The sequence below is a fragment of the Chroicocephalus ridibundus genome, chromosome 2 (assembly GCF_963924245.1).
Source record: "Chroicocephalus ridibundus chromosome 2, bChrRid1.1, whole genome shotgun sequence".
NCBI lineage: Eukaryota > Metazoa > Chordata > Aves > Charadriiformes > Laridae > Chroicocephalus > Chroicocephalus ridibundus.
The window spans coordinates 85897937-85970025 of record NC_086285.1 but is presented as its reverse complement, the minus strand read 5'-3'; the positions used below and the strand labels follow the sequence as shown (position 1 = coordinate 85970025).

The 72089-nt window shown below is 36.8% G+C and overlaps 1 long non-coding RNA gene across 1 annotated transcript; it reads left to right on the top strand.

Moving 5' to 3' along the window:
- The first annotated feature begins 21147 nt into the window (after positions 1-21147).
- LOC134510719 (uncharacterized) lies at positions 21148-52767 on the top strand. The gene is made up of 3 exons (XR_010069697.1): positions 21148-21378; positions 21496-21574; positions 52693-52767. It is a non-coding gene; the product is annotated as an uncharacterized LOC134510719 (long non-coding RNA).
- Positions 52768-72089: the final 19322 nt, after the last annotated feature.

Below are 72089 nucleotides of genomic sequence, written 5' to 3'. Positions count from 1 at the left end.
AACATATCTGAGGCCACATATCACAAGGACATCAGCCAGCTCTCTCAGCACTAGTGGTTGCATCCCATTAGGTCCCATGGCCCTGTGTGTGTTTGTCTAAATGTACCCTACCCAGATACTGTTTCCCTAAGGGTAAATCTTCTGTGCTAAAGGCCTTCCTAAAGGCCGATCTTAGTGGTACAGGCTGAGGAGAAGAAGGCATTGAGTACCTCAGCTTCTTCCATGTCCTTTGTCACCTGTCCTGGTTTGAGGTAAAACAGAATCAATTTTCATTTCAGTAGTTTTACTTTTCAGTTAAGCCTCTTCTAACAGTCTGAAAATAATGGCATATTTTTTCAGACAGTGTTGGCTTCTAGCAGATAAGGTCTGATGTTTATAGTTAATGTCAGGGTGTGGTATGCAGAGAGGCTCCTGCTATACTTATTGCTATAACAACCAAGGTCAGCTAACTTTTTTATGCACCAGCTTTGAGGATTGGAAGCGAAAGAGCATAGAGGGGTCACACCTGTGGGGAGGAGCAGACAGGACAGGTGACACAAAACTGACCAATAGGGCATTCCATCCCATCTGCATCATGTTCAGTATAAAAGCTGAGGGATCAAAAGGGGTCAGCCCTCTTTCTTCAATGGCCAGTGTCTGAGGAGGACTCTGTCTGTACATCTGCCTTTGATCCTGATCTGTGCATTCCTGAATCCGGTTCCTGAGTTCAGCTCCCATCCATCACTGAGTCCAGTCTGGGACTTTCCCCATGCCTACTGGTGACAATCATCATCCTGGGAGCTCCATACTGGGTTTGTATATATTGTATATATATTTCATTATTTTCTTTTTATTATTTTATTATTAATATTTCATTAAAGTGGTTTAGTTTCTTCTAAACTCATAAGTCTCTCTCATTTTCTCTCCTCCCCTCTGAAGGGGAAAGAGGTTAAAGAGAGTATTTGTCATTGTTTCAGTAACCAGCCCACCCCAAACCATGACATCACCAGGTTCCCTGCTTTATTCAACAGTGGGTCTGTTTTTTCTCTGATCTTCCTTTTGCTGACGATGTACCCATAGCTTTTCTTCTTGTCATCCTTCGTGTTTCTAGTCCAATTCAGCTCCACATGGGCTTTGGCTTTCCTAACCCTGTGTTCAGACATCATCTCTATGTATTGTCTTGGGTTACCCAACCCTGCTTCCATTTCTGGTACACTTCCTTTTTGTGTTTAATTTTGGATAGGAGCATCCCATATTTACTTAAGAGATAAGTATCTGCAGATAGGTATTTTCAACTCTTTCTTTTTTCTTTTCTTTTTTTTTTTTTTTGGTCAGTTGTGTGGAGCTCCCTGCCTGTATCTTCTCTGATTATACAGTCTACTTGAATGATGTCTTCGACTAAAATAGAGCTGCAGTTGTCTATCTATGCACACTACTCCCATCAGTAATGCCTGGGGCAGCCTAGAGGATTATCCATGCTTTATCTAACTGGACTCTTGGTCAGACTCTTAACATGTGTGCAGTGTTAATCTAGAAAGTAGGGAGTTCAAAGGGTTGTTTTTGAGAACTTTCTGGGTATTTAGTAGTTCATGCCATTATAATGTGTAGTATAATCCATTGAGCTGCCAGTCTATGAAGTAAATTTTGGGGGTTTTGTTATATTTTTCTTAATTCCTTAGGTGATGCCCATCCTCTGGGCTTTATAGAGCAGATCAAGATCATTCTCCTTGTACTGCATGGAGGGCTTCAGGATGCACCAAGGTGTGTGTGTAGATGCATTAGTATTGTAATCATGAGCTGGTTTTGTTGAGGCACATTCTAGAGTGCTTCCAGTTAACGAGTCCATAAGTGGTTTATAGAAACAATAAATACAAGAACCAACTGTGATAGTTACTTGCACAGTGTCTTGCGGTCAGCACAGTGCAGAGACTGCAGTTGGTGTCGATAACCGAATTTTAGCCTTGATTGTCAGGGATGTGCAGTCTCATTCTACAGCTGCTGTGATTACCGCCAGAGCTCTTGGGATGCATACACTACCTGGAAAACCTTTTTCATTACAACTTGCGGGAACAAAAGAGATTGATTGGGAGGGGCTGCAACATTCATGTTTTTCTCCTCTTACCATTTGATACAAAGACAGCAACAAGATTTTACAAAATAGTTCAGAATATCCCATCACATCACTTGAGCTCTTGAAGGTGTTGCTGTGGTCTGATTTCCATGAAGGCAAGATGATTTCAGACCATTTCTGGATGGAGAGTTTCCCTGGATACTGAGTAATGTAATATTTCCCCATTTCCTGATGGTGTTAATTAAGTATAACTATAAAAATATGTTCCTTAAACCCACATGCAGATTGATAATGATGATTACAACATTTCTTTCTAATTGTAACTATGGCTAATCCCAAAAGAAGAATTTGGCAAGACTAAATAAGTGATGTAATGTTGCATATCCCGGTTCTTCATAGACAGATTTATCTGAATACATCTAAATTGAAATGGAAATCCATTTTTGCAAATGTTTTAGTGTACTCATTTATTGCAAGTTGGTAAAACAAATTTATTGCCATGGAAACAAGGTTCATTTTTTTTAATAAGACACAGCACAGGACTAATTTGAAGTAATCTGATAAAATTAATTAAGGAAGAGGAGACTTCAGGTTATACAGTCAACAGAAACACCTGTGTGCTTTTTAGTAGTTTATAGGCCCTTCAGTGTGAGGTGGCTAACCTGCTAGTCCAGGTGTTGTAAATAATGTTTGTCATCTTTGGGAATCGAACCATTCGCCCATGTCACTAAACCAACAGAGATGGATTATTTTTCTCATTAACCAAACCCCAATAAGGTAATCATTGTAGACTTTTGAAATGGATCTGTATGTCTTATGTGTATTATTCATTCCACCTAAGAAAAGCCTTTGGCTAATCATATTTTAATGACCTAGGAGACTTCAAGGGAGCTATAATTACTATTCAGAAAATAGTCCATATTTTCGTCTGCAGTTTAATTAAAGGGAACAGACCAAAAACCAAAACACTAAATGTGGTTAAACATAAAAAAATATTTGTTTTAAATTGAAATTTCTTAGTGGAGAACATTATTTCAATAAAAATAAAGTAGCTGTTTCTAAAATTTGAATGAAGGCCTAGTCATTAAAATATTCTAGCGTCTGAAAATCATTTTTGTTTTGACATGCCTTTTTCCTCAGTTCCAACATGTTTAAGTTAAAGGATTAGAAAAAGTCATATTGATTTTCATTCAGTTTGTAAGGAAACAATTTATGATAGTTCTGTGTTTAACAAAGAATTAGTTTTATTGCACATGATTATTTCTTGGGGTTGTGAAAGGTACATTTTATATGTAGTATATACTCTTCATGTGTATTTACAGAGCAGCTGTTTCTTGCATCTTATTGTTTTACTGTGGTTTTCTACTACTGTATTGGAACACATCTTGACTATACAATACAACAGAAAGACCCAACCTGTCATCTCTTAACATGAACTGTGTCTATAATTGGAAATTAACAGCAACATTATGCTGTGCCGTAGTTAATTAATCGAGTGACAGGTATAACTAGCCCAAGACTGGCACCAAGCCAATGGAGTTATGTTGCTTTAGGAATCAGAGGTAGTATTTTCCCAGTTCACTGTACCAGTGCAGACTTCACCAGCTTGAATTGGTTTTAGCATAGGGTTTGGTCTGTGTTCCACTGTGCAGTGCAAAAATGACTTGCAGGGTAGTTGAATGTTGAAAATACCGAATACTCAACTCAGTGGAGTTAGAATGATGGTGTGACTTTAGGTGATGTACTTCTAAAACATGACATCTGTTAGCTACCTGGTAAACATTTTAAATTTGTCAGGCTATAGAAGGACTCAGAAAAATTCCATCCAATATCTCATCTCATTTCTGACCACGAATCCTTTTCACTTAAGGTTGAAATATCAGGAGAGAATGTATTTTAGTTAACTCTAGACTACTGAGGGCTGCAATTCTAACAGTCCTTTCCCCAAAGGCAGTGTTCACCGAGCAAGATACATCATTAAGAGAAGGTGGACACTTTTCAAAAACACCAACAAACAAAACAAAACCCAAACACAAACAAAAAAAAACCCCAACAAAACAAACAAAAAAAGTGGGTGGTTTTGTTTTGTTTTATTTTGGCTTTAATAGCACATGATACCTCATGGCTCAGAGTTCATTATGGAGAATTTAGCCAAGGAAGGATAACTTGTAGTTACACTGCTCCAGTTGCCATTAGAATAATTAGAGTGTTTTTTCCTTCTCCTAGAAAAACCTGTATAGAAAGCTTATTTAAAAGACTGCCGATCGGATATACTCAGGTGCTGATATGAATGTGGGTTATACAGAAGGGTATGTTTTGTAGAAAAGTATTTTTTGTCTATGAACCAATAAACTTGTGTCTTTTTGAAAGAAAATACAAAGCTATAGATGAGGTGAGTTATTCATCAACAGTACTGTACAACAGTTTTGAAGTATATGAAGGCATGTTTAACTTGCATCTTACTAATTTTTCAGTAAAAATGGGAAAGAGACAAAGCGATTTTATTTTTTTCCATAGGGATCACATCAGTTTAACTGTTGCAGTAACAGATACCAAAGTAGGTATGTGTGGTTGCAGACCAACTCAAACTATTGGCTTCTATAAGTCGAATAAATACTACATCATTGTAATAATAAGCTGTTGGATTTCTAATTAAACCTTCATAACCCATATTCAGGTTGATTTTCTCGCTTGCGGAATGTTAAGTCACATGGAAACTTGGAATCAGTCTCAGGGTGATGGAATGCAGCAGAAATGGTATTTGTGAACTCAGGGAGGACTCAGCAGCTCTTTTACCAATCTCCTCTTCATTTTTCTCAATGTTAAAAAAATAAATCTGGGATTTATGTACTGTCCTGCCTCATGTACATCTGTGGAGATTACAAATCAGTGTTATAGAACACAACAACAATAAGATATCATTTTAAACTACATCTGTAGTGTCGTGGTTATTCATCAGAAGTCTCTCACAATAGCAAAACATCACTTTGAGTTTCCCACTTAGGGTAAGTTTCTGTTTTTCTTCTAGTGTTTTTGAAGATCGTGCTGAGTTGTTCTTTAACAACACAATAATGTTATAAAAATAAACAAATATCTTAAAAAAAAAAAAAAAAAAAAAAAAAAAAAAAACAAACAAAACCAAACAAACAAAAAAAACACCCCAAACTAAGCAGAAAAGGAAGAAAAATGCAGTTGGTTTTCTTACCAATATTTAGCCATAAAATGGTCAACATAGTTTCATAATATATTTTGCATTCAGTGGAATGTGAATACAAAGGTTTCCAGTCACTGCAGGTTCCTGATAATCCATTAGCGCTACCAAAACTAGATCTGTGATTCTGAGTTTTAAATTATGTGGCTAAAATTCCTAACCATGTTAAACGCAGTCATTGCTGGAAATTTGGGGCTGAGAAATGCTGGGGGAAAGTGTGTGAAGGATGTGTACCATAATTCAGTGTAATTAGCTCTTGCTTAATGTTCTGTACTACTGCTGAATTCTTTACAGGCTGAGATGCATTAAGAGCACCAATGACTGTAAGAAATGTTAAACTGATTTAAAAACAAAAAGTATATACAGTAACCTCTGCCAAGTTTATGTTTTCTTTTTTTTTTGTTTGTTTTGTTGGGTTGGTTTTTTTAGCTTACTGAGACCATCATTACTTGGGAATGCTAGTCTTTGTTTCCAGTATTTCTGATTTGACCACAGCATTTGCGGGCTGTAATACAAAACTGAACTAGTCTGATGATGAATCAGGTTCCAAGGTCACAAATTATGGGCATATCTGATACCGTAGTCGTCACCTTAACTTAGATAACGCCTGTGTGTCCTGGGAACTCTCGTAGTCACTGAAGAGAGAAAAAGAGCCTTAGCTGCTAAGTGATCTAAAGCTTGAATTAATCTGGCCTCTGGTATTGGAAGTGAAGATATTTTTTTCTAAAATGCCGCTCTCTTATAATGTGCTTAGTAAAAGGAAAGAGTCAGCTTCTTTGTAACATGCTGGCATCTGCCATTTTTCACCTAGAATATTTGCTGATAAAATTCACATCTCAAATATGGGTCTTACACAGGGGGCTTGGGGTTGCATAGGTCTTGTTCATAGTGTAGCAATGTGTTTAGCTGTTGGTTTAAGCTAACGCGCTTGATGACAATATTTTACATACAGGTGAGTTTCAGCCGGAAGCCACATCTTTAAAATTTTCAATGATGTAAATTCTTGTCATAGCATGGTTTCGTGAAACTATATGTAATGTTTATTTTTGCTCAGTCATCAATAACTGTTATGGGAGTCTCAGCCCAGATCTGTATAGGTGTGTAAGAGTCTGAGAGATTTGTAAAAAGTGATGAAATAGCTTAAATCTGTGTAGCTCTACCTGAACTCTTCTCTTTGAGATCTGCTGTAGTAATGTCTTATGTATATAAATTTCAGTGTTTGCCTTTTTTCCTTTGGTTTATAATCTGAATATACTTGTTTTCATATTCCTTTCCTTTTTGCTGTTTGACAAATCCTAACTTTTAGCTGTTGTTATTTTTTTGATTGAGGGTAACTTTTTTCATAATGTGTTAGATATTTTCTGGTTTTACCCGCCTAGTACCTTACCAAGTAAACAGAACTAGAAAAATGTCCTTGTTCTTAATTCTTCTTCATAAGCAAAACCCTGAATATTTCAATATGTATTTTTACAAAAGATTCAACGCCATTTTTCTTGAGAGTTTCAATTTAACTCATACGCTTTCCTCATGTCACCTTCAGGAGGGTCCCAGTAGGTGATTTTCTAGGAGCTGTGAAAGACTTGAAAACCTGATTAGACAAAGCATGTGTGAAACAAAATACAAAATGTTTCTTGAGCATTACTTGAGATACCAGCAGCACTTTCATACATTCGTATTGGCTAGAGATGCTTAAGACAACACTTCTGTCTTGCAGGCATTCCTGCCAACTCTTCCTTACTTCTTAAATGCATTTATTACTTTTTGTAACTTCCCTTACATTCTTTCCACTAAATTTTCAAGGTGCATAGATAACTTAACAGAAATTATAAAACTGATGAATTTTTTTTGTTGTGAGATAAGCTTTGTACTCTATCCCAAATCCATTTTAAAATTGTCTGCAGATGAAGTAAGAGGGAAAGGGAAGGTGGAACAAAACAGAGGAAGGAAGATTAGACCTCAGTCCCCTGAGGTGATTGCTTAGTTTCTGTGTGTGTAATTCTTGATGCCTTACTTCAGAGAGAATGCAAAACCTAAATGCCTAAAATCTTCTCAGAGCAAATAAATTTCACTTCATACATTTTCAGATAGTTACTTCAGGATATTTTGAAATAATCAGAAATTAACCAGTCCCAGGATGTAACTCCAGGCATCCCTCTTTCAGATTTACAAAGAAACTACATTGCTGCCCAAAAAACATCTCCTCTGTCTTCATTGACGTTATTCAAAATCTGGGAATGATAAAAAATTTGCTTTAAACTATCCCACAGGGTAATTAAACTATTATTAAATACATTTAATAGCTTCTAGTTGCCAGTATGGTTGAAATATTTTATTAACTTAGTTATCTAGCTAGTTGATATGCTCCCAGAATTACTCTTGGATATTTGAGCATTCAGTTGCTTATTTGGATCAGGGGAATGCGGAATACAGCATCCTCCACTTCCTTATATTTCAGTTTGTTTTGTGCTGACTACAGCGTTATACGTGGCGTGAGTGTTATTACTGCTACACATTCTGTGGATTTCATTTCTTAAGAGTATATAATAATGTCTCAAACAACCTTTCGTGCTTTTCAAATGAGCTATACTAATTTTAGTAGACTTTCAGTGTAGCATACTCTAGCTCAAGTGAATAGTTGCCAATAATCCAGAATAGTTTTAGTGTTGTTTAGTTTACAGCCAGTTATCAGAGGCCCATTAGTCCTTTGGAGAACTTACAAAAACTTAGGGAGTTGTGTTACTGCATACTGTGCGCATCATATCTAGGAAATTATAGATGTAACTAAATTACCCGTTTGGAATTATCCATTTTTATGAGTGTGTGTAGTTTTATTACAGCTTCCCTGGTGTGAAACCATTTTTCAGCAAGAAAAATGGTACTGGATTTCCTTTTTTAACAAAACTAAAAAAAAAAAAAAGTTGGTTGGACCTGATTTTTTTTCCCCATATGATTTTTTTAATTATATGCATTAATTACTTAAGTCATGTTCATCTATGGCAAGAGGACTCAGGATTTTGAATGACGAAATGAATGATCTTAGAATTAATTATACCATTGTACCTATTCCTTTGCAAATAAAAAATTATGTTTGTATATGTTTATTAGAGTAGGTGAAAAATTAGAAATTCTTTTCAGATTTTTCAAAATCCAAAAATATTTCAAATAATCTTTTAAATTTGTGATCTATTTTATATGTGTATTATTTTACAGTATTTCAAGATACATATTGTCGATATAATGACATGCTGACATTTTAAAAAATGTTGAAGTATGTCTCTTGAATTGAGAACTCCAATTTCCTACCAATTTAACAGAGTTGTTAGGAAATAACTTTATTTCTTTCCCTTTTGATCTGTGTAACATTTAGACTGTGAATGGTTTATGTATTGCTTTGTTTCTCATTATTATTTTTGTTTAAACACTTGATTTTATTTTCCATCACTGTGATTTGTGAACTGAGAAAAAAGTGTGACTTAATTTGATTCCCAAAATCATGCAAGTCCACTGCCCTTAAAAGAAAATCTTTATTATGCGGGTATCTTTGACTGTGTGCACAAGCCCCTTGTTGAAAATAACTTTTTTTTTTTCTTTCACAAGTTATTTAAAAGCAACTTTCTAACTTTGTACTCCCATCCAATCAGTTGAAGGAAACATGGAGATGCACAATTTCTTGAAAACAACTTACATGCATGCACTATAATTAAAAAAACCCAAACAAATAATAAAAAAACCCACTTCAAAGTCCTTCCCAGCTGTCATATTTGACAGGGTGCAAATAAAGATTGGAACAATGTTTATTCAGTTGCTTTACCCTGGCAACAGATATACCCCTGGAGGCGAACTGAGAAACTGTGTGCTGAAGGCTCACTAATGCGGCTACAGAGATTCAAGTGGGTCATAGGCCTTTGAGCAGCCTTTCCTTCCATTTAAGGTTTTACCCTGATCACTGATCCGGACTTTTGCCCGAATATAGTAATGGTCTATTACACCTTTACATGCTGCATTAAGGCTTATGCTATGAAAATGCTGCACTGAACCATCAAAGAGGCTAATAGTTGGGAGAGCACTTCTCTATTATATAATGCTAGAGGAGTCTGGCCTCTGTGATTACATGGAGAGTCTGACCTTCTGGAGGGGAGCATCTTTATATGCATGTGTACAGAAAACTAACATAAGGGAATAGATTTCAGGATTCAGTGCTATTGTCTAGTGGAAGACAGCCCTAACTGCTGCTGTCACATAAGGAAGCACAAGGCTAACTTTTTATTCCCTCTGATAAAGATGGATGGTTAGCTATAGCAAGGCACGTACTGTTCTTTTATTGCTACAGTAGGAGGAAAGCTGTATTTCAGAATATTTTTTCCTGTTTACCTAGTTGACAAATTAAATGCATGATTCTTAAAGCATGAATTTAGAAAAAGTGAAGACAAAATTAGAATTAATTGGGGAAAAAAAAACCCCAAAATAACAAAAACCAAAAAACCAGAAACGCACAGTAAATACAAAATGGAGTGCAGAAAAGTGGGAGTTTGTACTTTCCTGACAAAAGTGGTTGGAAGATGACTTCAGGATTTTTCAGGAATTGATGCATAAGTGTAAGATTGTTGTTCAAAATTAACCAAAATAAATTTGGTTGTGAAATTCTCGATCTTTATTTTGGTAATTTATTAAACACAAAGAGGTTTCTTTCATTTCTGAGCTAATGTAACAAATGGTGTAAAAAAAAAAAAAAAAAAAAAAAAAAAATGCTCAGTGCTTGAAAGGACTAAGAGGTGCAGAACGAGTTTGTGAATTCCCATAAGCTCATAAGTACCTAACAAATTAACAAGCACCTAAATAAATAAACAGATTTCGATAAATGTTGAGGAGCCAAGAGATAACATTGCGGTTTGGCATCAATTTTTTTTTTTTAAAAAAAGCGTTTCATTAGTATTCTCTAAAGTACAGGTAGCTGTATATTCAACATCATGGAAGAAAAAAACGTGGCTAGGGTGGTAATCTGATTACAGTGACCTTTAAATTACTTGGGTTAGTTAAGTCAGGAACACAGACCTCGCTTACTTCAAATAATGATACCTTGTGAAACCTAATTTTGGTTATTTCTAACGGTAACGGTAAAAAATCAGTTTGAATTGGGCAATCTGCTTGGTATTTATTGACCTGGCATGTGCTTTTGTGTATCTTTAGAATAATGTAAGACACCAGTAACTTGGTCGATTTTCAGTCATTTTGTTGACAAACGTTAACCAGGGTATTTTCTTCTTTTTCATAATCTGTATTAAGTCAAACAAAAAAACAACCAAAAAAAACACAAGGAAGAGCGGGGGAAAGGAATATAAGAGGCTACAAGCTCCTTCTGAGCTTTCCTCCATCCCACAGACCTCAACTCAAATGGGAATTAGATACAGTAATCTGTTAAGATCCCAAACGAGGAAAATGAGACCTGCACTTTGACCCAGCTCTGATTTTTAAATGGTTGCAGAAGGAAGAGAGGCATTGTAAAAGTCCATAAAAAAAAAAAAGATTTCTAGGCAGCGAAGAATCTGAAAATGTTCATTATCATCATTTTGTCATCCCTGACCATGGTGAAAAAGTGTAGACCATAAAGCATAAATCATAAACTATTATTAGTTGCAGGGAGAGGCTGAACAGAACTTCTCTGTATAGTGAAATGATGGTTTTGTGACACACATATGGTTTCAGAGCATAATGCCACAGGAAAGGTGGTGATTTGTGGGTTCCATGCCAGCCAGCTTCTAAAGGCTGGCTGGTTTAAGGACAGTGCTTTTGTACAAAGCCTGTTGCATTTAAGTTGTATGTTGTGAAGGGGAAGAAGTCATGCAATCAGACTGACTTCATTCAGGTGCACATTTTCCCTCTTTGGGATGCCACTTAGAGTTATCCTCATTGAAAGGATCAGTCACCAGACACGGTAATAGTTCTGCTGATCTCTTTCTTTTTTTTTTTTTTTTTTTTTGTTTTTCCTCTGACTTGTCTTTTTTTTTCCTCAAGTGGATAGCTCATCATAGCTCAGTGCCTGACAGTAACAGACATGATTCAGAGGCAATCCTGGTAATACCAGTAGCAGGCAATGATCTTGTTGGTATCACAGAGATGTGGTGGGGTGGCTTTCATCACTGGATTGTTGCAATAGAGGGACACGGGATCTTCAGGAAGGACAGGGCAGGAAAATGAGTAGAGGGAGTTACCTTTTATGTGACAGAACATCTGGAGTGCATTGAGCCATGCCTGAGGATGGATAAGGAGCCAATTGAGAGGTTTGTGTGTTATGATTAAAAAGAGGACAGGCAAAGGTGACGTTACAGTGGTGTCTGCTACAGGCCACCTGACCAGGAAGAACAGTTAGATGAGGCCTGTACAGACAAATAGGAGCAGTCTCCCATTTGCAGGCCTTTGTCTTCACGGGGGACTTTAAGCATCCTGATATCTCCTGGAGGAGCAACGCAGCAGGACATAAAGAATCCAGGGGGTTCCTGGATTGTGTTGATGACAACTTCCTGTTCCAAGTGATAGAGGGAGCCAATGAAGACAGGTGCTCTGTTGGACCTCCTACTCATCAAAAAGGAGGGCATCATTGGGAATGTGAAAGTTAAATGAAGGACAAGGGCGAAAAGCAAGCTTACAACCCTGGACTTTCAGAGAGCAGTCTTTGGCTTCTTCAAAGATCTGCTTGGAAGATACCTGTGGGATAAAGCCCTGGAGGGAAGAGGGACCAAGAAAGCTGGTTAATATTTGAGGATCAACTCTATGCTTAATACAAGTCCATCCCAATAAAGAGGAAGTCATGCAAAAATGCCAGGTAGCCTGTGTAGATGTACAAGGGAATGATAGGATGCACCCACAAGTGATGAGGGATCCGGCAGATGTCATTGTGAGGCCACTGTGACTCATCTTTGATAGATCATGGTGATTGATTGTGAAGACTGGAGAAAAGTATGCCACCCGCATCTTCAAGAAAGGTAAAAATGAGGACCAAGGAAACTACAGGCCAGTCAGCTTCACCTCAGTCCCTGGGAATGTGATGGAGTAGCTAGTCCTTGTATGCGGCCAACAAGAAAATCAGCAGCAGCAGTCGGCATGGCTTCACCAAGAGGAATTAATGCTTGACCAACTTGATAAACTTCTGTGATTAAGTGACTGGCCTGGTAAACAAGGGGAGAGCAGGGGATACTGTCTACCTGAACTTCAGTAAAGCCTTTGATATCGTTTCCCATCAGATTCTCATAGACAAGCTGCTGAAGGTATGGGCTGGATGAGCACATAGTGAAGTGCATTGAAAACTGACTGGACAGCCAGGCCAAGAGGCTGGTGATCATAGAATTCATAGGATCATAGAATTGCCTAGGTTGGAAGGGACCTTTCAGATCATCTAGTCCAACCATCAACCTAACTCTGACAAAAAACATCACTAATCTAAACTATATCTCTGAGCACTAGTCTACCTGTCTTTTAAATACCTCCAGGGATAGTGACCCAATCACTTCACTGGGCAGCCTCTTCCAATGCTTGATAACCCTTTCGGTGTGAACATTTTTTCCTAATATCTAATCAAAACCTCCCCTGGTGCAACTTGAGGCTGTTTCCTCTTTTCCTATCTCTCTTCTCACTTGGGAGAAGAGACCAACACCCACCTTTGTATAACCTCCTTTCAGGTAGTTGTAGAGAGTGATAAGGTCTCCCCTCAGCCTCTTTTTCTACAGGCTAAACAAGCCCAGCTCCCTCAGCTGCTCCTCATAAGACTTGTTCTCCAGATCTCTCACCAACTTCGTTGCCCTTCTCTGGACCCACACCAGCACCTCAATATCTTTTTTGTGGCGAAGGACCCAAAACTGAGCACAGTACTTGAGGTGGGGCCTCACCGGTGCTGAGTACAGGGGGACAATCACTTCTCTAATCCTACTCACCACATTGTTCCTGATACAGGCCAGGCTGTTGTTGGCCTCCTTGGCCACCTGGGCACACTGCTGCCTCATATTCAGCTGCCCCAGGTCCTTTTCTGCCAGGCAGCTCTCCAGCCACTCTTCCCCAAGCTTGTAACACTGCACGGGGTTGTTGTGACCCAAGTGCAGGACCCAGCGCTTGGCCTTGCTGAACCTCCTACCACTGGCCTTGGTCCATTGATCCAGCCTGTCCAGATCCCTCTGCAACGCCTTTCTACCCTCAAGCAGGTTGACACTCCCACCTAACTTGGTGTCATCTGCAAACTTACCGAGGGTGCACTCGATCCCCTCATCCAGATCACTGATAAAGATATTAATGAGAACTGTCCCCAGTACCGTGCCCTGGGGAACACCACTTGTGACCAGCCACCAACAGGATTTAACTCCATTCACCACTATTCTTCTGGGCCTGGCCATCCAGCCAACTTATAACCCAGCGATTTTAGGGACAGTGCTCTTGAATGTTTTTCTAAATTATCTGGATGCAGGAATCAAATGCACATTAAGTAAGTTTGCCGATGCTAGTAAAGTAGGAGGAGCTGTGGACTCCGTCGAGGGCAGAGAGGCCTTCCAGAAAGGCCAGGACAGAATAGACAGCTGGGCAATCCCCAACAATACAAAATTTAACAAAATTTTCAGTGGCGCAAATGGTAGTTGGGGGCCAGTAACTAGCAATGTACCCCAGGGATCAATGTACACCAGGAAGTCCTGTTTAACATTAACATTGTTAATGATCTGGATGATAGGGCCAAGTGAAGCCTTTACCAGTTTGCTGAAGAGACAAAATTGGGAGAATTGGCTGGTACACCAGAAGGTCACGTTGCCATCCAGAGGGATCTAGACAGGCTGGAGAAATGAGCTGACAGGAATCTCCTGAAGTTCAACAAAGGGAAGTACAAAGTCCTGCACCTGGGGAGGAACAATCCCATGCAACAGTATGTGCTGGGGGCTGCCCAGGCGGAAAGCAGCTTTACAGAGAGAAGAACCTGGGGGTCCTGTTACACACCCAAGTTGAACACGAGTCAGTAACGTGCCCTTGCCACAAAGAGGGCTAATGGGATCCTAGACTGCATTAGACAAGGTATTGCAAGCAGGGAGATGATCCTTCCCCTCTACTTAGCACCAGTGAGACTGCACCTGGAGTGCTGTGTCCAGTTCTGGGTTCTACAATACAGGAGGGACATAGACATACTGGCGAGTCTACAAAGGGCCACTAAGATTATGAAGGGACTGGAGCACCTCTCCTGTGAGGAAAGACAGAGAGAGCTGGGACTGGAGAAGAAAAAGTTCGAGTTGGGGGTGGGAGTCGTGTCCTGTCAATGTGTATAAATGCCTGAAGTGAATGCAGTAAGAAGGATGGAGCCAGGCTTTTTTCAGTGTTGCCCAGTGACAGGACAAGAGACAATGTGCACAAACTGAAACACAGGAGGTTCCCTGTGAACATCAGGAAACACTTTAATACTGTGAGGGTGATCAAACACTGGCATGGGTTGCCCAGGAAGTTTGTGGAGTCTGTCTCCTTGGGGGTATTCAAAAGCTGTCTGTACATGGTCCAGGGCAACCAGATCTAGGTGTCCATGCTTGAGCAGGAGGGGTTAGACAAGATGACCTCCAGAAGTCCCTTCCAACCTTAGTCATTTTGTAGTTCTGATACCTATAGGCATTAGCCTTTTTCTTACAAATCAATATGTCAAAAAGGCACGCCAGAATTTATCCTAAGCTTATTTTTTGTTCTGCTTTTGTGTTGGCTGTATCAATATCTTATCTTGGGAGGTTTGGAATGTTTTGGGGTTTTATAGCTGTTCATACTGTTGAGGAAAAAGAACAGAGAAGGTGTAAAACTAGCTAGATTACTCACTGTCAAAACACTTCAGCATTATGAAATTCACTATTATATTTCTTTAGAGCAGGAGTAGATGTATTGATGAACCAAATATTTTAAAATAATTACACTATTAAAATTACTTTGAGACTTTGTACCTTCTGCCTTTGGTAAGAGTAAAGTTGGAGCATAAGAGAAATAGAATTATACTTCAGCATAGCAAATTATTCCTGCATCCTACATAACAATGCTTTCTATAATGCTGGTGGAATTTAAGGCCCAATGTACATTCAGCCACTAGCAGGCATATAGGCCATATGCAATTATGTGAGAAACTTATAAGTTTCTATAATTTGAGGGTTGTAATTTGAGCTTCAAAGACATGATTTATACGTGTGCTGTAGTCTGTGCGGTTTTTGAAATTTTGGTGTATGCTACACTTTTCCCATATAAAGATTTTTGGATCGCCATTTAGTAGTGACTGTAGACGAAGAGCTGGGGCAGAATTAAGGCTAACTGTGTTTCACTTTTATTTTTAAGATGACCAGAAAAATAATGTTTCTCTATTTTTGTTTTATTTGCTTTTTGTCAACCTGAACTATTGGGTGAGTGTCTGTGGAACTGTGTTAAGGATAAACTAAATAGGCTTTTATTATTTTGTTATCATTTTTCATCTTTTTATCTAGACTAGGTCAATATATTTTCTATGCTTGTACTGTTGATGATAAAGTGAGCAACCGTCACAAGTGATAACTCACAGATGCTCAGATTCACAGTTCGAAGTTAACAAAGTTTTATCCTTCACATGCACTTATTTTCTTCATGATTATTACTTCATGACTCCGCAGCCTGGATTTCTAGAAAAACCATAAAGAGTCATCCTAAAATTACCGACTTGACAGTATTGTGATACTATGAATCAGATTCTGAACCTTGTAGCGATAGTGAATGAAGAAGAACTCAGAATTTTCTTCCTCTTTCTTTGGTAGTGACATGAACTGCATTATATATGTAAGTTTATGTTACTTAAATGAGAAGGAAATGCATGAGAGGAAATATGGAAGGCAATGGTAGATAAGGATTTTATTTTATTAGCTGCTTTTTACAGACAGGAAAGTGTAAATCAAGTGTCCTGAGTTTGATATGGATTTTCTGCCTTGTATCAAATGATTGATATTATTGCATTGATACAGGATTTACAAATTTCCTCCGTGTCTTCCAGACACGCGTGCATCATTAGTTCTGCTGGGATATTCTTCTCTTCTGTGTGTACCAAGGGAGCTGTGTACAGACACAGATTCCTCCTCCCTCTACGCTATGGACCGTTCTGTCATGGGTCAGCTCTCATGAAAGCTGAACAGCCACATACATGTGCACTTTTCTTCCCACCTTGAGATGCTGCTGCTGATCTGAAAGGAGAGATAAGGGTTTGGAATGCTTCCTAACTTCTATCTCTCCACAACTTCTTGTGTATATATTGTTTGTCTCTTGAAGAATTCCTCAGTAAAACTCAGTGACCACAGAAGCTTAGAGCCTGCTGAATGCAAAACCACAATGCACAGCAACCACAATGCCAGCCTCTAAATATGCCAACAATTAATTTTCTCAAAGTTTCATGTCAGAAGATTGCTTATTTACCCTTATATTCTCCCTTGTAAAATTCAATCTCAAAATGCTTTGCCTCTGAGTTGATGAACTTTTCGAGAACTTTCAGCCTCTGATGGTTAGAACACTGCTAATACCCTGTCTAAGCACACTAACCACAGTATGCTTCATTATCACTCAAGAAGATTGTCAGTACAAGTCGTTGAATCATAGAGTAATTACAGTGAGCAGTGGAAGCTGTCTCTTACTGAATACAAAAAAGCTGAATATCCTTAAGTAACATAAACTGATCTCATATCATGGTGAGTAACTATACATCATTTCAGCTTTCATTTTACTAGCATGAAAAAGCTAGATTGTTTTAATGTCATACTTTTCCTCTAATAAGCCTAGAAGCTCTTCTGCATACCAACCTGGTTTAGTAAAACTTGTATTTTTAAATCAGACATCTATAAACCCATAAGACATTTTCAGTGCTTTGTGAATAAGCGCACCTACTTCCCTGTCTCTGAAGACTTATCAGTTCTTGCATGTTAGAAATTCATTTGGTTTCCTTCAGTCCACCCATAATGATCACCTGCAACAGTAGGATCTACCAATACAGCCTCTCTCATTTTAGGACAAACATTCTTCTTGTTAGTCTCTAAGTGCCTGAAATTACAGCTTGCACATTTACATTTCATCTCTTTTCTGTAATCTAATTCCTTCTGAAGGACAATAATACACTCTTCAGTAGTGATACTGCTTCTGAAATTTGTCATTGCCATAATTCCTTGTACTAAAGTCACCAGTGAAAATAATAAATGAGATCAGCAACAATATCAGTTGTTAAAGAACATCTTTGGTATCTCTTTCCTGATAACCTGCCTTTCAACATAACTCTTTTTTCATTGTTTGGGGTTTTTTTGTTGGTGTCTTTTTCTGTTTATTTGGGTTTTTTTTTTTTTTGCTGCTAGTCAATTTTTTTATTAATTTTACAGCCCATGTCTAAAACCTGATCTTTTCTACGTTAAATAATAATTTCCTATGAGTCATTTGTATCAGAGGTTCTTCTTACGTTTAGGTGAATTAACATGAATGCCTTGCATTTGTCTGAGAAGTGTGATAAGGCAACAAAGGCACATTCTCACATTTGATAAAACCATGTTGATTTTAGTCCACTTCCCTCCATGTACAATTACCTTTTCTTTGTCATTTCATTTCTGAGTTGCTTCTGAACAGCAGTCAATGAATGAGCTTGTAGATGAGGCATTTTGCTTTCCTTTTTTTCCTCTGTACATACTTCTGACAGTATAGAATAGTAGTAGGCTTTCTATTCATTAGTCCCAGGTTACAACCTCTACACAGAATGATTAATTGAAAATATGCTACCAGAATTCTATAAATATCCCAGTTTGTAGATTTTTTTCTTGCCCTTCAATTTTATCAAAGTAAACTTGCTTCTACATTTGACGCAGTAATTTCCATTACCCTGTCTCTAGGTAACTAATTTTTTGCTATATTAAATTCCTTAGAAAAGTGCAGTTCAAGTAAGCTTATGGCCATTTGTATTTCTGACTTTGATTTATGTAACTCAGTGATCTTTTATCCATATCTTTATAGATATTTTCACTTACCCTTAAAATTCTGTTTTTTCTGATTACTTATCCAAGCAGACTGTCAATCTTCTGATTTTCTCTCATCTTCCTGAGGACTCCAGATACTGCACTTGTATTTAAATTCAGTGCCTCCATCTCCACATTCAAATTTTTGGATTCTTCTGTCAACTTCATTAACGATCTTCCTGATTTTTCTGCCTGCCATAAAACCCAGTTCCTTAGGTTTTGGTCTGTTTCTCTCTTGGCTGCCAATTTGAAATTAAATTAATTATCTTGGGATTCCTCAACCAAATAGTGTACATTTTTTCACAGCATCTTCAGTCATTACCACAGCTTCATGAGTGACTAATTGATTTAAGAATTGACTGCATATTCATATCCAAGCAAACCTGAGACTTACCATAGTGGATTGATACAGATCGGAAGATAAAAGCTAAGAAGTCGGTAGGAATTATAAAAATAACACTATTTTATATATCTCACATAAACATGCAACCAAAGTTAACCAAAAAATTTAACTAGCCCTGATGCAGGAGAAGTATTAACATATTCCTATGAAGTGTTTTTTTTACCTAAAAGGAAATTTATCTTTATTTAATCAGGGTTTTCTTATGAGTATGCAGTACTATACTACCATCTTTAATCTTGATTCCATATTTTCTAAACAGTAAATTCTTTCAGCCAGCTGTATCCCAGTTGCAAATGGTCTTATTTTGCATGTCTATTATTCCTATAATGAATGGTTTCCTATCTTTCACAGCAATTTCTGAAAGCAGTTGTTTACCAATGCTTAACTCATTGTATTAGCAAACACCCATTTGAGTTGTTCTACTTTGGCCTCATCTTTACTTTCATCTGGGGGTACATTTAATGTACTGGCTGAGATTTCTTACAGTTATGCTCATAAAAACAGGAGGCCTGTCCCTTGTCTTAGTGTTTCTTTCTGCATTGCTATGTTCTTTTTCAGGGGATTTCTCTTCTGCTGTGCAGCTTTGAAATTTCAGTAGTTTTTCAAAATCTTCCCCGGCCCCTAGTTGCGACCCCACAAAGCTATGGTTTCTTTTGAATTCATTTGGCATTCAGACTGCATTTGGCATCTCTCTCCCAGTCTATTCCCAAAGTTTCACCTGAGAAGTAGCAGTCTTCAGCTGCAAGTTCAATTCTTCAGTGATATCTTTTAAGTTCATCAAGTAGTAGTTCCTGCAGTTTACCCTATCCACTTTGAGATAATGTATTTATGGTTTTATGATCTCTGATTAACTTATGATCTTCTTTCTTGTTGCTGTTGCCAGTGTTCCTTACCCCGTATCAATCTATGAGATTAAAAAGAAGAGGGCGGGGAAAAAAAAATTAAGAGCCCACCCAATCACACATTTTCTGGTAAATACATCTTCCTTGGAAATGCAAAAACAGTTGTGTAAATATGAAATGTGAGAAAAGGTTCAGGATTTAAATTTAATTTATAATTCTTCTATTTTTGCTGAACATTGCCTTACCAGTTAAAAGTCTTTCTTATTAAGTTATCATCACTGAAATTTTCTGTGAAGATATAAATGCACCAAGGTTAAGAGTTTCACAAAGTAATATATGTATTTATAATAAGCATTTTTTTTAAAAAAAAGCAGGTTGTTAATATGTAACATCTGCCATGTAGTTGTCTCGAGTTTCTTACTTGGCTTCAAAATAATAGAGGGGTTTTTTTAAGATTTGAAAATCTCTTAAAATAAATACTAAACCCATTTTCCTACAATGACCATAGTTACTCTACCTTATTAGAGTAAAATACTACTATCATGTCTCAGTATAGCAGAGAATATCGTTGCTACTGAATAAGTGATTTATTAGTTATCATTTCTAAGGTACGTGAATAGTTGCAAGTACTTTTTACACCTATGGTGAGAATAGCAGATCTTTTCAAGACGCTTCTAGCACAATTCTAAAAAGCCTGTAACAAGGAATTGATTTTTGAATAAGTTGCTATAGCTGTAACTTTATCATTCTGTCAGCAGGTATAGTGTAAAATCTGTGCTTATAGCGTGCCCCACTCTCTGCGTGCCACACTCTGTGTCTTTTCATAGGGGCCTATATAAAAAGGATTTGTCCAGTAGGAAGAAAAAGCTGTAACCTGAAGTAAAGCAGCCTTGTCCTCCTACTTGTTAATTTGAATCAAAGCAGCTAGAATTAACTTCCTTGTAATATAAGGACTTGACCTTCTAGGTACTTGTGATGCAGAATCACGTCAATAGTCTCTCTGTGGAAATCTCTGCATGTGCAAAAAACCCAGTAGAATTTGCTTTTTGCAGTATGCTACTTATTTTGCACAATTGGTATTTCTGTAAGACCAAAATGCTGTCTGCTAAGGAGCAAGATTTTACACTGTTTTCTCTTGACTTAATCTAATAAGTAATATTACATTTAATAAATCAAAGTGTGATCTAATTTCATATTCTAATGAGAGCTTGGTATCTGCCATTGTACTTAGTGTTTAAGGAAATATTAACTTCTACTTTTCCCTACTTTATTAAAATCCCCTTAATTTGGATATATTAAGTTGCACTGAAAAATTCCAAGTGTTTTTGCATGTTATTGCAGGTCAAACCTTCTTAAGTATCAAAGGCATATTAAGAAACAGACTGTTTACCAAACTTAGCAAACTGCAAGCTATTCATCCAAAAGTTCACGATAGTTCACTGGTTTAGATAGAAAGACTCCTAAAATGAGTAAACAAAGTCCTACATGAGTTACTCAGTCATCTGCTGTGCTTGGTTTTGCTGGTTCATTTACCACTACCAGCAGAAACTTTTATTTTTAATTAGGACATTTTTGTTTAGTCCTCTCTGTCTCAAGTTAACCCTGTTACATATCATTAAAGACCTAGATTCTGTCAGTGTTTGAAAAACAAGTGTATTTTTCTTCTGTGCATCCTGGCTTTATACAATCTATCTAGAATATAGCTCAAAGTCTGTTTGGAGGATGACTTTCCTCACCATTTGCTTTTAGACACATGGATGTGAGGAGATAGTGCAGTGAACATCATCACTGTCTTTGGGGAAGATATTTTTATTTATGCAGGAATAGGATGATACTGGCTGGAAGATGTTGTTACTCTGAAGCATAATTTACTTCAAGGGGTATCTGAGATAAATCATCATTTTCTAACTCCTAAGCAGGGAGTACAGTCTTGTGTTCAGGCTACTCTAAGCTCAGACTAGTGTATAGAATAACATTATTTTAACTGTGTTTTGCAGAGTGGATCGTGCTCACTGCAAGCTGCATGCTGAATGAAGAGAGATGAATTTCTAGAAATGTTTGTGTCTGAAGATCTAGGTAAGTGACAACTCATATATAAAAATAATTATTTCAAATGGAAATTTTATTTTGAAATGGTGTTCATGTGTGTCTTTCGCTAAAATGAATCAGTCTCCTGCTTTGAACAGAGCGTATAGATTATCGGTGGTCTTGTCTGAAATTCAGTAAAATAAAATAATTCATATATCAGTGCAAGTATTTCAAATAAGTGATTTTAGAATAGCTCCATTCTTTCCTGGTTGCGGTAGCCTGTCTGGCTAAAATTAGGGCTGCCAAAGGGTTGTGCCACTAGACAATGATGAAAACTACATGCGGATCTGATACAGTGAAGCATCCCTTTTACCCAGAAAAGACTGAGTTCACACTGCACTTCTCTGTTACTCTCTTGATTCAATAAATGTTATAGCTTTTGTAATATTTTCTCACAGTTTTCTGTCACCTGCTTGAAAGTTAGGTATGTTTATACAGATTTATATTATTTGCTCTTCATAAAGAAAAATTTAGACTAAGGAAAATGCTTTGAATTCTTTTACTATGTAGCTATGTTGTCTTACAGGAGACTTGCAGGAGTCCAACAAGTCCAGTTTGTTTTTATTTTCTTTCATATTTAGTGTGGTGTACCCTCACTGAGCTATTAAATCTTGACTTTCATAAGCTTCATGAACTTATAAGCTTCATAAGCTTTTATAAGCTTCAGAGGATGTGTCCAAGGCTATCTGATTCTCAGAAGTTTCCTTTTCTTCTATTAGACTGAGTTGCTCTAAAGATTCTGGCAATTTCACTGTATCTGATAATTTAGGGCTATATGCGGTTTCATCCTGTCTATCCTTTCATTAAATTTCTGATGTCACTATAGCCAGTACTACTACAAAAAAGAACTGAGATTGGGAGTCAGAATTGCCACAGATAATATCTGTGTTCTGTCAAGAAGAGTGTTAAATAAAAACTACGGGACTTTGGAAAGGAGTGTTGTTTTTAGGAGGCCAAGAAGTGGATTTTAACTTCAGTTCTCTTTGAGCTGAAGTATGCCTATAACTAGTAATGAGAGATAAGACAAAGGAGAAACCAGGGGTAAAGAAGACTTGACTTTCTTTCCTCCTTCACCCTGTCTCCTTTGCATCCCAGGACGGTGGTAGTGCTTGTGCATGAAGGATCACTTACTGCTCCTTTGCTTGTTGTGTCATGGGACATATTTCATAAAGTGGCAGGGAAGATACAAGAAGGAAATAGCTCCATCGTTACTTTACACCAATACATGAAACAAAACAGAGGAATACAAAAGGAGTTGTTCCCTATTCACAGTAAGTTGTGATCCACAGCATGTGCTCCTGCTTAGTGCGAATAGAAATGAAAAGAAATGTTTCTAGTGAAGCAAGGAACAATTGTTTCTCAATACCCTATTGAGAGACTGGATCTTTTCCACAGGCCAAATCAAAACTACGCAGCTGACAATCTGTCTTTGAAACCGTGAGCATTTACTCAGACAGTCATGGGTTTGGGTTTTTTTCCTTCTACCATAGTTTTGAATCAGACAATAAACTTAGCTAAGTTGTTCTCTTTTTATTTCTAGTCAGTCTAAGCAAGAGCTTGTGCCATGGACAGTAATGCCTTAAGGCATGTAATTTGTTTGCAGTGCAGAGGTAACATCTCTCTGCATTCCCTGTTTCCCTTTCCTTCCTATCAGCAATTGCTAAAACACAGGCACATTTTCAGTGGCAAGGTAGTTGTCAAGATAGGGTCCTGAGGTGACACAGACTAAATGAGGAAAAATATTAAAATATGATCCCAAGATTTTGAAACTAATTAATCCTGTTATTTGTAACGAGTAACTCTATCCTTGAATATTTTTATTTTATTTTCTTAACCAATACATTATAATAATAAACCAGTACACTGAATTTTCACAGGTGCTACTGCATTTCTATGGCAATGAAAAGGTATTTCCAGAAAGTTTGTTTTGCACAGCTCTTTCTTATGAGAACCTTAAAATTTTTACCTTCAACATTTTTCCATTATTTGTATTGGATATATAAAAAATAAATCAACCTAAATAGTGGAAGAATATTTTTTTCAAACTATTTTTTCACCCAGAGTAGACCATATGAATATCTTGGGAAATAAGCATGAAATTGTTCATCCTGAGGACTTATATAGCCATTCAATTTTTGATGCCAGGTCTAAACTCCAATAAATATAAAAATATCTGGGTGAAGCAGCAATATCTAAAAACAGAGACTGAAAAAAAATGTCTGCTGCAAATGTGCCCTTACTAGTTTCTCAGTCGTCTGTATTGCTGGAAGGAGAGAAGAGAAACAGCAAGTCGGCTTTAGGATATAATAATCAGCTTACTTTTCTGTTCAACAGGACATATCATTTAAAAATCCAGACTCCTCATGAGTGTTTTGGGAAGATCTTGACTAGGGGTACATTTTGAATGATACTTTTTATCACTATTCCCTCCTAAACTTGTTCTTCAACTGCTTCAGCAGCATAAAAGACTTCATAACCACCACTGTGAATGAAAAATAGAGCTAATTATGTTTTGAGGCCCAGCCAGCCAAATTAGAAACACAGACAGGATAAAATCCTTCTTTTGGATTATGGGGAATTGTTTGAGTGAGGATATGAGCTTTGAGCAGAATAGTTTGTACTTAGCAGCAACCTGAAGCGTGTGGGGACGTGCTAGAGTGAGCTCTCGGAGCTTTGACTCTGACTCACATCACAAGCTCCTAACCAGCACATGGACCTGCGCAGCTCCTCTGCCATGGACCCTCTAAACATATCACGAAGTTAGAAATATCTCTTACTTTCTTTTGCACAGAACCTATGCCTAAATAAGGGCTTCAATATTTAAGTAGCGATGGAGAAGGTAGGTCTATAATTACCTGCATCAGACATGCTGTGCTTCCAGTGTCTGCCATACAACATACTCAAATAGAGGGTTTTAATGGTCTATAAGGAACTCTTGCTCAAGCAAGGAGCATAGTACAAGTCTCCCATGATCTGTTACTGAATCTTAGAATGATTTCTAACTTTTGTTTGCTTGCGTACCTTTTAAAGTCAACACTCGTCTTGGAAGGATTCAGCTCCTAAGTAAAGACATGGAAATAATCCATCATGTATTCTTACAAATTTCTCAGCACTGCTTAGAGGTTGAGCTGAAAGAATGAGTCCCACTCTTCTGTGCATAACTGTAAACATGAAAGTGCTTTTTATATTTACAGTTAAATAGTTCGAACATACAGAGGCAAACTCTAGAGCAGTGGGAAGTTTTAGGAAGAAGAGGTAATTCCATGACAAATCGTCTACCTCCCCATATCACGGATCAAAACCACTGGTCTAGCCCAGATTGGATTAGCTATGGGGATAAGTACGCGTCACAGTCATGGATGCTTGATCAGATTAAGCAGCTGGTTCCCACAGAGAGGTGAGACCAGCTGAGCCACAAGATTAAGTCTTCTATTTGAAAGTACTGCCATGACTGTAGACAGATTACCTGAAGAGATTTCTGTAAAATGGGCAATTAGCCAAACTACAAGGTAATTATCTTACTCTGAAATATACAACCAGTTTTTCCTTTTTTTGCATACGTGTTTTGATTCTGTTTTCAGTCCTGCACGTGCAGGGCAGAAGCGTCGCTCCCTTTATTTTAGAGCAGTTTTGGTAAATCTGCATTGTCATAATTACTGGTGCTATACTCAATTTGGTCTGCTGGGATTGGCAAATTCCTCCGTGAATGGCTCTTATTTGGCAAAGAATGTGTGCACAGCAATTGGGGTGTCATTATGCTCTGTAGCACTGGAAAAAGGAAGGAAAGAATTAGTGTCTGAATAGTTTGAGGATTTATTGTGAGTGAAAAACAATGGAGAAAAGTTATTACCAGACGAGGAAAAAATGGCAAATAAGAGATAAAGAACAGGAAGGGAGTTTCTGGGAGAGATGGAAGGAGAAATTAGCCTTATGAAAGGGAAAAAAAAAAGGATAAAATGACGTCTTAAGGACAGTCGGGTTTTTAACATGTTGTTTAAAATACATTGTTGTTTTTATAACACTCATAAACAGAAGAAAGGAATGAAAATTGAGTGAGAAGATGTAGAAAAATGAAAGAAAAGAGATATAGGCTGGAAAAATACGGACAGCCTTCACTAAGCTGTAAGTCTGACCAAGCTGAAGGTAGAGACTGTTGTCTTGGTGATTTCAAGAAAACCAATATTTCAACAGTGTATATGGGTCATCCAAGGATCAAATTCTGCCAGCCCTGCTCAGTTTCTTGCTGGCCCCATTGATTTCAGTACAAATAGATATGGAGTAAAATATTGTGCATGTATGATATAATGATCCTAAAGTATTTTTCAAAGTAAAAATGCCCGCAATAAACTTGTATGGCAAATACTGGAGTATATGTTAAGTATATTAGATGAACTTAAATTTTGTTCTTGCACAAGCACGTATACGTCAAATGCTATACAATAATGATTGTAGAATGATAAGCAGAGGACAAGAGGTGGTTATTGAAGGGACTGATCATTACCCTGAAAACTGCTCCCTGAAGCAGAGCATTGTTGATGCAGTAAAATCTCACATCTCTCAACTCTCTGGAGTCAGATTTTTATTTTAATTTTTTTAAGTCTCTTTCCGGTGTGATCATTAATAGAATGTGTATGGTCACTAATTATTTTATTTTATTTTATTTTGCTCCTCTTTTGGAGCGTAATGTAAGAGATAAAATTTAGAGTGTTAAGTTTCTCTACCCACTGTCTATGAAATTAGGTGTTTCTCTTAGTTCAGCTCCTGGCAGACTCAGCTGTCCATCATTCTAATGATCAGTCACTGTTATCCATTATTAAATCTCTGTATGGACAGCATGGATTGAAAGGTAAAAGGTAGGATTATTCTTATTCCTAGAAGAATCTCCCTTGCCTCGGAACTGAGGAACAGTGGTGCAACAGAACAAAATAAAATGGTTTGACCTATTTCCAAGCCTGATGTTTGCAGGATAAATAAAACTGCTACAGCTAGAACCTGAACTTTTATGTTACTCATGCCTTTGAGCCACAGGTCAGATTCATTCAGCAGCCTTGATGAAAAACCTGGAAATTTTAACTTTTAAAACCCAACAATCTCTTTCCTCACATCTATCCCCCATGAGGCTTTTTCTGTCTATCCAGTAAGAATAATCCACACTAAAAGGAAAGCTACATGAAAACTTCATTGTATGTAAGTAATCTTCATTTCACATACTGATCCTTATTAACTGCAAAAACTTTTTCAGGGACAGAATTACTAAAAAATTAGGGAAATAGTACTGAGGAACAAATATTGATCCTGATACCAGTGTAAAATATACGAGGATTGTACTCAGGCAATTCTATCAGTAGGAAGCTGTGCACTCCCAGCAGTGGACAGTAAATGTCGGCCACTGCGAGCGCTATGGCTTTGGGAGGAAGGGAAGGGCTCAGGGGTCCGGCACCAGGGCAAGAAGTTCTCAGGATCACAGCCATCATAGAAGAGAAACGACTGCTCAGCAAACTTGCTAATTTATATTGAATGTGATGTTCATGGTATGCAATAATCCTGTTGGCCAGCTTAGGTCAAGTTCCTGGATCTTCTTCCTCCTTATTGCCGCACCTGGCTAGCTCAAAAACACTGAGACCTTGAAACCCACATACCATAGCTGGCTATGAAGTAAATATTTTTACAAATTCAGACACTAGAATCTTCTAAAAATGTAGTTTTCACAAGCATTAGAAGAGACCTCACTGAAAAGTAAAATTACTGAAAGAGAAACTAGTACTGTGTCACTCAAACCAGGACAAGGAGTTTGTGTAAGATGGGAATTCCTCCCCTCTCACTCAAAAGCTTTGACAGGATCGCTGATTGATGAGCTCAGGTCTGAGCAGGTCTGAGTGTAAACTTGCAAATTAGGGTAAGAGTCAAAAGGAACATATAATTTTTTCCACTTTTCTCTTAATTTCTCTATCACGAAAAGAAATGTCTATTTCATGCAAATAACTTCAAAAAAAAAAAAGCATGAGCCAGCTTGCATGATGAAGAGACATGTATGGCATGGAGTACCTACATGAGCCCCTCTCTCTCTCCACATTTTTTTTACTGTTGGACCTTCAGTTTTGCACATCTGTTGCATGGTACAGATTGAAAAAAATGAATGGCAGGAACTTTCCATAAAACCTTTATTTCAGTGACTGATTATTCATTCTTCCCTTTATAAATGACTGATCCTGTTCCCCCAGGACAGACCTATATTAATAGCTCTTCTGCCTAGAAATGAGAAAGAGAAATTAGGTCTACCCCAGGCCAGGACCTATCCAATTTCTGTTGTATGTGCTTATAGAAACAGAAAAGATTATTTGATCCTATAAAATCTTCTGTTAGAATTTCATATTTTGTAGAATCTTAGGTTGGAAGGGACCGTAAAGATCATCTGTCTCCAACAGCTCTGCCATGGGTGGGGACAACTTCCACTAGACCGGGTTGCTCAAAGACCCATCCAACCTGGTCTTGAACACTTCCAGGGACGGGGCATCCACAACTTCTCTGGGCAACCTGTTCCAGTATTTCACCATTTCTTGATCTTTGTGGGTTCTTAGATTTAACTGTTTCTGAAGAATCAAATGAGAAACAGCATCTTTGATTTTTTAAATTTGGTAATTTATCAGGCAAGATAAGGAGTTGCACATTGCAAGGCAGTATTTCAAGGCCGTAATAGCCTTTCTGGTTTGGATACCAGTGTTCGGACTAGCAGTACAGCACAGGGGTTTCAGGCTGGTGCCTTGTAGACAGAAAGTAATCTAACTAACCTGCAACAGTAGCCATTTCTGCTGTGTAGTTTATTGCATATCTAAGGTGAGAACCAGAATTCAAAGTTCATTAGTTCAAATGAGTTAAAACATGCAGAAACGTTGGAACTGTTTCACATTTCATAATGTTTTCTGGGATCCTTCACTTTAAGGAAGATACTATTACTTTATTTTTATAAGAACACTGGATTTTTTTTCTTTTTAAAATATTCTGTGTTAAAGGATGTGTGATCTAGATGGAGCCTGTTTGGCTGTTATTTGACGTTTTTCATCTGACTTCAGTGAGAGCAGGATCAGACCTTTCAGATCACCAAATGTTGGTGACTGGAAAAGCTCAGAGAAATATTGTTCTTAGGATGAAAGGAGAAGGGGGAGTCCGTGATATTTTGTGCTGGAATTTCTATTACACAAGAATGTCAGAGGACGTGAAGTATTTGAAGGAGGAAAGGGAAGAAATATAAAGTCAGGTAATACTGGATCTAAAAAGCAAAATACAAAGCCAAATACAAAGTGTACACAATATAAGGACACATTTAAATCCTAAATTATTCTAGAGTTTTAATGAATAGTCCTGTTAACATTCTTTATAAACTAAGTAAATCTTCTTTGAATTCTTCACAAATCTCAGCTACTTTTAAAAAATTACTTTCCTTTGACAGCTATATTAACATATGGCTCTGCATAAAGGAATCATGTTGAATACATGCAATGTAATATTGGGATATGCTTTTTTAAAAAAGAGATGAGAGGATCCAGAAATATAATCTTCTTCTTGTAATCCTGTATTAATCCATTCTGTACTGCTAAGGTTTTTATTTGAGTGCAGAGCTCACAAAGATTCTGGCAGAAGCAAAAAAGGAGAAAGAAAATGAAAAGTCTTCTCTGTATAAATCCCCAGAGCTACACCTATAAAGAACTTTTGCAATCTGCAAAGAAAGGAACAGCCCCGGGAACTAATCTCTTACTGCATGGATTTCTCTCTTTTTTTGTCCTGACCTTGGCTCTTCCACAGCCCCAGTAAGTGTGCCTCTGCCTCGTGATGAGCTCGCTGCTACTCCTGGCTCTCAGGGCATGCCTTTTCAGCATCAACTTGCCGTTTAGCTAATCCCACACTGAGATCACTCGAACACTGAAAGGGGGTTTAGTTTCGCTAGACGTGCAGAGATGACAAATCAATTGATTTTGTGGCATGTGATGAAAATGCTAATGTTTAATTAGCAATGCTGTTAGTGAACTTCAGGGTGAGGTCTGATCTAAGGGGAGAGTGGATCACACAGCGTTTGCTTGGAGCTGCAGCCCACCTTAAAAGCTAGAATGCCAAGAATATGTTTGCCTACAGGCGTTTCTATAAAAACTGGCTTAAAGAAGGTTAGCAAGGGAGAAAAATCTGGTTTTTTCATCTGAAGTTTGAAACAACAATGATTTCAATATTAGAAATGGATGGAGACTAAATCTCATAATGTGGAAAGTATGAGAAGGTATTCCTAAGGGTAGGTAATATTCTAATTTTTACAGTCTGTCTCTCTTACCGTAAGAGAGACTTTAATGCTAAATACTACCAGTGGTATAATTTCTACCAGTTTTATAAGCAAAACATCTATTTGACCAGATAGCGCAAAACACATCTAGAAACTGAAACACGTGAGTGGACAGCTTTGGTTAAAGCTGGCATTACAGCAGTCCTAAATCTAGAGTACTGAACATTTTTTTGCATGTTTTACATTGCTTATGCACATTTCTGGTTTTCAGCAATTTTAAATTTCCTTAAGATCTTTATTTAATTATTTTTTTCTCTCAGACAAGGAAATAGTTCTTTCATCTGTGGGAAAACAGGCCTGTTGCAGTCCTTGGGACACTCCATTTTTTCAGGGCAGTCTGCCATGTCGTATTTCACAAAGGAGTTGTGCTCACAAACCCATTTCCTGTCTGCCTCTCTTAACAGCTTCTTTCCATCCCCTCTTCTATGGCTATTCTATGTTCCTTCAAGGGACAGAAGACTGCAGAGAAATTCTGCTTGTACCGGGCAGCATCCTGTTTTATTTCTGCCTTCACAAATGAATTTTCTTCCAATCTACTAGGTAATTTTGATCAGCTCACAAATTGTCTTCATTTTGCTATACCATGAACCACTGGTGGTGTTTCCCACACTGTGCCACACTGTAAGTGCCATCAAGTGCTGTCAAAACCATCAATTAAAAAGGAAATTTTACATGCAGAACACTTGTTAAATGTACAGATACATGTTGCATTTGTGTGCCTTTCTTTGCTGTTGCTGGCAAGATTTTATTTAAATGATCTCTGTTGATAATATTCTCTTATTAACACTCTGTGCTTCTCTTAATATCTTTTAGCATCAGGTTTTGATGTTTGCTCCAGAGCGCTTCTTTGTGTTATTCTCCAGGCTTCTCAGGTGAAGACTATGGAAGGTTTCTCAGCTAATGCTTTTCTCCCACAGCCGTATTTTTCGATTTTCTGAGAGTGAGCATTATGCATTCAGGGGTTTGATATTTTTAGGGTAATTTTTCATGCTGTACATTTTTAGAGTCTGGCAAACAATGCTGCATTTCTAAAATTATCCTTATGCTGCTTGCTGTTCACAGGCTGATCTTTTTGTTAGTTTTTTGAGTACCTTTCTGTGTTTGATATTTGCTCTTTATTCTCCTGTCTTTGAATGTTTTGTATTCTACAGTTTTCTTGGTTACTAGGATTTAGCTGACCCTATGAATTAGAACTTTAATGAATAATTTAGTCTTACTGTGAACTCTATATATATTAATAAGAGTAAGTATGCACATCATTTTCCAGAATTGAGTCATTGCTGGTGCATAGAGTAGAGGTGGGGTGCATAGCTTGAATCACAAAACTCCTTCTAATCCTTGCTGCGCCTTATTTGTGTAGGCCCCACTGTATTTTTCTTTGCTGTTGACTTGAAAATCCTGAATAAGAAAATGGAGTTTGGTCCTATAGCTGCAAGACATTTTATGATCATGAACAGTGGGAGCATCTTCTCATTTATCTCATTTTAGGAGGTCAGAAATTTCCGTCTGTGTGTGATTCTTAGTTCAGTAATATTGCCTCATTTTGATAACTGTTTTTATAACTGTATTGTTTCCAAGACTGCATGAAATATGTTAAGTAGAAGTCAAAGAGATAAATAAATCCTTCAATATATTTCCTTATCCAGCCTGTTACTAAAGATTACTACTTCACATATCTCATTTGTACACAGCTCACTTTGGTTTTAAAATAATTAGTCTTTATAAATGCTAACAGAAAAATGGGAGGGGGGGAGCAGTAGGTGTTTATAAAAACTTGTTTTCAGTTAGTTTCTGTTCTGTTCATCTTCATCCCAACAATGACTTTATTAAAGCAGTGACTTCTCATAAAGGGGGAGAAAAAACAGGCATTTGAACAGATGGGCTTAATAAAGATTCTGCAGTATATCTGCCACAAATGGTTGAGCACCGCTACTAAAGCAGGACTAAGATATGACTGAGAATAAAGAACTTCCAAATGGTTTGTGCTCTCAGTGAAGAAGTTTTAGATTAAAAGACAAAGGTTGTGATGTAAATGTACATAGATCAAAGAGGACACATGATGGAACCTTGCTATATAAAAGGAAAAATCCACTTTCTTCCAGAGTAATGAAATTGCAGTATGCTGCGGTGGGAGAACAGTAAATCCTGTGTTGTTTTGGGGTTTTTTTTTTAAACTTATTGCCACTCCTAGTTGAAATATGGTTACTGTCTTTTGTCTCAAAATATTTTAAAAAACCCAAATGGCTTACAGTGTCACCAAAAATAATGTTATTAAAGCTTTAAATTTTCATAGGTATCCCTCTTATGGCCCTCTGTGCAAGGTGGGAAGAAGTCGCTTTTATCATTCATTCTCTGCTATAGACTTTTTTCTTCCCAATAGTGCATGGAAAAATTGAAATATGTTTTTATACCACCATGTTTGGAAGGACAAATCACTTCAAATATGTAGTTACTGTGGGGGGGGGGGGGGGGGGAAGAAAAGTCACAATGAGTGACATATATATATATATTTTATATATTATCACAACTTGCTGATAGCATTAAGTCTAAACTGTCCAGTTGCTTAAAACCTAGTGAACGATGAAATTCAGCTCATCTGCACATTTAAAAGTTGGGCACGTTCCTGATGCTTCCTGCGTTTCCATGGTCAGGGAATTAGACTAGAAACTTTGTGTACTTTTAGTCTCTATGTTTTAATTAAGAGTTCTTCACTGCCCAGGAGAATTCAAAATAGCTCTTCAGTGCATCCATGACTTGGCTTTTGTTCCAGGTAAAAGTAGGTAAGGGTGTCGGTTCCTTAGTGTTTAATTTTGAGATGCAACTTGAAGTGTTATCTCCTTCCACAAAAATACCAATTCCTTTTGTCTGCAAAATTTCCATAATGGTCACGTCTACTTGAAGAGTTGTAACAAGGCTTTATATAGATAAATAGTTTGTCAGTGAAATTCTGAATACTTTGTCCGTGAATAATTTTGGGGCAGATCTTCCTTTTAGCTATTCCAGTGCTTTTATTTAGAAGCCTCCTATCTGGTTTGAAAACTTTAACCATTTTTTTAATACATTCAGTATGAGACCTGTTATTTCCTCAACTACAGATTTTTCTTTAAATAATAAGTTTAAACCTCCTGGTGATATGATGAGTAACTGCCTAACCTCAGTTACCAAGATGAGTTTAATTTGAGAAGAATTTTTATTGATGTATTGTCACTGTTTATTTGTGTATATATGAATTTACATCTAACAGCTTTGCAGCAACCAACAAATGCTGCTGCCTTATTCTAAACAAATAAATATGGAGACACTGCCTACCGCACCATGTTTTTAAGTGGAGTGCATTGCACGAAAAATGTTAATTGCTACAGTAAGGCTCCATTTGTAGAAAAGTCTGTTTGGTCTTTATTTTTTAATCAAAGTACTTGCTGCCTATGAAACCTGAAAAGAGAACTGGAAATAGGTATTCTTACTCTTTCTAAAAGAAAGCTGAAAAAGTCTCAAGACCTTCTATTTCATGCAGCTCTGTGAATCTTGAAGCGCATCTCAGGAGTGTGCTCTCCTTCTCCCTTGTAGGAGTTTAAATGGTTTTTGGAGGCCATCTTGCTGAAAAGGGCTTTTGTGAAGGAGAAGCTAGAAGAAGCCCCAACAGCAGCTCCTTCCCCCTTTGCTTGGGGCAGTGACTAAGATCTGAGGCTCCCGTGCTTGGCCCCCACCTGAGCTAGGCTGCAGCCATGATGATGCTCCATCTGTACCCCATCTTGTAACTCCCTGGTCCTGATCTGCATCTCAACCTGCTGAATTGGCTTTCTGGTTTGACCTGGATGGGCCTACCTCATCACTATGGACTTGCTGGGTATTTGCTGGGTTCTTGGCTGATCGTTGTCACCATCACCAGGCCTGATCCTGACCCTGACTGACTTGGTTTCCTGGCTCCTTGTCAGGGAGGCTGTTGACCCTGCCTGCCTTGTGACGCTCAGGTCCCAGGTCTCCTTCTCTTACAGGGCAACTTGCCCTTGCTGCTGCCTGAGAGTGCTAATGGAAAAGAATCACAGTATTATCTAAACCTGTTTATTTTAATTATTTTGGCTAAGTTTCTGCTCTTTGTTACTGTCACACAATTACTGAATCTGTCCACTTGTGACCTTGAAGCTGCATAAGCAAATACTTATGGGTACTTACGTTCTCACAGTTCCCTGCTTCACAAGTTTAAATCACTGCATCCATCATGAAAGTGTGTGTCACTTCACACTAATGGTTATTTGATTAGCAGCAAATTGAAATTATCTGGATGAATTGTCAGTGGCAATGATTTAGCTCCAGCTCAGTGTTAACACCAGGGTGAAACATAAGGGGGGTGGAGCATAGGGTCTGTAGAGTTAGCTCTAGAAGAACGATGAGAAGAAAGGGTATGATCGCTGCTCTTGACTTCCCAGTACCTTTATTGGAATGAGGCAAAGATACAGCTTAACTGGCTCAAAGACTGTCACCGTTTTGGGATGCTGCATGCTTAATTTGACAATGGTGATTAAGAATTAAGCAGCTAGGCCAGTTGATGTGACTCTCCTTGGAGGCTTTATTATCTGAACTATTGTGCAAGAAAACGTGCAATTAATAATGCAAACGTTCTCATGCTCTTGATTCATTTGAAGTGAAGACATAATGTTAGTTAAAAAGAAGTCAACAAGAAAAAAAATTATATTTATAAATAAAACATAGAGGAACAGACAGCTTCATTCCTTCCAAGCTCAAATAGTCTATTTCCTCAGGCATTTAAAATAAGTATCTTTGAGACAGGAGACATTTTAAGAAAAGGATGCATGTCTCCATTCTCAAGACATTAGATTTTAAATATTTTTTCTTTGCCACTAATATCTATGTGATATGTCTTCATAGAAGCTGTTTAAAACATTTATTGAATTCAAGGACAGGGAAATAATTTGTATTCAGTCTACAACCTAGAGGGACTATATGTATTTATTTGCATAATACAGAAGCATAAAAAACAAAGCCCATATTCTGTTATAAACAAAATAAGATTGTATAGCTATTAGTAACGGGTGAATACAGGACCAAAGTATGTACATGCACTTTATGGAGGAGGAATTATTACATGCTTGAGTGTAGCTGAATGGAATAATAAAAGGGAGCTCCTGGTAGAATTATACCTACAAATGGTTCTTTTTAGCTGTCAGCTTATACTTATAAAAAAAAGAAAGAAAGAAAGAAAGAAAAAAAAAATTCAAAAAGGTGCATCCAGTGTGGAATAAAACACACCCAGACAGGGGTCTGGATTGTTAGTTCTGAGTAGTAACAGAATAAGGCAAAAGCAGTGTACCCTTGAAACCTCGCGTGATCTTTGTGAAGACTGCACTCAAGTATACCCAAGTCCTACCACCTCTTGCTGCCACAGGCAGGTGGGTGAGCAGGGCATAGAGCAGGGCAACAAAGGACACCCAAGAGAATTTTAAGAGGAAGGCAGAGGCCTTCTAAAATCTTGCTACAGCATTGATCAACAGAGAGGAGATGCTTTGAAAATCAATCATATTTAACACAGCAAAGAATGACTTATCATTGGCTTTTGTTGCTCACTGTTGAGGTCGTCTGATAATCCAGCTTTTCCAGAATGAATTGCACCTAAACTACAGAGAATTTCTGGTTTTGCCAGCAGTGTAGAACACAGTTGTTACATAATGCATGCAGGAAGAAAACAGCACTGAAATCAAGATGGAAAGATTAATGTGTTAGTTAATATTTCAAGTTACGACAGTAAGAAGTGTAAATGTGACTAAAAGATAAATGGAATTTACATAAATAAGAATAACGAGCAACAGACTGAAAGTGCTTATTTAAACCTAGGAGAAAACAAGGAAGAAAGTGAATAACAGCATTGAGACCTGCACTAACACAGTTCTGAATTTGCCTGGGAACCCGCAGAAATGTAAAGCAGGCTCCATCTCGCTATTTGTGGTAATTGCACCCTGTCTGTTCAAACACTGACTCTCTGATTAACTCTGCTGCAAGATCTATGTTCCATGGTAAGTTACGTGTCATAGTACACGTCATGCGAGTTAAGTCATTTGCAGAACTTTTTTTTTAACAAAATCTCCCATTTGAAAGGTTGAGAGGAACACATTTCTATGTTTTAAGGGCAGCATAGAAAAAAATCTAAGTGTATTTTCTTTTGAAATCTAAAGACCAGTTAATACAGCCTGAAGACAGGTGTTAACATATCAATGTCAACTGTGTGATGAGGATAAACACAATCGAATAGGTCAAAAAAAGATTCTGAAATTCAGACAAGTTGTTGGTACTGAAAAAAAACATCTGAAGGAGCTTACTGTCTTTTCCACTTTCTTCTTACACTTCTTTGACTTTACAGGACTAGGGACAAAGCATCAATTTCTTATTCATTTTCCAAGATCTTGTATTTGTTGATTATCTTAAAGTGAGATAAGTAGCATTAAGCTAGTGAAGTAACTGTTGATCCCAAACTATTTAACTCTACCCCGTTGTGTATAAGAACTAAATTAAATGCAAAGCAACTAACTAGACATTTATTATATATGATTTCTTTAGTGCTTACTGACTACACTAGATGGTGAAGCTGCTTAGGTTTTGAAAAAATTGTGAAGGCACAATTTGGGGAAAGGATTGCATAAATGAATGTTATATTATGTAAAAAAAGAAAAGTTCTTTTTCATGCTAAAAATGCTTTGATTGTATGTACAACTCCTCAAACAAAGCCTACGTTTTTCAGGTAATGGGCAGGTGACCTCAAGCATTTAACACTGCTTTCTTCTTCCGTTGATTCCTCAGATCTATGCACAGGTGTTATTTGCATGTGACTGTTGATGAAAAGAAAAAAGCTACATACAAATAAGAATACACAAACAGGGGTTATTTTTTGGTGAAAAGATATTGGTAATTGGTTTTGCTAACCCTGGTTTTATGCTGAGATCTGTATAAAGTACCATCTCATCAAAGCAAAGAAACTGACTAGGAAATCTAAAGCTTGAGTGAGCAGTTATTTGCCTTTGAAGATTACTTAAGCCATAAAGTTTAGGTGCCAGTTGTGGAGAAAGTGACTTCGTTATAAATGACCGGGGCAAATAGAATACTTCTTAGTAAAAATGTCACTGAGATTTGTTGTGGTGTTAGAGAATAACACATGCTTCTTGTATATATCTGAACCCTTTTAGAGAGATTTCATCTGAAGAACTCACACAGCTCATACAAGGACAGTAGCAACAGCTTAGCTAAAAGCAAAGTCATTAGCTTTTCTCAGAAGCTCAGTAGCATCCTTTTTCATACTTAAATTTTCTGTGGAGAAACTTACAAGGTCTTTATTGGACATAGGGAAAGTACCCTTTCTGATTTCAGCTTCTGACGTTGGTCTAGACTCAGTGGGCGAAAGGGTAGTTTCATTTTCATGACACCTAGTGTGTATACATAGACATCGTATGATAAAGATGTCCAAAAAGGGTTGTTCTAAGTTAATTAGATGCAGGTACTTGGAAGAAGATTTTTTTTGCAAAATTTTAGGAGATTACCTTGTTCTAATAAGCACCTATTTTGACGAGTAGCTTGAGGAGGACAGAGATGCTAGTAGGTTTTTTTTGCATTAGTACCAGAGTGAGAAGTTATTTCAATATAAACGGGTCATCAAATTGCCTTGTTCATCCAGCTGTTAAGTAATTATACAACTCTAATTTACTATATCTTTATTGTATTATTTACTGAATGGTGGGTGAATTTTACATAAAATGTACTGCAGCCCATATACTGAGTTTCAAAATCACTGCTCTGTTTTTGTAAATCACTGGTCACCAAAATCACTATTAGAATCACCTTAGGGACAGCATTTTCAAATATGTCAGCATGAGTTAAGCCTCCAAAGATGAGAGAGGGGGGCAGGTTGATTAAATGTAGACTTTAATAAGAGATTCTTTTTTTATTTTGAAGTTAAATTTTCAGTTTTCATTTTCTTCAGTAAAATCCCTTTTTTTTTTGTAGGGGCAGGGTATGATAATACACGTGGGTTTAAAACAGAGTTAATTTGCTTTTTAGTTTCTTTGAGCATGTTTTTGCTGTTTAGGACATTTCAACATAAGCTGTAGTTAAGGAGATGATTTAAGCTCTTTGCTGAAGGAAGTGGAGTTTCCATTGTTGCTCAGTTCAACTTCCTCTGCTACTGCTGCTGAAGAATTTGGGTAACAATGAGATGATAATGGGGAGGACTGTGGAGATACAGAATAAGTTTTAGTATGCCAGACTGGATTTATCCGCCCTTGTTTTAAAAATGCCAAGTGACTGTACTACCAAATGGTTTAATTCTGCAGTTAAGAATTGTTTCTCTCAATTGAAAGAATTCATTACTGCTCTGTACCTAAATATGTCAACCCAAATACCACTTTTCTGGTGGTGACTCAAACACAAGGAAAATATAAATAAATAAATAAACCCTACGTCCTTTGCTTCTCCTTAAGCATGCTTGTCAGGCAATCAAAAGAGGGTTTTTTCACCATTACAAATAGTATCTATAGCAAATACTAACAAAGGTGTCTAATAATTTCACAGCAAACACAGAGTTCATTATAGCTTTTTTTTTCAGTTCTGCTCACTTTCTACGTTACAGTGAGATACTCAGTCAGACTTTTTGACTTTCTCGTTAACAGACGAGATAGCTACCGCGTTCTCATTGATTTTTTTTCAATGGTGTTGGGATTTGATTGACAGCCTTACCTATTGATTTCTTTTGGTTTGAGACCTTGAAACCACAATTTGTTAACATAATTTAAATGTGATCTTAAGCCTCAGTATATGTGGTTAAATCAAGGTCTGTTCATAATTTCAAGTATAATATATACATTCATGTAGCAAATTGCAGGCAGATTTGCTTTTTGTTCTTGTTGTCAGAATAAAATTTATTTCACTATAAAATCACTTCATTGTTGTATTACATACATTACCTGTAAACTTGGAAAAAATAATGATTTATTGCTAGAAAGAATGAATTATACATCTCCCAGATTGCTTCAGTTTTCTAATTAAATAAGGTATGAGAAACATCATTTTACTGATAAAATTTCAGCATTTGGCTGTGCAATAATAAAGATTAAGATAAATATGTTTGAAAACTGTGTTTTGCTAGCCATAATTTGGCAGCTTTCTCTTGAAGTAATTTAAGTTACAGATGTTTATACAGGCCTCTGAAGGAATTTAGTTACTGAACGTCAGGTATGGAGATATCTGAACTAAAGTAATCATGGTCATTAGTAGCTTGACTTTGATTTTGTTGTTGCTGACCTTGCTGTGTGAGAAGATAAAAATACTGTATTAACTGCATTTATGCGTGCTTGTGTGTATTCAAACCCCTAATTTCGAACCCCTAATTTCCAGCAGTCTGCAGTAGTGGGGACCATCTATATATATATGTAAGTGTCTGTGTGTGTGTCTATGTAAAAGAAAATTTGCATGGACCAAAAATTTGAATACTAACTTCATATTAAGAAATATTCCTACTTAAACATCCTTGACCTCAAAAAGACTTCATAATGATTCTCCAATACAGATACTCTGTTCACATAAGATTTGTAAAAAGTTTATTTTTGCCAGAACACCCTTGCTCAGGGTATTTTCCAGCAGGTTTTCCTTGTTATATCACACTACACAACCCAAAGGAAAGAGAAAATCTGGTGACTGCAACAGGAACATAGAAAAAAAAAATAAATGGGGAAAACTGAGAACTGGGGGGGAAGGAGGTGGAAAATCAGTCACCCAAAAAACAGCTGCTGGAATTCAAAAATTGTGGGAAGAGATCTGAAGAAAGAATGAGGGAAAGAATAGGCACTGTGGCTAATTTAATTTAAAAGAAAAATAATCTAGTTTGCAAGCATATAGATGCTTACTTGGTGATAATTCTATAAGCTGAATGATTTTTGAAAGGAGTTTTCTTGGATTTGAACTTTGGATTTAGACGAGATATCCAGGAGGCAGCCAAGGGCGCTGGGCACGTGGAAAGTCTTGTGTCACGTGAGATACTCATACCTTGTGCCTCCCTGAGGTGGCTGGTGTCCCTGCAAGCGGTGAAGGGGGAAGCTTCTTCCAGACAGTGATGCAGAATGAGGATTGTGCTCTGCAAGTTATCGCCTCTTCAGTGGCCAGAAATTGTTACTCGTCTTTCATATGTAGGGTAACTAAAGGCTGATGATGCAAGTAACTCCAAGCTTAATCATACTGGAGGTGCTCAAGATCCATTACCATCTAGTGGATTTGGACTATCACATTCTTTCTTTCTTACCAGGGTTTCTTAGTAAGTGAAACAAGATAATAAGTGAAACAATTTGGAGAACTTACATACATTGTAAGTATTTTAGCTATATGATTATGCTTTTTTTGTCAGTATTTCACTGGTGATCAACAATTACCTTCCAAGTTGTCGTTTCAAGTGGCTTAGAACCACAGTAGATCATTCATGTCCCCTTTTTTACAAGTGATTTATGGAGATTTGAGCAATGATAAACTCATGGGCCTCTACTAAGAATGTGCATCTTCACGTTCTCTGGCTGTGCTTGATAGCAGCGAAATAGGGTACTGTGTCAAGTGTTCCTGTTGGAGACATGTAAGCAGTAGGGCCCTGCGGGGTGAGGGCTGTGGGAGATGTGACTGCAAGGCCAGGCACGCTGGTCAAGGTGAGAGAGGGTTGTGAGAGCGAATGTGCGGCAGGTATGTGGGGTAAGCCTCCCTTGGCTGGGGAGGTCCATGGCTGGGAGGACAGCAGAAGAGGACTGGAACTAAAAACATGCAGGGTGTAATACGCATAGTCCCCTGATATACTTAATCTGTTTTAGCCATTTCTTGGTTTACTACATGCTGAAGTTTGGTTACTCTTTGAGATTAAGGGAAAAAGGGTAGGGGGAAAGAACGGGCAAGCTTGTAAATGACTCCCAAGGCGATGTAACTGGTCTCATCTCGTCAGGAAGAGCCTAACCAATATGAAATGACAACCAAAAATAAATATTGATTTGTTAATAATAGTAATTTATAAATCTTACTTGCTTTTAGAAGCTACATTACACCAATATGTGCAAATTAATCCTTGTTCTGCTATATGACAATACAGGTTATGGATATATATGTTCAAAAGATATTTTAAAAGTATGGTTGAATCTGTCTAAGACTGCAGTGTATTTATTCAAGCTCCCAAGATGTGATCGGTGTTATATTGATAAATCAGTGTAAAATCTCCATGTTTACTCCCATCTCCAACTATCCTGTTACATTGTGGACAACCCACACTTCCCTGTAGTGGAAAAAGTAGTCTTTTGGATCTTCATCTCATACACCCCACATTACTGTAATATAGGAGATTCCTGTGTTTACCCATGGAATATTGTTCTGATTTACACACTGAACTTTGTGTTTAAAATTTCAAATTAAATTCTCCTTACATCTTACTGAGAGATCCTTATTTATTTGCTCAGGCTTCTTGAACTGTGTTCCCATGTCACAGCCAGAGATCAGCACAGTGTAAAGTCAGGACTTCGGGGGTGCTTCTGGTATTTTTGTCCCTGTGAAGGGACTCACCTCAAATTTCTATTACTAGAAATTTCTCTCACTTGCAGTATTTATGTACACATTGGCCCAGAACTGCAGGCTTCAGAGTTATATACCATTTACCCTTTGTCCCAACACAATGGCAAACAACAGCCATTTTGACAATCTTAAATCTTCAGAAGAGATAGTAATTCAAGCGTTAAAACTTAAAAGCTGCAAGACAGGTTTTCTTTTTAATAACTTCCCTTTTTATTTTTCCTTTCCCTGGTGACAGTTTTTGTAGGGAAAATATTATCAGTGACTTTTTGTTAGTATTAAATTTGTTAGTATTTAGTTAGCATTAAAACTAAAATTAAGTTTAGTTAGTATTAAAAAAGAATATTTATATTATATTATAATATAATATAAACCATGGAGACCTTATTGCAGCCTTTCAGTTCTTAAAGAGGCCATATAAGAAAGATAGGGACAGACTTCTTAGTAGGGTGTGTTACGATAGGACAAAGGGTAATGGTTTTAAACTAAGACTGCTGAGGCCACAACTGGAATACTGTGTCCAGCTCTGGGCTCCCCAGTTCAAGAGACACAGGGAACTACTGGAGAAAGTCCAGCGTAGGGCAACAAAGATGACTGAGGGACTGGAGCATCTCCATTAGGAGGAAAGGCTGAGAGAGCTGGGACTCTTTAGCCTGGAGAAGAGAAGGCTGAGGGGAGACCTTATTAATGTTTACAAGTATCTAAAGGGTGGGTTTAAGGAGGATGCAGCCAGACTCTTTTCAGTGGTTCCCAGTAACAGGACGAAGGGTAACGGGCACAGGCTGGAACACAGGAAGTTCCCATCAAATATGAGAAAAAACTTCTCTACAGTGAGGGTGACAGAGCACTGGAACAGGCTGCCCAGGGAGGTTGTGGGGTCCCCTTCTCTGGAGACTTTCAAGACCTGCCTGGATGCAGTCCTGAGTGATGTGCTCTAGGCAATCCTGCTTTGGCAGGGGAGTTGGACTAGATATCTCTAGAGATCCCTTCCAACTCTGAAAAATTCCGTGATTCCGTAAGACAGGGTAGATTTAGTTTAGATATAAGGAAGCTATTTTTTATAATAAGGGTGGTGAAATACTGGAATAGATTGCCCAGGAGGTGGTAGATGCCCCATCCCTGGAAACATTCAAGGTCAGGTTGGATGGGGCTCTGAGCCTCCTGATCTAGTGGAAGATGTCCCTGCTCATTTCAGGGGAGACCTTTAGACCTAGATGACCTTTAAAGGTCCCTTCCAACCCAAACTGTTCTATGATTCTGCAATTAAGCCTTTCAGTTTCCTTTTGGGGCAGGGAAGCTGCTGAAGTGCATTGGAGATGTTATTTGTGCCTGATGCTGTATCCTGAGAGGGGACAACAGCAGATGTATAGTGCAGCTTCGCTTTCTGTTAGTGAACCTTTGCCTATTGCTGGAAAAATCTTTGTCTATTGTGTTTGTAGTATAACAGGCATTCAGAAATCTAGGAACCTAGTATCAATTAGTTGTTCAAAGCATTACTTTAGCTGCCTTGTGAGCTCAGGCAGACGGTTTTGTTTGGATCTTAGCTGGTTAAGGCAGGCTATCACTGAACAAAAGAAGACAGTTGGAGGGATTCCAAATGGATGGCAGCGGAAAGTGATGATAAAAGCTAGCTCTTCCTATACACATCCAAGTTAAATTAAGGACTCTAGAAATGAATGATGGACAGAACAATGAATCTTCTCTTAATTTTATTCACCAAATTTCTCTTGCACTGAATTTTCTTTCTCAGTTTCGAACTGCAACTCTGTAATCTCCAACAACGCTTATTATGGTGTTGCTTCATCTTTTTGTTTGATTTAATTTAGTGTCTCTAACTTTTGATAACAGCCAGTGGTCATTTCTTGTCACAATGAAATTTTAAGCCTCTGCAAGCATCTTAGATTTCCTAATGACTTTTCTTTATGACTTCTGTATTTTTATATGTTATTTCCCACACTCATCATCATATGTTTTAGCACACCTAAAAATCCTCTCATCTTCAAAGTGTTTCTGATCCATTGTACTATAGACTATTTTATGAGTTGCCCAAGGTCTGAACTGAATGCTGCAACATTTCTCTGTGTGTAAGCAGAGGTTTCTGTGTCCTTGTCGGAAGAAAGGACAACTGACTTCTGAACCTGACTGATAAGGTCATATCAATTAGTTGACTTATTTTCACCTGTTTCTGGTTAGATAAGGAATTCTAAGCTGTGGTGATGAAGGTTCTTGGACTCTGCATGTGAAATAATTGATTGTCTCACCTTCCATGAAGTTCACATCTTGGGTAGGGAACCTTTTTCAATAGCTCAAACTGAATCAGATGGAGGCTTCATAGATCCAGTCTGAGAGAACACAGCTTGTTTTTTTTTTTCTTTTTTATCTTCTTTTCCCCTCATTAACTAAAATAGATTTCCACATTAAAATAACTAGTCAGCAGCTAGTTGGCCCTCAGAATCAATTTACTTTATAGCAATAGCAGAACCCTCATCCCCAGAGTTCCTTTTTAGTTCATAAAATACATTACATGGAATTATAAAGAACCAGATCTAGAGTTGATGTGAACTTGGTTTGCTCTAATGAAGCAGGAAAGCAGATACTCAGAGGTAAGGTAATGTGATTGTTGATGCGTTTAGTTGGGATTTTCCAGTTGATTGCCTCTATGAAAAGTATTAATGTACATTTTGGATTAGATTCTAATGTGAGGAATCAGGATGGTTGTGTCATCATAGATGCCTGTCTAAGGCTATAGCTATCTTAACATTTTAAGTACCTTTGGAAGGTTTTCTAGACAAGACATGTTTAAAATATGTTGCTCTAAAGATTTTCCATATGCCCTGAAAAGGTGCACATGTATTTTCAGCTTGACCATTTGATTTTTAGTGAGAGGATAAAAGTGCAACAAGACAATATAAGTTGTTTCTTCAGTGGTCTGTATTAGAATTAAGCTGAGAGGGACAGCTTTCTTCAAAAGAAAACTTAAATGGCAGTTAGGTCTCTATTGCTACTTACAGCTCACAAGCAGTCCCAATCTTTAATTCAAAGTTCATACGTATTGTGCTGACCAGCTTATCGGTAGTGGATTTTAAAGATGAGTGCAGATGTGTTCCTTTATTAATACCAATATCTGAAAAAAAAAAAAACTGAAGAAACAGTATCTTTGAAGTTTCTAAATGAACAAACCATGCACTTCTGATGACCTTTCATATGTGAAGGCAAGTGGGCACAAGTCACTTATAAAATTTCAGTGAGATTTGTCAATAACTTGTCCTGTCAGTGCTACGTTTAGAGTTGTAGACTCATAGAGAGGCTTAGTTTGGAAGAGCTCTTTGGAGGTCACCTAATCCAGTGCCCTGGGCAAGGCAGAGCTGTCCTCCAAGTTGGAATGGGCAGCGTAGGCAGGACCTTGCCTGGTTGCACTGGGAAGTCCTCTGCCTAGTAATCAAAATATAGCAGATATTTCTGAAGACTCAATGTCCATGGATTGTCCCTCTCTCTGTCTTCCACTTTGTATGTGTCTGGATTAAAGGGCTGATTAAGAAGCCAGGATTTGGAGTTCAGTCTGCAAACTCAGCCTCCAATTTCTGTCTAGAAACGGTGTACAACACCATTTCCTTGGTATGTCTTGCCTGTTTTCACTACAAGCTCTTGAAGGCAGAGCTTAATACAGTAATAACCTACTCTTTTATTTGACTCTTTTTAAATGACCTCTGAATTTCAGTATATTAATCATTAAAAATACTAAAGTTGCTCTCTACAGTATCTACAAGAGCCTGGCAGTATAAAAGTGACACCTTCCTTTTTTCAAAGATAAGAGATCAGCTTCAGAAGTTTGTAAAAGTGAACACCTTTCACAAAGTTTCCAAAGAAAATAAAAAGATGGCTAAAATGAGAGCCAAAAATCAGCTGTTCAGAGCAAAACTTAATGTGATTTAATTTGAGGTAAAGCCAAGAGAGCTGAGTGAGTTTCAGAAAAGGTTTAATCTTGTTACTATCATAAGCAATATTTACACATCTCATTTTATGGAGAACAGTACAACTTATGCTTCATTGTCCTGCCCTCCTGAAGGGTAGTAGGTACAGATCTGTGTCTTTTGTGGAAAACTCTTTCCATTTGCCTCAAAGAAATGTGTGTAGCAGACAGAATCTCTCGATACCTAACTCCATGCAAAAGATCCCATATTCTGTTTTGTTATTTATTTATTGGTCAATACATCTTTAAAACAGAAACAATTGTGAGATTTTATGTTTATTGGTCTCTTCTTGTTGAAAAATGAACATGAAATCCTAGTTATTATATGATTAAATGAGTTTTGGAGACTGAAGAAAGATCTTCCTAAAATGCATACTTATGAATCTCAACAGAATCATTTTATTCGTAAGATTAGACAACTTTCTGAGCCTCCCAGAGAATAAAGTAAATAAAAACTTCAGGGAGAATTCAATTCTTATGGAAATCCGTACTCTTTTTTTTTTTTTTTAAGTGTCTGAATGCAGATTTAAGAAGCCTTATATATATATATAAAAAAAAGAGGATAGTTTTATGGGAGAACTATGTATATGATAGAAGTCTGTTTTAACATTGGTTGTAACAGGAAAGCAGTGAAAGAAGAGTCTGATCTCAGTCTCAGACTGACATATGCATTCAACCTTCTCCTGTTCTACACATTTGTTTTTTTCCACAAAGAGCAGTGTTAAAAGGTAACTGGCAGGAAGAGGGGAGGAAACATACGTCCCAGTATAAATAAGCAATTCTCACTGAAATTGTACAGAATTTGGTTACACAAATTAAGGTTGACTTAATGTGACAAATGCTTCCACTGACAATAAACCAAATTGACAACGACCTTGATATTTTCATAAGGTAACATCTAATATAAGAATACAGTGTTCTTGAAGGCGATAGGCATAGTAGCACAAACAGGATTTCGGCAATGTCACCTAAACATGATTTTTCCAGTGTTCCTTTCTCAAGCACTTAAAAAAAGTCTCTGTCCACCTATGTTTGATTCTTCTCCAAATTCAACAGCTGCTAATGTGAATTTGCAGAGCAGTGCATCAGTTGCTTTTTTTTATAAAACAGTTAGATTTGGAGAGTACTTGCTATGTTTTTCAGTCATTTGCACGCAGATTTTAGTCCTGTGACTTTGGGGCGTGATTCTCCCTTGAGTTCCAGCAGAGTCAATAACAAGAGATAAATTTCTATAGAAAGGAAATTCAGATCATCTAAATTAGGTTCCACACTTCCCATTATCTTCTATAGGAGATTGCTCTTCTATTATGCCTAGCGATGTTACTGGATTTTCTTGTCTGAGAAGAAAACTGCTGGAGTATAGGTGGGGAGTACCATTTAGTATCTGAAAGTTTTATGTGGCCATTGCCAACTTAATAGAAAATTGCTGCATATATTTGATTCAAAATAAGAATTTGACCTCAAAAAAGGGTTCTAATGGTCAAAAGTAAGAATCCTTTTGCATATATTTTGAATGCATGTGTGCGTATAGTTTTGGGGGTTTCAGAGATAGATCGCTTTTAGCATCTACTCTTTTAATGTTGAGGCATCTTTGCTGATGTGGAGTGTGTAGGTTTCATTGCTGTTAAAGGTGTTTTCTTGTGCTACAGCTAGCTTAGTTTTGCATTTCTATGGTGAGAAACTGTCTTCACAGACTATGCAAAAAGCCCTTCAAATGCAAAATGTATTTACTGGAGGGTATAAACAAACCAGGAGGAACTGGAAAATAATAAAAACAGACCCTTACAGTGGAAGCATGTAGTCTAAGATATCTGGAGAAATAAAAGAGCAAGAAGAACATTGTATAAAGCAGAGAAAAAACTGCAAAGTTTGAATGAGCCATTTTCCATGGATTATTTAAATATTCATTGTACCAGGGAAAGATAATTACTCTGTAACTTCACATATAGGAAACTTTTCTGACAGAGGAGAGGCTTAGTTAATGTCTATGAAAAAAATGAATTTGAGTTTTCTGTCTCAATGCGCCTGAACAACCATTTTAAAGTTGTTCTTTCTAGATGTCATTCTCTCTAGCTTACAGAACATTTAAGTAGTCTGTCCATTGGGAGAAACCACAAGAGAGAAATCTAAACCCACAATATGTTGATTTATTCATATGATGTATCAAAGCCAGGTTTCATTTGGAGTTACAAATTCATCCCTGAAAGCATTTCCTCCCTTTCTCCTGCTAGTTTAGTTGTCTTTGCATTTACCTTGTGAAAACTCCTCTTTTTTTAGACCTTTCCTTGCAGCATGATATCCTAATGTATTCTACAGGCAGTGTTACTAACATTCACCCATAGGAAACAGGAAAATATTGTTGTTGTTTTCATTTATTTTGTTATGTTATATATGCCACATCACAAAAGGTGTCAGAATTAGTAAAAGTGATGTTTCAGAAGTATTTTATCATTGTAATTTTAGCTGAAACTACTTGGTCAGCTTTGACATGAATTTGCAAGTTCTTTTCCATAAACTCCTTTCTGCATCTACCAGTCAAGAATACCTCTTGACAATTGGAGTTAACCTTGGCAACAAAACGCTCAGCCGGGAAGAAGGTTTAAACCTGCTTGAGGCTGCTCCTGTTACTCCCCCTGCTGCATCTACATCTCTGTCTTTTGAGTTAAGGTCCAAGAAACTGTAATTGTGGCCCAGAGTGGCATCAGGTGAGGCTCATTTGAGCCCTTAGTCCTGAAGTTTTCACTTAATGCTCCCCAGGACACTCATTCTGGCAAGTGGGTGTTGTTCAGAGTTATGTTGGGTAGGACTGCACTGTACAGACAGTCGCTAGAAAGGAAAAGTTGCCCATGATGCGTCCTCTCCTTTTCCTCATTCTTCTGAATTAAGATACAGAGTTTCTTGTAGCCTCAAGGTAAGAGGTGAGTAGCTGAGACATGAGGGCTTGCTCAGCCCTATTTAATATCAGGTGTTTGGTGTATGAGAGGAGGGATACCTGGGATCTATCCCTACAGGTATGACTCATAATTTGTAACAGTAAGGATAGTCTGGCTGCCAGACACTACTTCCATCCAACAATATGCATGTATATAATAACTTGAGAGAAGAACTGTTACATGCAAAAAATTTTGGATGTAGGACAACAAAGCTGTTCGTCTCTTAGGACATACAAAAAAGGATGGAATAGTTCAGCTGTAGTAAAATTTAAGAGTCCACCTTTGCAAATGTATCGGAATAGGCAGAGACTTGAAGCTTAAGAAAGACAATTCTCAACGTTATGGCTGTAGTGTGTATTGTATATTTTCAGTCAGCCACCCCTCTCACTCAGCAGAAGAGAATGGGTGCTTTCTAAACAGGTAATCAGAGGATTTAGGCGTTTGCAAAACAACTAATTTGAATCCTCTGTATGTTCGTCATTTACAGTAAGAAGTGCATGGTATGGGCACTGTATTATCCAGTATTACCAGTGTTCTTCGTGAGACCTCGTATTAACTAGGAATTTTTAAGATACCACAGAGTAAATATTTATACCTGTAAAAATGTATGTTCTCCAAAAGGAACTAATGTTTGTTGTTTTTTTTTTTTTTTAAGGTGTAGGGTTTACTATTAGTAATAAAACTGATTTCATTACCTCCACTAATAAATGTCATTTATTATAACATGTTGCCCACTTCCTTTTTCAGCCATCAACACTAGGCCGTTTATTAGAAGGAATAAACATTACAATAAATATTTTTTCAGATAATATGTAACTTCATGTCTATCAGCTTATTAATGGCAGAGAAATAGTACCACTGTACTTAATGATAGTGCCACAAAGAAGCAGGCTTGCATGTGATACAGTAGAGCAGTGTCCATCCTGCTGTCTTTCCCTCTTTTTAATCCTTATTAGTTATACCATGTTGACTTCATTAAAGAATGTAACAGATGGGTCTTATATACAAAAGTCTCATTCCCTACATTTTTTTCAGTTTTTCTCAGGCCGCTTTCCCTCCTGTTCAGCTTGAGGCAAGGATTCTGGGCATAAAATTCTATGTTGTCGCAGGTGAATTATTAAGAGAAGTCACAGTTTAGGAGTCAACTAAAAAGGTTTCATTAATGATCAAAAAATGATCAAATGTTCACGCACTCAGAGTGGCTGCATCTGTCACAGTGGTCACGTAATTAGAGACCCTATAAAAGGTCTGAATCGAGGATGCAGAGAAAACCTGATTTGTGGAATTTCCTAGCTCTTAACTATGTAGCATTAGGGTTAAATTTGTATATAACCAAGTAACAAGAGTAGTCTGTGCTTCTGAAATAACTCATTTTGTTTATTACCACTGGTCAAATGATATGCATCATAACTATAACAGTACAGTGTTTATAGTTCATTGTAGTTGTGGTAAAAATACAGGGATGAATTTGGCCTCAATGCATGTGAACGTGACATTATTGACGTATATAGAGCTACACTATTGACTTGTATAAAGCTGCACTGTGTTACCACTACATCTGACTACTACTATATCTGTAGTATGTGTATGAACTAACATTGTTATACTAGCGTCATTTCATTTAGAAATTTAATTCCCCTTTAAAGTGATCACCACAGAACACTTCTCCAATTAAACATTACTTTACACAATAATATGCTTTACTGTACTAGTAATAAAATGTAAAGTTTCATTACTTAATGATTTAAAAGCTCAGCTTCTTTAAATTCAAGTTTCTTTGTCTTTATAAAACAAAAGAAAAAATAAGAAAAAACATGAAAAATATTATTCCAATATTCAGGAACCTTCTAGAGTGGCATTTGTATTAGAATTTAGATAATGGAATTGCATATACAACATGTACCCTCATATATACGTATAAAATGTGTGTGTACATATATGATACAAAACATGCACCCCTATTAGAGGGGTATATTCTTATCTTTTGAATAAATACTATGCAAATGCTTGATGTACTGAAAAATCAATTTGGTTATTTTGAAATACTTCTTCATAAGTTACTAATTACACACATTCCCTGAGATACCACCATTAAAGATAATGTTCTTAGAAGACCTTGAAATATCCTATTTATAAAGAGCATAAGCTTTTTTGTGAAGCTCTTAAAGTTCACTTTTTCAAGGCTAGTAGAGTGTAACCTCTCTTAATTCAAACTGTATTGCTTATATTCACTTGGTCCTTTTTTAAAGAAAAAGACTGGATATTTTGATTTCCCCAGGGAAAAGAAAAAAAAGAAGAAAAAACTTGCTGTCAAATAACATTACATGGACAGCTCATCCATAGTTTCTGGTGGGGTTTATTTTCTTGTCCTTTGTGCACTGACTTCCAAGTAAATACTCTGTGAGTTCTGTTTGTTTGCTTTCAGCTAATTTTCACTTGAAAATCATTAAGTACAAATTTCTGGTCAGAAACTGCAGTTATATCTACTTTTGGACTTCGCAAGTTATCGGAGCAGTTTTATTATACGAACAAGATGATCAAAAAGGAGGCCAAATACAGTCTAATACAGGCTTGTCTTGTTTCAGAGGTCTCTCTTAGCAAGCAGCTTTGCAAGAGAAAACAAGCTAAAATCAAATTGTACAGTACAATGTGTGTAGGTTTTCTTCCTAGCAATTTCTTCACTGTAGGCAATAATAATGGCAAGAACAAAGAAGTAACATGATTTTTTAAATAGGAAATGCACCAGGGATTGTTAGCCTTTGGCTTTTTAGTCTGTTACATTTGTCTTCTGCATATATGTTTTTAAAACAAACAACAAACAAACAAACAGCATTTCTTGTAATCATAACCCCAGGAGGGTTTGAAGCAGTGATACAGTAAATGTTGTCTTGTATGATTGTTTCTACGCTAAGAAAAAAGATTTCCTCAACTAGAACACTGAATGGTATTCCATTGATGGAAAATTATGTTTAGAATCCTACTAAAGTAAAAAGCTGTCTAGAAAATATGGGAAGACTGAAAGAAAATTATTCAGATCTCTCTTTTGTGATACTTAAGGTGATAATTATTTTGTAGTCATTGTCTTATTTATTAATTAATCCAATCTATTTCTGGTTTAGCCAATAATGTTTTGTTCAGCAGTATACCCAAAGATTTGCTGAAGACCAGAAAAAACAAATGCATAATTTCATTCTTGCCTAGAAAATCTATTATCATATCAAAATGAAGTAATGCAGAAGCATTAAATTGGTTTGGCATATTCTGTCTCTTGTAAAATCCTTTTGAGTTTATTTATTCCTAATCTTATCCATGTATCTAACTATTCTTCACTTAGTGCATTTTGAGTCTTTTAGTTGCCTGGTTTTCCTTTTCTCTTTTGCTGTTATATTATTTTCTGTATTTGCTAATGGGATATCATTCTCAGTTGAACAGATTTGCTTAAAATATTTGCTGGAGGATTTGTCATTTCATGTGACGGTTTTCCCAAGGCTCTGGATGGAGATTGTCTGTTCCTAGACTTATTTTCTTTGTCTTCCCTTTATTTTCCTAGGCTAAGCACTTCAAGTTTTTATTCCAATTTGGGTATGAAAACTCCCATGCCCAGGTTTATGTTAGTTACTCTGCCTTTGTTCCAGTGTTGAATACTATCATTCTGAGGCAAATTATTGATTTGGGGGCCATATGTAGAGATCTCTCATCTCTAGTGCATCAGTCTCACAAAACAACGAAATTTACCTCTGGGTCTTACATTTGTTTATATAAAAGAGTTTGGGGCGGGGGGAAAAAAATTTATTCTGAGGAATTCAACCTCCATTTTGATAGATGCAATTCTCATTTTAATCCAGTGTCTATTAATTTTTAAAATGTATTTTTCTCCATTTCCTATAAGCTCGCTCTCTTTATTCTGAAGTTGTGATTCATACATCTTAGGTATTCTTCAAATCCTTTCCTTCCCCTTTTCCTCATTACATGCATTTTAGTTAGATTTCCTGATTTTAACTTAAAGGAGTTAGGAACCTCTTCCACGTTCAGTGAGCATGAAACATCTCTAGTTTGTCTCTTTCAGTTCTAAATATTTAATGTTTGGAAATTTCAGGCCTTCTGCAGATTCAGTTTTGGTCCTTTTCAATCACATGTTTTTGAGATGATGTATCAAGGATTTTAAGGATGTTTCTCTTTCCATGTACTTAGTATAATAGTCTTCCAATATGATATGTGGACATCTGTTTGTGTTAGAAATCACACAAGTAATAGAGATTACAGTTTATTTTGCCATCCTTTCCTTCCTTAGGTCTTGCCCTTCCTGAACCTCTCCCACCTCCATGGAATTTAAGTGCCTTCAGCAGATCTGGAGGACGACTGGAGTGGAAACTGGAAAAGGCAAGATTTTCTTTTTCCCCAATATCTTTTTAAATCTAAAATCAGATGTCTTTACCTACTATATATGATAATTACAATTTTTTCCTCCCCCCTTTTTTTTTTTTTCAATTGAGTCACAAATGATCCACATATTTGCTACTTACAAACGTAGAGAAAAAAGTTTAAAAAATTTAGAGAAGAGAGTGAGACAAATGAGTACTAGGATCCACTAGAGCCATTCTGGATAGGAAGAGGGAAAAAAAATGAGCAGAAAAAAGGGGGGTAATAACAGAACCAGAGGAGGTAAAAAACCCACAAAATGTACCTGGAGATTTAGGAATCCCAAGATATCATTTGCATAGTGAAATTCTATCAAAATTACACTATAGAACACAATAAACATGCATTAGTACTGATTCAAAGTATACCTCAGATGTGTGCAATCTTGAAGAGAGGCCACGCTTTTGTACAACACTCAAGAACTGCATTAATAAGGACTGTTAGATTGTATGTTGTTTCTTAATTGCAACGCCTAAATGGACATTTAACAAGAGTATAGTACAGTTTCTCTTTGCTTCTTTGTGCTTAAGCACAGTAATAATGAATGTGACATCTTTTATCCTGCAGATATAAATGGAACAAGCCTAGCAAATGTGCAAACATTTATTATCTTGCAGTGACTATAGCTCAGTCACAAGGCAGCTTTTCTGTCAAATTTAAAAGTTAGCCACATACCAATCATGTATAATACTGAGTTAAATGCACCCTCTGCAAAAAAAAAAAAAAAAAAAAAGAAAGAAAAAAAAATTGTTAACTATTACAAAGCAACATAGATAACTGTACCAAGCACCATGGAATTATATACCAGACAGAACTCCTGCACTATCCAAATGGGATAGAATAAACTTAGGAATAAAATATATTTAATTAAAAAGCAGTGTACTTTCTAGTCAGGTAACCTTTTTCCACCACTGACAAGGCCTGAGTTTTTCTGTGACACTGTGTATGAATAGAACTCAAATAATCCCATTTTAATGTTACACTAAACTTCCAGAGCTATTTCTTGAGCACTTTCATACATGCTTCTTAGGATTTTTGAAAACCTAAAGGTGCCATCATAAAATATGCAGTAACAAGGATCTCCTAAACGAATTATCACGGTTTATAATTTTTACAAAATTTAAAGAATGTAAAAAGGAATATGCATTCCTAATGTAATGTGCAGGCTTCTGTTTATTTTTATATAGATCAGACACTCCTAGCAATGCATGACTTGTCACACCATAGGAAGAATATTACCATGGGGTTATTGTGAATATAAAGTAGCAATTGAGATCAGTTTATACATTCCTCATAATATACTCCATTTGCAAGCAGAAGATTTCTTGATTTGTGTTAAAGGAAGAAGCCTGCCTGTTTGCTTTGTTTCTTTTGATATGGCTCCCTTTTCTTGTCTAATATTTTTGTAGTTGAAAGCAACATTGAAGACATGACCCCTTATACACCAAAGTCAGAACCTATAACCAACTAACCAAACTAATGATAATGATCCGTACTGTCTCTTTTTCCTGTCCCAGTTAACACTAATCCCATCAGCCCAGATCAATTGATTAAAATGTGCATTGTGTGGTGCATAACAGAAGGATAAAAAAAGATGTTTTACTTTATATTCACTAAAAAAGCAGTATGAAATACTGAAATGGCCTCTGCATAACACAGCAGCTTCTGTTGCTGAGTAGGCAGGCTGTGCTTCTGAACTAACAAGGGTTTTACTGTGGTTGATGGCTTCGTTCCTAGGTATAATTAATGGTGGTAATGAATACAGAGGACATGGATGCAGAGAAGATCATTGGGACTAACATTTACCCTAGGGAGCAGTTCATCTACTGTATTATTTCTTCTAGAAATGTTGCCTAGGAAATAAAAATACAAACTTTTTCCTGAGGTAAGCATTTTGGTCTGCAGAAATGCTGTGGCTAGCTTACCAGAAGTGAATTTAGATGTCATGGACCTAGGTCTATTAGGTTATAACTCCCTTATGCAGTCTAGTGGTAAAATGAAACAGGTAATAAATGAAAGTAAAATCAAGAACGGTGTGAACTGGGGTATCCACTCTGAAGACTGAAGTTCCAACCCTATAAAAAGCTACAAAATAAATGTCGTGTTAAAATATGGGCTAAAAAGGGCAACATTGGTGTTATTGTTTTTTCTCTACTGTCTTGGCATTACAATACTCTTTTACTGTCTCTAGTCTTGTGTGGGCTTCACTTCTCATTCAATTCATATCGGATTCCTCTATTTCAATGTAGCTCCTTGCCATTATTTCTAGGTCTTCCCTTGTAACAGCATCTACACTCAACTTTGAACAAGCATGGGCTAGGTTTCTGCTTTCCCAAATTCACTCCCACTCACAGTTATACTAATTCTTTCAACATCCGCCTCCTCTGTGGACAGGCTGTGATTTGTACGCTTTTGTCTTCTCTTCCTCCAAGCCCTGCTGTAACACAGCCAGCACTTTGTTATGTATGAGACCTGAGATGATGGGCCCTGACGCTGAGATGTCACACTAGTGTGACTCGAAAGGGAACCCTGATTGTCATTCAGAGAGAGATTTCAGGGGAAAAAAAAAAATGATAGCATGAACATTGTGCTTGTATTTTTAAAGTGTGCATCAGCAAGCCAATTTTTCAAGCACTGGCTATAACAGAAAAAAGGTGGATCACAAACACAAATTTTAAAATTAATAGATCTGAACTACCATTTTTTTAAACAACCTACAATTTAAACCTTTTCAGGAGGAAAAGAAAAAAAAAATCTCTGCTGAATGGTGCCCTGTGTGGGAGGATTGCATAACACCCACTTAAATAAATTGGACATTAGATGCTTTATTCTTTCTGTCATTCAGACCCAGTGACTTAAAGAAGCATGGTGGTTTCATGTGGGAATATGTATGTCTTTATGCATAGCAGCATAACTGATTGAATTACAAGCCATACTACACTGTAATCTTTTGGAGTGATATGCGTATGTGTAACACACTGTAGGAGTTAATGGAACACAGCTCATAATGAAAAGAAAAACTAATGTAGACAGCAAAGTGGGATTCCTCCTCTTTTCTAACTTTAGGATTCCAGTAGTTATCTGGAAATAATTTTAAGTCACTGCTGAAAAATAGGTATTGTAGTGCCAGATTCATCTGACCTATTTTATCTGTCTACTTTATTATGAGATAATTCATGTCCAAAGAGTTCTGGGTTGTTTGGGTTTTTTCACTCTCTAGTGGAGAACCTTGTCAGACACCTCAGATGTATGTATATATATTTTGTCAGATCAAATTGTAATGAGGAAGGACAGACAAACCTGAATTGGTTGAGTTTGTGTTGACATTGTTCTTACCGGTGGAGGAATACTAGGGGGAAGAGTGGGAGGTGGTGGACAGCAGTGACACATCCCGTAAGTGGAATTTTTGTGTTACAGAGAATGATTTAACAAAAATAGCCCTCACAAACCAGCATGAAAAGAAAATCTGGCAATCTTCCCAAATTAGCCTTCAGCAGACACCGAGAGACCCTTCAAAGGCAATGACTGTAGATGGCCTGCGTATCAGAGCCCTAAAGGCCTGAGGAGAACAAGGACATCATCATGTGTAGTAAAAGTTAACGTTCTACTCAATTAGAGCTGCTAAACAGGATGCACGTATCTTTATCTATTACTTGGAGGAGTAGATATTATTTATACCGATGGACTAGCTAGGGGGTGAACTCTCACTTTGTCTTGGCAATGGTAGGTGCTGTACCCCAGAAGGAATCTCAGGCTGCTGGGTTTACTTAACCTTTGAAGGAAAACTACCTGGTGTTACTTTCCTATGCTGTAGGCACTTGCCACAGCTTTCACTGAAGCTATCTCTTTACTTTGTTAACACGAGCAGTGTTGCATGGTTGAGCAAGGAACAACTTAAAATGGTGTTAATGCCACTGCAGCTTAATTTGTTGTCATTTTCCATCTTTTCCTGATGTTATTTCCCATTTATGCATGTGAGGAAAAGTTTGCAGAGTCTCTGACAGCGGTTATACAAATAATTCCTACTGGAGATTCAAAGGAGCTGGCAGGAAATATTTAAAGCAAAGAGAAGGATAGTCAGATGTCTAAATCTGCAAGATTGAAAATTACACCGTGTCCCATTGGCTAACACGCACTTTGCAAAAGACAGAGAGTCTTTTGCGCAACAGATTTCAAAGTCTCTCTTAGTTCCAGATGAGAGTGAAAATGGAATGTTTTCAGTTCATCACAAAGGAATATTCTCCTTGTAAAAATGTTCTGTGTGCTTTCAACATTGGAGTTAATTTCTTATGATTGCCTTATGTTATAATGCAATGTAAATTTAAAAATTGAATCATTCAAAGACAGAAAATATTAACTTCCAAATGTCAAAATTGAACAGTGGAACCAAATAGGAACTTTTTGTCCATTGTTTTAAAATGACATTTTGGAATAAAATGGTGCAACATCAAGTAGTTTGTTTATTTTTAACTCAGCCATCTATACTGACAGAACAATCTCATACATATTGTGACTTTTCTGTGCTCCAGAGCTTTATTAGGGAGGATTAGAAATTATGTCAGCCCAGAACAGGGGAAAGTGGACTGTGACTTTATTGTTCTAGTTCAAATGGGGAGCTCCTGCTAAACTTCTGTTTGTAATTCCTACTTTCCTTGATGGTGTATAGAATTGAATAAATCTGGCAAGATTTGGCATTCACCGTAGTATTATGTACTGTCATTGCCTCACTCTCTTTTAAATTACAGGATATAATTTTACCTGAAGGTCAGCTTGTTGTTTTGGTTAATTACAGTGATTCACAGGAATATACCACAGAGTACTTAAACCTTTTTTGTACTGGCAGGGCTCAGTTGGCAGATGAGATTCCTCAGAAGAAATTTTCTGGTAGCTTCGCTGATTCTGGGATTGAGATTCTGGCTCTGTGAAATGATGCTCTTGTGGCAAATTTTATAAGTTAGGTTTCAGATGCAAAACCTAGCAAACAAAGAACAATTATGGTCCAATAAGGGAAAAAGAAGTGATTAAAAATTATGTGGGTTTTGTTATTTACACAACTTGTTGTGAGGAGGGCAGGAGAAAAGAAAGCAGGTTATGGTTTCTGGTCCAATAAATTGTAATTAATTTTAGAGTTTCTATTTCTGCCAAAGAAATTATCTGTGTTTTTCTTTCTCAGATATATATCCATAGGTTTTTCTCATGTTCTGAGAAAAAAAACAAACAAGCAATCAAACAAACCACACCTGTGTTCTTCCTTTATAAGAATGGGATAGTACTTCTATTTACTGTTTTCATTATATGGTGCTACTTGTCATTAGTCAAAAGAATAACCAATCTTTTGATTTGATAGGTATTATTATTCTGCTCCTTAGACATTAAGATGACTACAATGCCAGCTTTTAACCATAGTCCCGTAAACCTGTTCGTCGATTGACTGAGATGAGAGAAATTCAGTAGGTTTTCCTCAGTTTCTTTAACCACTGAAATCTCAGTAATGGCTGAGTCCCAAGGAATGACTTTACGAAGTGCTAAACCTTTCATTCTTCCATGGAGGAAAGAGTACATTTTAATGGGTAATACCAATAAAAATAGATTTTTAGCTCTTCTCATTTGGGACAGAGATGGTCCGAAGAATGACATTACATGTCTTTGGCATCTAAGCACTGTTTCACTACCTTTTATTTTATGCAATGAATACTTAAAATGTCCATTCAAATGACAGTGTAATAAATTTTAATGAATGTCAAATGCATCTTTTTCCAATATAATTAATATTTTAGACAGCAGCACTGTAGTACTAGAATCCATTTAAATGTGATCTTACTCAAGATGAAATTGAGAAATTTGCATTTAAATGTACTGTAATAGAAAAACTTACCAGTTTGATTCTGCATGTAGTTGCATGGGTGTGAAATCTTTCTGGAAGTTCAGTGAACTCATGCAAGTCTGTCAGTGTAAATATCAATGCGCATCAGACCATTAATGTTCAGATTTTTCTTTAGTTGCAGTTTTTGGAGATGAAATCATGGAATTAATCAAACACTTTATAGTGACTATGGATTGTAAAATATGATATCAGCTGAGATCTCTGTCACTTCTTATATTTAGTGTTTATATTCTGAAGTCATGTCATTGCCAACCACTTCATAAGCTCTTTACCAAACTTAAACATTTTCAAAACATCAAAAGCTCTTTTTATTAGCAGTAATGAAGTTTCAAAAGAAGTGAGATTCAGAGATGTAATCAACGATTTTCAAAATCACTACTAATTGAAAGGATTTTCCTCCTAGCTTATGTCAGAGGAATTGTTAATATGAAATCTGTTAAAAAGAGTATTTAGAAATCATTCAAACAATCCCTAACATTTCCCATGTTTATCTCTTTAAAAGTGCTAATCATCAAACTAAACTTTGAAAATGGGATAGATTTAATTCTACTGTTATGTCCAGGAGAAATGAAGTCTGAAATCAATATTCAAAGAGCTATCATAGCTTTCACTTGATGGACCAAAAAATGTAAATGTAGTTTAGTGGATAATATCAAGCTAACTTTCATCTTTGAAGAGGTGGGTTTTTTTTTCCTACATCAAGTAGGAAGCAGGACACAGATAAATGAAATGGCGTATGCACCCTGCTGCTTTATGTTTATACTTAGAGAAATACTGCTATTTCTTTCTTCCTTCTTCATTGTAAGTCTGAAAAACTGTATAATGAGTTTAAGAAAAATATATTAAAGGATTGTACATGATACCTTTCTGCCTCAAGAACTGCTGTTCAGCATACATTAAAACTCCTAATAAAAAGAAAAAGAAACAAACACTTGAGAATGGTCAGGAATGCCGACCAGTAAATGGTAAATACTATTTATGAACATATATTTTTAAAACGTCTTTGTGCAAACAGTTTCCTTTGCCCTTACAGTTTTAATAGTTGTAGGTGCTTACTAATTTGGGGAAAAAGAAAAAAAAAGTAAGCTAATTAACTTTCAGTGTCCTCAGTCTAAAAATTTCAACCAGAAAATCTATAAAGCATCTGGTATAGAAAACCTGACTTTGTAGGAGCTTCCTTACTACTTAAATGACATATTTGGTGTATGTGCCTGAAATAAAACAGATTCTTCGAAGGTTAAAATTAATTTGTGGGTTTGAATATTTTATGTAAGGATGACAAAACTGACTTCTGGACTTGGTTTCCTTAAGTAAACCTGAGTACGGTCAAGTATAGAACAGGCTTGTGTTTAACAAGCCCTCCTCCATATAGGAATTCATGTCTAATATTTATATTCCTCTTAAATGCTATCCTCTCTCTTCATTACCAGAGAACTGATGCTCAACACTCTTTATCAAATTATATCTCACTGACTTTTTTTTTCAGATATTTTGACATATTGCACCACCCATCCACCTTTTCCTTTTCTTCCTCTTTCTTCTGTATAACTACTTCTCTCTTACTAACATTTCAATTATGAGACTCTTCCATTGAGATTATACAGATAATTTAAAATGTGAATTTTTTCTTGAGCCTCAGTCATAAACCAAAAATCATAAATGTGGACCATTATGCCTCCAGGGAGCTCCACGAACTTTTACTTGTGCAGTTTCAGTGATTACAAGATCCATTGTTTTTCCTGCTTGCTAAATAGGGCTGATTTACAGTTACTTCTGTAAGGTTTTCACAAGACATTGTAACACATGTGAAGAGTTTCACAGAAGAGAGAAGAAGAACAGTAATTCTAAGAAGCACCAGGGGTTATAAGTGAAAGAATAGCTGTAGTTTGGAGAATCTGTGGGAGAGCTGCTCGTGCATATAGAATCTACAAAATAACTGGTATTTCATTTGAATATGTAGCTGTATTGTTTGTTAGACTGTGATTTTACACTGCACGCTGTGTATGTTAACCTCACTGTCTGTGAATTAAACTGAGAATAAAATTCTCAGATGGATATTCAAAGATTAATGTTGTGAATCTGAAGGAGGCTTCACTTTCCAATTATGCTACCCTTCTAATTGGGTTTTTACATTTCTTACAGCTCGGTTTTAAAAACAAAATATTTATATATAAAAAAATGTAAAAATGTTATCTGTTTTCCCAGTATAAATCACGATAATTTATACATCATTTTTTCCTCTGGATAAAACCATATCTTCTAAAATAAAAGCTAATATGTATCCTAATGAATAACAGTACTAATAAGAGTCATTAACAGTATTACTGGTACCATACAGCTGTACCAGAAGGTAGTCTAATTTCTTCCCTCTCATTTCTGTCTTCTCAGTCCCTTTTCAGGGGACAGTTTATATTGCTGGTACGACCCTAGAATACGGTACGTAATTGGACTTGTACTAGTAATTACAAAATTGCATATATGATTACGATAGCAGTAAATAATAACTTTAGCACTTTTGGCAAGAATATGATAGATTTCTGCCGGCTCAATTTTATAAAGATCTTTTCGTTCTGATGGAAATGTTGACAGTCAGCATTACCTGCCCACCCTTCCCGAATTTGTAATATTTTAGTAGATTTTCTAAACATGAAGTCTAATTTGATATAAATTTTTTATATAAAAAGTCACATACCTGCTACTGAATCTTGTTCTTGCAGTCCATCTTGCCTTGCAAATAGTTTAATATTTCATAGTTGACTCTTCAAAGGATGCTGGACTTACAGAAATCAGGGTTGTTCTGTATGCCAATATATGTAAAATGTAAAATATGTAAAATATGTGCATGACATTCAAACCCAAAGTATGCTATCAAAATATGTTTCTGGTGGTAGTTACACTGTAGCATCCTTCTGAAGTTCATTAGAAGGAATTGCATTTCTTCTAGTCTCCTTCCTGTAGACTTTACTTGAATAAAACCCCCATTGCTAACTATAATGAGTGCCTTTGAACTAATGTAAGTGCTGCAATATCATTACTCCTTTAGTAGCCATAAACGTTCATCACTACCTCTTCAGTACTTGTGCTTTAAAAATGTAACTCACAGCACATTTTTGCTGTTTTTAATGACAAACCACTTAAAAAACATTGAGCCTGGTGTCCATAGTAAAACTGAAAGAATAATAGTTTTCTTTCAATTTAGGGGGTGAATTGAAAAACTAGGAAGAACTTAGTTCAAATGGAACCAAACTATTTTTAGTATTATTTTTGACAGAATGGAAAAATATAACAATGCCTATTTTTTAGTCAAATTGAAATTTTTGTTCAAGTTGCCATATTAATTATGAAAAACCTATCAGCAAAAGAATAAAAAATGAAATGGAAAAAAATATAGCTTTGAAATTAAATGTTGAAAAGTTTATTTTAAATTGTTTTCATGTTTCCAAATAAATATTAATTCAATTTTAAACCTGTTTTAAATGTTTACAGTTTTCTTTCTGAATTACACTACTCAAACAATCTTCTGTAGTGGTTAATGTCTTCTCAAATCTCCACTTTTTGGGAGAAACAACTTTAAGCTTGCCTAGTGCTAGCAAAGCTTTGAAATGCTTATGTAATATGAATGGCTTCTACTCCTGTGGAAGTTTGATCTTTCTACATACTGAATAGGAATTTACATGAGATTTCAATGTTCTTGTGTGCCTGAAAAAATTTACAAGGATAATTTTTTTGTAAGGTTTACTATACACTAACTCTCTAGGCTTTCATTTGATGAAAGAGAGTAGAGAAAAATACTGAGAAATTGAGTTAGCTACAATCTATGCACAGAATTCTAAAACCATCTAAAAAATAATCAAAGACTCCATGTAAATTTAGCTGTAGGCATGATCAGCATTAGACAGGCTGATAGGAATTTTCTCCTAGGACTCTGAACAGCCGCACTGTTAGAATTTACCTTAGGATTCAAACTAAGTTACCAACATTGCACAAAAAGTTCCCGTTTCCACAAAAAAATTCCCTGAGCATAATCTTTGGTTCCTCTTCAGTGCTCGGGAATGCAAGGGTCACCATGTTTGTGGCAGTAGAAGGGCAGTGCGCTGGGCAGACAGACTGGGAGAGGCAGGTCCCACAAGCTGATACCATTTTGGAAGAAGTGACCTTTAAAAAAATAATAAAATCACTGACTCTCATACCTTGTTTATATTCTATTTCTGGCAGTTTTCAGTAATTGTGCTTTTGAACAGGAAGTATAAGAATTTTTTTTCCCCATGTGAGACTGTTCTCCACTAATCCCAAAGTCTCAATATTACATAGCATGATGAGATTAATATTTTGAATAATTAATGTAGTCTCCAAAACTTTCTATAAAATGTATATATTTTTTACTGACTCAATTTCTGATTTAAATTCTTAAAGTTCTTTCCAAACTTGCTTTTTTCCCTTCTGTGTGTGAGGAGAGTAGACGGGTGTGTTTGTATGTGTGCAGATATCAGCATGCTTAAACTAAGATGTCTTATTCTTGTGAGAAAATTTAGATCTCTGCAATGAGAAGTCCATACAGTGATTTGACTCATTGTGCCACATAGCTCCCTGCAACTTTCCTCAAAGCTTAGATGTCATGCAGGCTCTGCCGTGATTTCCTGATTTTCGCCTTTTGACTCATATGCTGTCTTATTTCATTAACTGTCTCGACTGAAGTGGTCTTTCTCTAGGGACCAAACTCTGGTCTGTTACAAATTCTGGTCTGTGTAAATCCCGTGTGTGTTCTCTCTACGAGGTACTTTTTATTTATACTTGTGTTGATGCCAGATAATCTAATCCTAAAATTTTGATAAAACAGTTTGAATTATTACATTGTGTGACATAATTTAAAATCCACATGGAAGTACAAAGATTGCAAGTAACTGTTAGAACTTAACCCCCAGTGTGTCTGGGGGTTCAGAACATGTGAACAAAGTGCTTTGTTCATTTTTAGACACTTTAGCATTTGTAATGACAAAGAAAGAAAAATTCTACAGATCCCAAACAATAAGAAAAGACTTTCTCTGTGTCTAGGAATCAAAGAACCAGTTACTGAACAGACATCCTGGGTTTATCAAGTTGCTGTCCTGCCAGTGCAGACAACCACATGGTATAAATCAAAGAGAAGCAATGCATAGAAACATCCAGTTTCTTTGGTGCACAGATGCTTTGATCCATGTGAAAGCAGGGTATCAAAGTCTGGTACTGCCTCGATCACTGGACTTTTAGAGAAAGGGTGAAGAGTGAACAATTTCAGCCCTTCCTCTGCTTCAGGTTTAGAAATCTGGATTTCTTTTGTTGTTTCAAATGCCTGGAATTTTGGTGCTCTGTGGTTGTGCTGTAGTTCTTATTTGGCAGAAAATATTCATTCGGTGTGTCTCAAATTCACAGAGAGCTTTAGAAAGCCCCAAACTGCTATGCCAGTAAGAGATTATTCAGGCATTCCCCCATTTCTTGCCTCTTCCAGTTCCAATGATGATTTTTGCCTGGAGGCGCCGGTTTGTTAAGATCCCAGTAAGAAAAGCACTCAGACTTTGCAAGCTATCATTTGCAATGCTATTCTTTAGAGTTAACACTGTAAAAGGAGAATAGCATAGGTAATCTTGCATCGCTTTAGATGCTGGGATCCCCAAGCAGTGTAGTGTTGAACAGGACTCTCACCCACATGCGCGCCATGCAGACCCTCTCCATAGCAGAGATTCCCCTCTTTCAGTCATTCAAGTGATTATAGGATTTTCTTGAAAGGAAACAGCTCTATTCATCATTTCTACAGTCATGCTCTCAGGAGAACTTCTTAATGCTCTGTTAGATAAAGGCAAGGCCAGGCAGGTGGTATAATTGTCGGTACCAAGGGGGAGCTGCCTGCAGGCTCCTCTGTCATGACAAGCTGGCTGAGCTTCTCCTGCAGGCAGGGGATTGTGCAGCACAGCACAGACCTGGGCGTGCTCAGGTTAACTGTTACATGGATCACTAGCTCCTCCACGTGCAATAGTCTTCCGGTAAGGATCACTACAAATGGTCAGGGAGCCCAGCCTCAACGCTGTGCCTACTTTGTTGATAAGACATCATGGTTACAGGCTGTGGGTGCAGCTGCCCACTCCCGTACAAGAACCTTGCCTTGCGACTCTAGTAATTATCTGTGATATTTAGCTGCAGGTGAGCTCTTTGCAATTTTCATGGTGCCGGTCTCTTTTTCTGTGTGCCATTGGCTGGTGGCTGGGGGCAATAAGCAGAGTCTCAAGTGATATGGGAACAGAAATTAATTAATTCTGTCTCCCCAGGACATACAGAAAAGAAATTCTGTCATATCCTTGAGTTGTTTAGAGACGCATTCTTTTAAGCAAGGACATTTCTGTGGATAATGTTAGGAAATGATCTTTATATGTGTCCATATGTATGCCATTGCTTGATAGTGGCAATGTAGTACCAAGCCACTTAATCTTTTTCCTACTCTGCAAAGCTTTTTATAATGGACACATTTTCTTAGTGTAAATCTTTACATTCATGTATTTTCTTCATCTTATATAATGATGAATTACTCATTTTGAGTAACACTGGGAGCCTGTCTCTCCCCTGGGGAGAATAATATGTAGATTGTACTGTGGTGTGATTAAGAAAACAATATTAATACATATGTTTATAACACTTTTGTCTTCCTCTTACATCTTGAAAATTAAAGTGCCTTTTCTGGAACACTAATGGAAAAAAGAACAAAAGAAAAGCAAACGTAACCAAGCTGTAAAATAGTTTTAAAGTTTACCAAAATATTTGCAGAAAGCTGTTTGCAGCAGTCATCTAGCCTGGAGCAGTACTCATGTCAATAATGTGAGTCAGTGAGGGATGTTTTTCAGTAGTGTTCTAGAACTTGGAGTAGACCGCTTAGTTTTATTGCCTCTGTTGAAAAATTAAGGCAGAGTTTCCTGAAAAAATATTTTTTTCCTTGCCTGACTCACGTTTTGAACTTTACTCCAGGCTTTGATCATTTAGATACATATACTTTAATTTTTTTTCTGGAGTGACAGATTTCTTCACATATTTCATTTCCGTTTCTACCATAAAACTTCCTGCGATAGTGGATTTTTTTTTTCTTCTTGGCTAAAGATTAAAGACTTTGTTTTATCTTTATATGTATTTTTTAATCATCTTGCTCAAATTAGGTAAACCTAAAAATTTGTTCATCTTTCTGCTATCTTTCACAGTTATTAACTGAATCTATACACATCACTTGAGAAGCACAGCTGATAAAATGATTTGCCTGTACTCACTCAGGAAAAGTAGATAAATCTGAACTAAACAAAGTTTCATGAATCGCATTGCAGTGAGGCTGGTTTATTCCTGATCCTGGCTGGAACAATTTAACCTAGTAATCCTTCCAACAGCCTGTGTTGCTTTTTTTCCCCTGTACTATAAAAATTACTAAAACAATACTGTTGTAAAACATATCTTTTAACAAAGCAAATCTCTCGTAAGGACTATTCCCTTATATATAGAATGTTATAATAATTGGATCCTTTTTATTAAAGCTTTTCATGGATCATTGCAAACATGGTAACAAAACTGCTTTCTTCCCATTGTGTGAGTTCCCAGCTGCAAATAATAAACCCAAGTCATCCCTTGCCATGAACTTTCACTGACAGTGAGCTGAAGTACAAGGCGTATTGCATAATGAAAAAGTCCTTACATTGAAAAATCTTGCATGAAAAACTATCAAAAAATCTCTGTGCTTAAGTCACTTCTGTTTCTCATTTCCAAAGTCATGATATACTTAGTTTTCACTGGAAATAACACATGTGCATGTACCAACACAACCTGTCTAGATGGTGCAGCTCATTTTGAGGGAAATAGATTTTTAAACGTGTACCTGTCAATGTAATGCTGTAAGATAAAACCTTGGGGATCCCTGGAGGCATCTCTTGTGGATGCTTCACTGTTCCAACTAAAGCATTTTGTTTACTTCTTCTCAAACCCATCTCTATATTATGAAGATTACCAAGCTGACAATATGACATGCTGCATTAATTTAAACTTCTATTTACTGAAGAGACTAGCACTGCACATACTTATGATGGCAAAAAAGAGGAAGAAGATGGCATTTCTGAATACCTATCCCCAGTAAATGTGATTCTTTCTGAACTTAGCATAACATTACCATTAGTTTTTAAAATATGATCCTAGAAAAGTGATGCACTGTAATGAAGCAATTTATTACTGGGATATAAAGAATCTGATAAAGTCAGTTATTAAGTCTTAAGTTCATACCATATTAATTTTGGCAGGAGTATAATAATCAGCACTTTTTGCAATCAGGTTCTGTGGTTGCTGTTAAGATTTGCAAACTTTTTTTTTTATTATTTTTGTCATACTTCTGCACATCACTGAAGATTGAAACACAAAGTGTTCTCACATTATTTAAAATCCAGCCTCTAAAGAAGAGAGGAAAAAATATACAGTATTGTGACACAAAATTTTGTAAAACTTCATCTTGATTTTTCTTAAAACACTGCACTCAGAAAGGTTCAACCTAGGTATTTTAGTAAGAGAACATTAGAAAAAATGCAGTTAAGGAATTAAGAGAGTTTGTAAGGGTATGTAAGAATAAACATTATATCATCATTCATTTCCTTCATGACTCTGATGGAAGATACACTTGGAAAATAATTGTTCAACGAGTAATACTGTGCATAGCATAAACAACGGGAAAGAACATCAATGCAGGAAAGTGAAAAAAAGTAATCAAAGGGAAGTATTTCCAAATATTTACACATGCTCTGATGTGCTCAATTGACTGTCTTTCAGTGTTCTCAGTGCCAGACAGAGGAAAAAATAACAGGAGAAAAGGTTGATTTCTTAACCACTTGTGACCCTTCAGGAGGGAAACAGATGTTCTCACATTTCCTGTAGTACATTGCAAGAACAAGATGTATTCGAAAAAAGGGAAATGAATGAAATACTCTGAATCCCCAGAACTTCATTCAGAGTCGCTGGTATATTTTTACTTTGCAAAACTAGGGGAGAGCATCGGTGTCATACTGCAGACACTGGGAAGACTGGGGATGTGAGGGCTCAAGCTGCATTGTCATAAAGATGTGAAAAAATGTATTTTTCCTCCTGTTACCTGTGTTATAATAGGTAGCGGTTCCCATGTTAAAGCTAGATTATTTACTTTTGCAAGTTATTTATCAAGATTTTGCACCTCCCTCCCCCCGAAAAAAATATTTATTTAAAAATTAAGTTACCCTGGGATATCTATTAATATCAGGTTTCGATAGCAGCTGTTTGGTGATGAGGGCACTTTGGTATCTTGTGGCTTAAATAAAGGAGTAGTGTTTCTGTGCAAGGACCTGGGACTAGTTGTTCGAAATGTCAGTCTCTCAAATGCACTTGAATGAGAATAGATGTATGAAACATCTGTGACATGACTGTGAGATTTTTCCTTCGATGTTGTTATGAGAGAAAATTAGTAGAAAACCTTATTTTGCATTGAAACTCAGTAATAATAAATACTAAACTCTTAATGGCAGCATTACCATAGCTACAAAGAGTCCAGCACCTGTACATGAGCAGTTAAACGAGCACTAGGTTAGACTATATTTTGAGTGGCAAGTCCTTTGGCAGGACAATTTGATGGCGCAAATTCTTGTAGTTTACACAGATCACCTGTTTTATTAGAAACCTGATATAATTAGTAGTTGTTTCTCAATAAATTCACTATTTTTGAAAGAAAACAAAGAATCCACCCACTCCTGTCTTTTCTTCTTTAGGTATCAGACTCCTGAACATTTAACTGAAGTACCAGGAATTAGTAAATACTCTGACTGCTTTTGAATATAAAAGCCTTCTAGTGAGCCCATTGTGGGCAAAATCAGACATTTCAGAAGCTGTTCGTTGAGGATGTTCAATTTTTAAAACTTCTTAGTCTAGGATCATTTGTTGGGTTTATTCAGTAGATATATGGATTGTGAAGAACAGCAGTGTTGTGGGAGAGGTGCTATTGGCCTGTATGTACCTGAGGTAGGGTGCTTTTAGTTGTCAGCTCCACTCCATGCTTTCTGTGTGAATTAATCTCTCTTTATTTTGTCCTACATTCATAAGAGGGAATAGTAATCATTTGTTTTTCCTGGTTTTTCTCCTGCAGGCACAGGTAGTTAAAGTGATCATTGTGTGTTCTTGCAGAACATGAGTGTAGGAGATCAAAGGATGTTGGCTCACAAATCTCTGAAACATTTATGAGAAGACTGTGGAAATAAATATCAGGTGGAAACTCTGAAATCTATCCAAACGTTCTTGGATATTTGTTATTACGGAGCTCTAAAAAGTTGACTTGTCCTCTCTGGAGGGAGCATCACCATCGGTTTCTGTACAGCCTTTCTGTATGCTCCTCTACACACACACGAGTCAATTCACATTGCCACCCCCTTCATCTTGCATTTGTGCATATCAGAAGTAGTTCCACTGAAGTACAGTTTAATATACTATATTAAAACCAGCATAATAAAATCAGATACTCATTCTTTAGCTGGTGCTTTTCACTTTGTTTTCTGTCTTATCTTTTATTTCCTATCTTCCTATGTTATGAAGATTAGTGTTTTGTAATACTTTGTTTTCTACTGTCTTTTGTTATTAGCTGGTTCTTCTTTCTTCCCCCTTCTCTTCTTCCATCTCTTCCCTTTCTCAAGCCTTGCTTCAATAAACTGGATCTCCTTTTTTGCTATCTAATTGAGATATCTAAATCTCAAAACAATTCTGAGATAATCACTTAATCTTCTCTGTACTGATACTTTTCAACGGTAGCTCTTTCCCCCACAGCCTGAAGTTACTAATCGTTAAAAAAATCCTGCTTGTTTAAACTCCTTACTTGTTAGCTTTTACATAGAACAGAAAGTAGATCTAAGAGTTCCTAAGCTAGATAATGCAACAGACAACAAGAAAAAAAGCCCACCCTCTTATACTGTGCAATGAACACATTACAAGCAATGGGGTAAAATACATTCTGAATTAAAAATAATGAAATACCTTTTTCATACCTCTTATTGCGGAAAAGAAGATGTTTTGAAGAGTTATGGTCATTTGCCTTCTGTAAAGTCACAAGTTAGACTGATCCTACCAGGATTAGATCTGTTATTTGTAATTAAGATGCCATATTAATGAGTTTATTTGTAACCATGATAATAAATTTATATTGATATTTAGATTCTGGGAATTTCACATGGCTGATCACTGGTAAGGAAAAAAGTATATTATAAATACTATGTTTTCCTTGGTCATATTTCTGACCAAGGGAAAAATGACTGGTAAAGCAGAGTCTGATCGCTGATCCTGTTCATAATGAAAGATATGCTTCCTTAGGGCCAGATTTCAGCCCCTGATTTTCAGCTTACTACAGTGCAGCAAGATGGAAGTTGGGTTTTTACGACGCCAATGTTACATAGCAGGCATTAGAAAATGTAGGAAAAAACAATCATTAGTCACAGAACAGACAATTCATCCCCTGATATGAAAAAAAAAAGGTTATAATGTGGTGAAAAACAATGTTTTTGAAAAATTGATGTAGTGTCAGACAGGAAGTCTCATATGAACTTTTGCACTCAGACCATGAAATATAATTACAAATTATGAAGAATGGAGATCACGTGACTTCATTTGATTTCTGCTTTGTTTTCAAAGTTCTGTTGGACAAAAAGGTAAAAGAAAGGCAATGAGTGAGTTTTGTTTACATAGGAGAACTTTCCTAGTCAGACTAATAAAACACTGTTTGGATACTTTTATTAAAAATGTGACCTTATATAGTGTTCCCTTAAACTGCATCCTAACTGAAGTAAACCAAGGTGAAAAGAAATATTGCTTATATCACTAAGGTAGTTTACACAAGTTAATGTATATCACCTAAATCTTAAGGATAGCACCTGCTTATCCACTGGGAAACAGAACTATCTAAGGCAATGTTGTTTCATTAGATATTTGTCTTATGTGAACAATTTTGCATTTGCCACGGAGCAGGAAGGGGCACAATCACAGTCGTGCCCAGTGACTCATCTGTGGTGACTTGTTACTTTGTGATATATTTCTTTGTGGCTTTTCTTAGTTTTAGCATAATTGAAGAAGGGATTAGGTCAGAACTTGGTATTTAATTAGCATAAGACTTTTATGCCTAAAAATTTTTTGTATGCATTCAGGGCATAGAGAATTTTCTCACAGTAGGTGTGTCTCTTGTAGGGATGTTCAAAACACCTCAAGAAATCTCTAATTCAGATACAAATATACTCCGTAGGTATTCTATTTCTCTAAGTAAGCAGTAAAGTTGAATTCTGAGGCTAGAAAGGCCATGGTTTTGTTTCCTCTAATCCTTTCCAATTTCTCAGCATATAGATACAGGGGTTGGAGGGTAAGAGAAATATCTTTCTGTTGTCCTTCACTGTTCTTCCCTTGAACAATTCCAGAAAAAAGGAAGGTAGCTGCTGAGGTCCGTGAGAGTCCAAATGTAGTTTGCAATGAACAGCTAATGGGATCTAACAGTGTGCATAGCTGTGATAGAGTACATTGACCAAAAAACCTACATTGTATGTGAATCTAATGTGTGGAGGAGTATTGGTGTGTTCACATGCAGTTTCTGGTGTAGTGTCATTTCAAATAGCATATTCAAACCCCCACAAAAAAAAACCCAGACCTTTATGATTTGGACTGTTTTTTCATTTAGGGCATTGGGATTTTTTTCCATTCAAAGTGGACATTCCCCATTGAGCAAATTGGAGTTAATTATTGGATTCTTCTGGAACACAATAACAAATCTATGTATGCTCAGGAGTCCTTCACATATGTTTGTTTTGGAGAAGCCAATCCTCACAGTATGTAGCTACCTTCAACTTCGTGACAAGGAATATTTTGTGTCATAAGGATTGTATGCAAAAAATGCAGAACTGCAGACAGGTAAAAATTCTCCAAAACTGGCAAAAACTTTGTGCTGAACTTGGCTTCTCCTCATACAAAGAACCAAACCCAGTCATTTAAGCAAACTTACAAGAAAACTAAGGCCAGCCCATATTTTGACACGGGCTGTAAAACCACCCACTGTGCTCATTGGATCACATGTCCTTGCTGCACTGAATCAGCAGCATCTCTTGTCACTCACTTCAAAAAAGGTTTGCTGCTACAGAAATTTTTCAACAGAGCAGGGTATGAGTAAGGGACAATGCGAGGGATGCCTTTGAAAAGGTATAAAAAGAAAGAGACAACAAAAGGGAGAGCAACGAAAGAAGCAAGCAGAGAATACAAAAGTGAAGGCGCAGGGTGGGCTGGTGGGAAATAAAGAAAACCGCATATGGGTGGGAAATGATTAATTTTCTGCCATTTTATAAAAATAGGCAGTGAAT